The sequence below is a fragment of the Cupressus sempervirens genome, chromosome 3, assembly GCF_028749045.1.
Source record: "Cupressus sempervirens isolate cs-2001-9-10 chromosome 3, ASM2874904v1, whole genome shotgun sequence".
In the NCBI taxonomy this organism is placed as follows: domain Eukaryota; kingdom Viridiplantae; phylum Streptophyta; class Pinopsida; order Cupressales; family Cupressaceae; genus Cupressus; species Cupressus sempervirens.
In genome coordinates this window covers 804,040,249-804,112,337 of record NC_143120.1, presented here as the reverse complement: position 1 = coordinate 804,112,337, position 72,089 = coordinate 804,040,249, and the positions used below count along the sequence as shown (strand labels likewise).

The window sequence follows — 72,089 nt, the reverse complement described above, 5'->3', positions numbered from 1 at the left end:
AGAGATTTTTTTAAGGTGCTTATTACATCTTAGCACAAGAGAAAAATTAATCCAGCTACATACATATTCTATAATCCAAATAATAAAAGAATTATACTCACTTAACCCATGCTAAGTGACTTACCTCAAGATCCTGCACACAAAAAATGCAGACAAGGAAAATGGGCAAAGTTCAGAAGAAATTTTACAAAAACATATCATAACAGATATTTTTAGAAAGAAACAACCCCAAATCTGTTGAGAAAGAAGATTTTTGAAGTATACAAATGAAGGAGATTATTGAAACCTATCATGAGAACAATCATTATTTTGTCACTGATGTCAAACTTGCTACCTGTTGGAGAAAATTGCTAACACTTTGGTATGAGTGCTATCATTTTCATTTATTGATTGATGAAGAGGATTTGAAAAGAAAGGATAACAAGAGTACCTAGAGAAAGGTTGAGTTATATAGTGTATAAAAGGAGCACTAAGACCAATGATATAGTGTATTTTTTTATCTACTTAAGTCTACAAAGAAAGAATACTTAAGCAAAGACAAGAAGAAGACCAAGAAAAAATAATTTGTCTTCCAAGCTTGATCAAGTAAATAGTACAAGTCAAGCACTTAGTCCAAGCCGAGCAGAAAGATGGTTATGACTGAGCCAAGAAAAGTTTAATATGTATTGAGCATCAACAAGTTTATTTTGTACCCAACATTAGAAGATGGTAGTATTGGTCGAGAAAAGACTTAGTTCATGTCGAGCAACCTAGTGTTGACCAAACATCAGAAGTCAGTTGTTATCAAGTAAACAACATATTATTGTCGAGTGATAGTATACATAGTTTAACAAAAATTTGATGAATATGATCTGCCAAAGTTGATTTCTTGAATTATGTGAAGCATGTTGAAGATAAGCTTGATGATCTAGTGGCATAGGATTCAAGGTAAACTATTTGAAGAAAAAATTGAAGAGGATTGTAAGAGAAGTTTCTAGAGGGAACATAATGGAAAGAAGGGAGGATTTGATGAATCTAACCTAACGCTAAGATAGATGATTGTGATTAAGTGGAAAAACATCTAAATTATCTATATAAGGAGATACAAAGCCAAAATAAAGGTGTGAGTGAAAAAGAGGAGTCTAGAGGTGTTTCTTCATGTGGTGGTCAAAGGAATGAACCTACAGTTTGCATACTAAGAAAGAAGGCTTAAGGAGGTGAAGGCTTGAAGGGTGAACAAGCAATCAGAGATGAAGGGGAATGAATGCCAAGTAGAATGGAGAGCTGAATGAGAGATCTATAATTTGCAAGTGAGTTATTTTATTATCAGATCAAGTCCTACTATTACTTTCTAGCAATTGTATATGTCTCAACAAAAATCCTTTGTATTAAGGTTGACCTAACAATCATGAGTAAATCCTTTAACTGGGTGGAATTCTAATGAAATGTTCTAAAGGCCTATAACAAGGCTCACTTTTAGTACGGTTATTGAAATCCTTTAAGCAAGGTCATATTTAATAGTGTGCATTGTAATCTTTAACAAGGTTTGTTCCTCGCATGGCTCACTTCAAAAAAGTGAAAATTGGTAGCATGTTACTCTTGTTTTTCCCCAAATTGGCTTTCCACATTAAAGTCTTGTGTCAAATTGTGTGATTGAATTTGTGGTATTTCATGTTTACATTTCTACAAAGATCATTTGACCTAGGACATTAATATACTAAGGTTTGAGATATTGGATGATCTAATCAATGCATGCACATGCATTTGCTGAGTACTAAAAAGTTTTATCTATACATTTGGACCTTGGATAATTAATTTACCCTCCCTCTCAGTTATTCTAAATTATTCCAACAATTCATACTAGAGCATTTGGTTCTTGTGAGGAAATAGTTTGAAGGCACTTGAAGCTAAAGATAAGATGTACAAAAGGGAGGTGCCCAAGCTAAATAAGGAAACCTTTCCTACATGGAAAATTTTGATGAAGTTCCATCTAGGAGGACTTGGAGATTTTGCATAGTCAACTGTGATCATTGAATATGTTGAAGTTGTTGGAGCCCTTACTACACAACAACATAAAGAGAATAAATAACACAATCAGGTAATTTTGGAGATTGCATCTTCCCTAAGCTATTTAGAGTTTTCTGACATCAAAGAATGTGTTACTACTAAAGAAATGTGGGATGCCCTATAGAAAATCTATGGAGGAGACAAGAATGTGATGAGAGCCAAGGTTGAAAGTTTAAGAGGAAAATTTGATGATATGAAAATGGAAGAAGGAGAGACTACAGTTCAGTATTGTGGAAGAATCAAAGATGTTGTAAATGTAATCAAAGGATCTAATGGAAAAATTGAAGATGAAGTTGTGATCAAGAAAGTGTTAAGAACCATTTTTATTATCTATGTTAGTAGAGTCTCTACTATATACAAGAACTAAGGTGTACTCCTCGTAGTGATCTAACCCTTGAAGCACTGGTTGGTAGACTCACTACTTTTGAACTTTCAAATTTTAATAATTTCAAATATGAGAAAATTAACTCTACTTTCAAATCTAAACCAACACTCAAAGGACCCCAGAGAAAGAAAAAGGTCAAGCATGTTGCTAGTGATAGGGAAATAGATGATGAAGATCTAGAAAAACTAGAAGCACTGTTAGCTAGGAAATTTCACAGAGGCAAAGGAAAATACAAATGTAAGTTACCCATCATATGTTTTAATTGTAATGAAGTAGGTCATATTGCAGCAAGATGTCTGAAGAAGACAAAAAATAAAAATGAAGAAAAACCTAGAAGTAAAAAGATGAGAGTAATAAAGGCTATAAAGACAAGGGAAAGGAAGCTTGTTACATTGTTGAAGAAGAATCTAATGATGAATCAAATGATCATTATGATGAAGTTGTCTATGTTGCTATGAAATATAATTTAGATGAAGATGAGGCACCTACATTGGTATCTTATGTAACCAAAAGTGATAGATGGATCATTGATAGTGGATATTCTCATCACATGATTGGTGACAAAAGTAATTTCATTACTGTTGAGCATTATAATGGAAATAGTGTTAGATTTGGTAATGATGCGCCCTATCCAGTGAAAGGTAAAGGATCAATGAGATTGACAAACAAGATCATGTGTGACAATGCTTATTGTGTGGAAGGGCTTAACTATAATCTATTGAGTGTGTCACAATCGAACAGTTCAGGATGCAAAATTGAATTTGAACACAAGAAGGCTAAGATCTATGATGCTAATGGTGAACTCATTGGAAGTGTTGATTAGATAAGAGGTAATCTATTTTATCTTGAAATGACTAAAGAAACCTATCTTGTTGTACAATCTGATGATGTGTGGCCATGACATAAAAGATTATATCATGTAAATTTTGACAACTTGGTTAGTAATAGTACAATGAAAAGAGTCAGAGATTTTCCAAAAATGAAGAAACATGATAATTTAATTTACAAACAATGTCATTTAGGCAAGATGAAAAAGTCTATTTTTAAGAGTAAGACTCATATATCAAAAAAAAAATTGGAATTAGTTCATACTGATCTATGTGGACCAATTGATTTGCAAAGCTACAAAGGTAACAAGTATTTTAATCTATTTGTTGATGATTACTCTAGAATGCTGATAGTGATGTTTTTGAGTGAAAATTTTGATGCTTTCAAATGTTTAAGTGGTATCTGGAAAAAGTTGAAAAAGGAAATTGGTAAAAGCTTAAAATGTATGAGATCTGATAGATGTGGAGAGTTTACATCAAATGAATTCAAAACTTTTTACAATGATAGAGGAATCAAAAGACAAACTTTTGCACTGAGGACCCCTCCACAAAATGGGATAGCTAAAAGGAGAATAGATCTGTGATGGGTTGTGCTAGAACATTGATGATGGAGAAGAATGTTGCTTTGAAATACTCGAGAGCAGCTATCAGTATAGCTGTCTATACCTTGAACTAAGTATAAGTCAAGAAAGGTACAAATTTCACACCTTTTTAATTATGGTATGCATACTCACCCAATGTCAAATATTTTAAAGTATTTGGAAGAAAGTGTTATATTCTAAAGGATGACAAAAATGGTAAACTTGATGCAAAAAGTGAAGAAGGTAAATTCCTAGGATATTCCAGAAGAATTAAAGCTTATAAGTATTTAAATACTAACACTAAAAAAATTGTGGAAACTAAAAATGTAAAAATTGGTGAATATACAGAAATGCATGAAGATGAACAAAAGAAGGAACCTAAGAATTACAAAACCTTTATGTTCTACTATGAAAGTATGTCTACTAATCAACATGAATTAGTGATTTTTGAGTCACATACAATGGATGTTGAGTTGCATTCAGGAGCCAAGGTACATTCTGATGCTAAGATCAATTTACAAGAAAGGAATGTTGAGTTACTTGATAGAGAAGTACATAGTGAACTTGAGATTGAACTTCATGAATGACCTATTATTGAAGAAAGAAGAACAGAGCCAAGATTATCAAAATATGTCAAAAGGCATCATCTTTCTTAAAAAATCATTACAGAAAAAGAGGATGGACCAATGACAAGGAATAGATTGAGAAATCAAACATGTTTATCAAGCATACAATAACCTAAATCAAAGAAGGATGCACTAGAAAATGAAGATTGGATTCAAGCCATGAAAGAAGAAATTGATCATATTGAGAAGAATAAAACCTAGACACTATTACCAAGACTAGAGGAAAAGAATGTTATTGGAACAAAATGGGTGTATAGAAAAAAAATTATATGAGAATGGTGAAGTAATAGGAAATAAGACACGATTAGTCCACAACGGTTATGCACAAGAAGAGGGAATTGACTATGGAGAGACATTTTCCCCAGTTGCAAGATTAGGAGTAAGAACTTTGCTTGCTTATTCTGCTTATAAATTACTCAAATTTATCATATGGATGTTAAGTCAACAATTCTGAATGGTATACTAGAAGAGGAGGTTTACATTGAACAACCTAAAGGATTTTTTGATCCAAATTATAAAAACATGGTGTGTAGATTGTACAAAGTTTTATATGGTTTAAAGTAAGCTCCCAAAGCATGGTATCAAAGGTTGCATGATTATCTTGTGAAGATTGGTTTTGAGAATACTGATGACAACAACAACCTATACTTGAAGACAGAAGGAGGTAAACGAATTTTACTAGCTGAAATATTTGTTGATGATATCATATTTGGAGGACAAAATGCATTGTCAAAGACATTTGCAAAAGAAATGATGAAAGAATTTGAGATGTCTATGTTTGGAGAAATAAATTTCTTTGTTTAATTACAAGTTTTTCAAATGAAACATGGTATTCACACTACTCAATCCAAGTATGTAAAGCAAATCTGGAAGACTTTTTGTATGGAAGATTCAAAACTAGTTAGTACTCCCATGGTGACAGGACATAAACTATCTAAAATTGATGATTCTACTAAAGTAAATCAAACATTGTACAGGTTTATGATTGGAAAATTGCAATATGTAATTCATAGTGGACACGATATTGCACTAGCTATTGGGATTGTTGTAAGATTTTCTAAAAATCCTAAGGAGAATCACTTAACAGTTGTTAAAAGGATTATGAGATAGTTAAAAGGTATAGAAGACTATGGTCTATACTACAAGAAGAATGACAAGTTTGACTTGAGAGCCTGTACAAATGTTGATTGGGCTAGAAACATTGATGATAGGAAAATTAAAAGTGGTGGAGCATTTTTCTTAAGAAAAAGAACTATTTCCTAGACTAGCAAGAAACATAATTGTATTTCACAATCTACTGCTAAAGCTAAATAAGTGGTTGCTATAGTGAATTGTACAAATGTGGTATGGATCAAACAGTTACTCAAAGGAATGAAGGAAGAAATCACTAAACCTATGGTAATCTACTATGACAATACAAGTTCTATAAATATATCTAAAAATCCTATGATGCACACAAAGACAAAGCACATTGTAATCAAATATCATTATTTGTGATAATTGGTTCAACACGAATAAGTGAGAATGGAATATTTGAATACAAAGGAAAAGATAGTTGATATATTCACAAAGGCTTTACCTAAAGATGCACATAAATATCTTAGAGGTAAGCTAGGGGTGATACCCCTAACTTAAGCTACTTTAAAAAGTAATAGTAGTGCCCTACATCAATCGAGTTGAATGGCATACTTTACAACTTGATAAAATGGATCTTACTTTAGGAACTACCTAAAGTAGGGAAGCTGCTAAAACAAAAGATTTATAGTCACAAGAAAGGTTATAGAGGGAGAACCTTATCAAGGAAGCCTAAATTTTAGATATATACATGAATAGATGACAAGTCTTTGACATTGTTGTCAAAGAGGTAGAGTTTTATCATAAAAGAGGAAGAGTTTCCACTAAATAACTTGAAGAGAGATTTTATCTGAAGAAGAAGAAGAGAGATTACAAAGAAAATAGTAACCTATATAGAAGACAAACACATACTAATATAGGGAGAAATTTCAATAAAATGTATTAAGTTTCTTTTTTGTATTACTACTGAAACTGGTTTTCCATCAATGCCAAAGAGGGAGATTGTTGAGAAAGAAGATTGTTGTGTTGGAAATAAAAGAGTAAGTGAGAGGGGAGGAGTGAATTAGTTACCACAAAAATAAATCCCTGATCCCTTAGATGTCAGCATAGAACATAAATACTACAAAAAAAATTATTGTTGGGCAAACACATAGGCACTCAATTAATATTGATAATATGTTGTAACTCGGTAACCACTGACATAACAATTGTAACTCGATAAATTCTTAACATGTAATATTTAAGATATTATCTATGATTGTCATTAATTAAATTAGTTGCATATGCATGAAATAAATGAACATAAGTGACACAAAGATTTAACATGGAAACCCCAATTGGGAAAAATTGCCAATTGCAACTAGTTACTGATTTTCACTCTCCTTAAGTGAGCTTTGTTAGGATCCAACCCTATCAAAGGTTACCAAACACACTATTAGGCATGACCCTATTAGAGGATTTAATTACCTTATTAGGAGTGGCCTTGTTAGAGGTCTTTAGACACATCAATCTAGAAATACCACCATATTAGAGGATTTACAAATAGTTGCTAAGCTAACTCTATTAAGAAATTTAGATCACTGCTACATTGGTTAGAGAGTAACAATGAGATGACTTGATTTCTAATTCAATTGAATTGTTGATTACAGTCCTAATCAAATGTATCCTTGTAGCTCCTCAAGGATATTTTTTTTATCCTTATAATTCACTTCCTCTAAGCATCTTCTATTCATCCATACACTTGCACACAACTTGACCTAATACTTATACCTTATATATTATCAAGTTGGCTTGAATACATCTTCAAATATTTAATATTCATCTCCTTAGTTGGCCAAAACCAACAAAAAAATCCATTGAACTCAATATGCCAAAACAAGAAAATCCTTCATTAGTTGATCCTGCTCGGTAGACACTAACTCAAAATGATTTTCCTATGTCAACCAAGTGAACTCAGTTAAAATTACATCTTCACAAATTTCTTTTGGTAACTAAGTGAGCTCGGTTAACACTATTTCCATCCAACTTTCCTTTGTTAACCGAGTGAGCTTGGTTAACACTCATCTTCTATGAACTTCTCTTTGACCCCTAACTAAACTTGGTTGTCACTATCTTCTAAAATTGGAAAACACTAGAATGCTCCGCAGACACAAGAAGTTGTCTTCATCGCTCGAGTGATCTCAACATATAATGTCTAGTAAAGATATATCATTTTGTGTAACATCAAAGATAGTACACAATTAACTAATTTTTTTCCACAATCTCCATCTTTGGCATTGATGGAAACACAACATGTCATAATACAATAAAACTTTTAGAGAAAAATAATAGTAAGAAAAATATCCATAGTTTCATTTTGATTCTCATCCATGAGAACTCCCTCTATCAGTGTGAACTCCCTCTGCCTTTAGTTTCTTTGTCTATAAGCAAACTCTTCTATCTTCAAAATCTTCTTCTGAAAAAAAACACCCCCTCTTTGATATCATCTCTAAATATTTCACACAAACTTCTTCCTCTTTGACATCTTTGACTGATATATGACTAGACTCTTCACAAACTCTCCCTTATCATAGAACTCTCCCTCTTTATAAAATTTATTTGAATATGACAAAAAACTCTCCATCTTTGACACCTTATGCCAAAGATAATATTCAATTAATATCAATGTACCTCATGTACTGATTCATATGCAATCTATCCTTTCAATACTAGATCAACTTGACTGATCTCCAACATGCACTAGTTTATGCATCACTAAACTTTATTTAGTAAGATTTAGATAGGGGAATAACCCCTAACTTACCACTTAGATACAAAAATGCATCCTTAGTTAATGGCTTAGTGAATATACTTTCAAATTTTTTCTTTATTATTCACATATTCCAATCTTATCTCTTTATCTTGCACCAATTCTCTTAGAAAGTGATATTTTACTGCAATGTGCTTGATCTTGGTATGCATCACAGGATTATTTAATGTATTAATTTCACTAGTGTTATCATAGAAGATAACCACTGGATCCTTGATTTCTATCTTCATTCCTACCAATAGTTGCTTGAAACAAACAACATTGGAGCAATTATATGCTATTGTTACATACTCTTCTTCTGTTGTAGACTGAGAAATACAATTTTTCTTCTTACCTGTCCAAGACACTAATATTTTATCAAGAAAGAATGCTCCACCATTAGTGCTCTTCCTTTCATCAACACTTCTTGCCCAATCAACATCTGTAAAGGCTTTCAAATCTAAAGTGCCTCTTTCTTGTACCATAATCCATAATCTTCAGTACTCTTTAGATACCTTGTGATTCTCTTGATTGTGATCATATGATTTTCTTTAGGATTTTTTGAGATTATTGCCACCATACCAACTGCTAATGCAAAATCAGGCCTAGTATGCACTACATATTGCAATTTACTAATCATTGATCTGGATGTCATCTAATCTACTTCCTTGGAATCGTCATTCTTGGAAAGCTTATGTCCAGTAGACATAGGTGTTTCAACTGGTCTTGAATCTTCCATTCCAAATTTCTTTAGGATCTCATTGATGTATTTGGATTTAGTAATGTAGATAACATCTTTCTTCTATTGAATTTTCAATCCAACAAAGAATTTTATCTCTCCAAACATGGACATCTCAAATTCCTTACACATTTCCTCTAAAAAGGCATTGCACAAGTCATCATTTCCAATAAACAATGTATCATCCACAAAGATTTCTGCAAACACAATATCCTTGTCTCATCCTTCTTTGATATATAGGCTATTTTTATCATTTGTCCTTTGAAAACCAATCTTCATCAAATAGTTATGAAGTCTTTCATACCAATCTTTGGGAGCTTTCTTGAGACCATATAATGCCTTGTGTAGTTTACAAACCATATCCTTTTTGCTAGGATCTACAAAACCTTTAGGTTGTTCTATGTAAACTTCCTCTTCAATAATTCTATTCAAGAATGTAGATTGTTTTCCTTTAGACATTCTAACTTTCTTCTTGAGTGATAACTCGGCTTTAAATGTAGACTCAAGATTAGTAGAACTAGGAGTATAACTAGTATAGATATCTTAAATAAATCTATCAAAAAGAATGTCGACGGATATCTACTACAAAATGAGAAAAATTTAATTCTATTATAATTTTTAAAGAAATTGATGATTTTTAAATCTCCAAACCTTATAATTTTATCAAATATTTTATGTGGTGTTTATTAAATTATTTTTAAAAGTATATTATGTTTATAATTAAATTAAAAAAATTGACGTGTAGATGATTGTCAAATTTAACTTAAAAAGATAAAAGTTAATATTAACACACTCACACCATCCCACTCCATCCATTATGCCAATGTAGAATGGCTATCGACATTAATTATCATAGTTATCTAACTCAAATGTTGTCAATTTCCAACTAGAGGATCCAAATCTATCTTCTTATTTGGATCACATCTCATCTCTTGAATAGCAAACACTCTAATTGCATAGAAAGGAAGAAGGGTTATGAGTACCTTGCTTACCACTATCACATCTTCAATTGTCCCTCTAGAGGCTTTGATTGCACTAACACTAGCTTTGATTCTTTCAACCTCTCTTGCAATGTTTTCATCCTCTCTCATCTTCATCTGATCAAACTGACCTCTCAAGCTTTCTACTTTGGCTCTTTTAAGAGTATCATCACCTCCATAGATATCCTTAAGTTTGGTCCACATGTCATGAGCAGTAGCAGATCCTTTGACCTCATCAAATTCAACATAGTTAAGAGTTGATGCAATGTCAATCATCATAATGTTATAATTTTTCTTTTCAACAATCTCCTCCATAGTCAATGGTCCAGCAGGAGCCTTGTAAGAATTTTCCAAATATTCTAATCCTAAATCATTAATGGTTGGTAAGTGCAACTTCATTAGTTCCTACTGTGCCTCAAAGTTATCTTTGATCAGCTTGGAAATCTCTCTTCTGTAAGACATCCTTATCTTTAGCTTAGGTCCTTGAAACCTTTTATACAAGCACCAAAAGCTCTGATACCAATTGTTGGAAATATAAGCGGAGTAACTAAGAAGGGAGGGGTAAATTAGTTACCAAAAAAATATATCCTTGATCCCTTAGATGTCAGCATAGAACATAAATACAACAAAAAAACATTGTTGCTCGACAAACACACATGCACTTAGTTAATATTGATAATATGTTGTAACCTAGTAACCACTAAAATAACAACTGTAACTCGATAAATTCTTAAAATACAATCTTTAAGATATTATCTATGATTATCCTTAATTAACTTAGTTTCATACACATGGAAGAAATGAACACAAGTGACACCAAGATTTAACATGGAAATCCAATTTGGAAAAAACCACCAATTGTAACTAGTTATTGATTTTCACTCTTCTAAAGTGAGCCCTATTAGGAGCCAACCCTATTAAAGGTTACAAAACACAATTTTAGGGTTGAAACTATTAGAGGATTTAATCACCCTGTTAGGAGTGGCCTTGTTAGAGGTCTTTAGACAATTCAATCAAGAAATGCCACCTTGTTAGAGGATTTACAAATAGTTATCAAGCCAACTCTATTAAGAGATTTAGATCACTACTACAATCGTTAGAGAGTAACAATGAGATGACCTAATGTCTAATGCAATTGAATTATTGATTATAGATCTTAATTCTGGCTCGAATACTTGATCCTTATCAAATGTATCTATGCAACTCCTCAAGGATATTCTACTTATCCTTATAATTCACTTCCTCTAAGCATCTTCTATTCATCCATATACTTGCATACAACTTGACCTAATACTTATACATTATGAATTGTGAAGTCAACTTAAATACATTTTAGAATAATTAATATTCATCTCCTCAGTTGGCTAGAACCAAAAAACAAATCCATTGGACTCAATATGCCAAAACAAGAAAATCCTTTGTTAGCTGACCCTACTTGGTAGACAATAACTCAAAATAATTTTTCTGTGTTAACCATGTGAACTCAATTAACATTGCATCTTTACAATGTTCCTTTGGTAACCAAGTGAGTTTGGTTAACACTAGTTCCATCCAACTTTCCTTTCTTACCTGAGTGAGCTCGATTAACACTCATCTTCTGCGAACTTCTCTTTCATACCTGAGTGAACTCAACAGTCACTACCTCTAAACTTGGAAATCAGTAGAATGCTCATTAGACATAGAAAAATATCTTCATCACTTGAGTGAGCTCAAGATAGACTTTCTAGTAAGGATATGACATTTTGTGTAACATCAAAGGTAATACACAATTAACCAATTGTTTTCAACATGTTAAAGTATAGAATGAAGGATATTGTTAAAACCTATCATGGGAACAATCATTATTCTGTCACTAATGTCAAACCTGCTACCTACTAGTAAGACAACTAATAACACTTTGGTTTGAATGCTATCATTTGATTGATTGATGAAGAAGATTTGAAAAGAAAGGATAACAAGAGTACCTCGAGAAAGGTTGAGTTATATGGTGTATAAAGGGAGCACTAAGACCAAGTAAGACTTTGGTGATATAGTGTATTATTTATCTACTTAAGGCTACAAAGAAAGGATACTTAAGAAAAAACAAGAAGAAAGCCAAGAATAAAGAATATGTCCAAGTAGAAAGATGGTTATGACTGAGCCAAGAAAAGTTTAATATGTGCCAAGCACCAACAAGTTCAGTTTGTGTCGAGTATTACAAGATGACATTATTGACTGGGTGAAGACTTAGTTCATGCCAAGCAACCTAGTGTTGACTGAGCATCAAAAGTTAGTTATTGATGAATAAATAATATGCTATTGATAAGTGATAGTATAAAGATTTTGACAAAATAATTATGAATCTAAGCTAACAAAGTTGATTTTTTGAATTATGGGAAGTGTGTTGAAGATAAGATTGATGAGATGATGGCACATAATTCAAGATAAACTATTTGAAGATGAATTTGAAGAGGATATTAAGAGAAGTTTCTAGAGGGAACATAATGGAAAGAAGGGAGGATTCAATGAATCTAACCTAACCCTAAGATGGATGATTGTGATGAAGTGAAAAAAGATCTGAATTATCTATATAAGGAGATACAAGGATGGAAGAAAAGTGTGAGAAGAAAAGAGGAGAATAGAGGTGTTTCTTCATATGGTGGCCGATTAATGAACTTGTAGTTGACTTACTAAGGAAGAATACTTAAGGAGGTGAAGGCTTGAAGGGTGAACAAGAAATCAGAGATGAAGGGGAATGAATGCCAAGTAGTTTGGAGAGCTAAATGAGAATATTTAATCCACAAGTGAGTTATTTTATTATCAGATCAAGTCCTACTATTACTTTCTAGCAATTGTATCAGTTTGGATAAATCCTGTGGATTAAGGTTAACCTAACAGTCATGAGTAAATCCGTTAACCAGGAGACATTCTAATGGAATTTTTTTAAGTCCTCTAACAAGGCTCACTTTTAATAGGGTTATTGAAATCCTTTAATCAAGGTCACAATTAACAGTGTGCGTTGTAACCTTTGGCAAAGTTTTCTCCTCACAAGGCTTACTTCAAAAGAGTGAAAATTGGTAGCATGTTACTAGTGGTTTTTCCCAAATTGGGTTTTCACATCAAATTCTTGTGTCAAATTATGTGATTGAATTTGTAGTATTTCATGTTTACATTTATACAAAGTTCATTTTACCTAGGACAATAATATACTCAGGTTTGAGATATTGGATGATCTAATCAATGCATGCACATGTATTTGTTAAGTACTGGAAATTTTTATCTATACATTTGGACCTTGGATAACTAATTCACCCCCCTTTGAGTTATTCTAAATTATTCCAAGACAAATCATTCCTTCAATCTATAGATATTAAATGGCATTTTAGTGCTCTAAAATCCTATTAGATTGGAAGATCAAATCAAATCTGCAATATTAGAGCATTCAAAAAAATTATACATGAGTAGTTGCAAGTATGATGGTTATCAAACTTGATAGAAGGAATTGTTATTAGACTTGATGTAAGGAATGTTTGAGTTGCATCATAGTTTACCAAGCTTGTATTATGGACAATGGTTTTCGAGAATTTGTTTTAGAAGTGAGACAAGTTTAACCCCATGCAATATAACCTATCAGCTAACAAGGGTTCAAAGGCATGTCATTCTCAAGAAATGAAAAAAAAATATTAATTTTCTAATGTACCTACCAACAAGTCTTTTGAATTCATTTAGAATGCTTTTAAAATGATTTTCCATGTAACATAGAAAATAAATAAAGTGCAGATGAACAAAAATGGTCAATAATATACTATTTTGATTGGTGTTCAAATACATGTTTTTGGTAAAACTTTACATCATTTGGAAGAAGCTCTACAACATACCATTCCTATGATATCCATCTTAAGCTCCACAGAAATGTCGCATATAATATTTTTTGAGCTTCATTCAAATAATGTACATTTTCTCTTCATTATATGTTTAGTTTATCAATGATTTCCTCTAGTTGAATTACACCAATGATGCAATCACCCATCTATCTCTGGATTGTGAAAGCACTTGTTGTTTTATAGAATCTAGATAGGTACTGACAATTCCAAAGCCATAAACCTAAAGATCGTCATGTGTGCATCCCACTTTAGGGAAAATTTTGGATGTCATGTTCTTGTGCATATGTTTTGATAACTTCCTTCACACTCAACTAAGGTGCACCCATGGAATTATTCAAGTAAATCACACTACCCATGGAAGATGAGGCTTATTGTTGAGCATATGTTGTTGCTGCCCAAGTACCTCGAATCGACATTGCTCCATAACCCTAAGATATCTTACATTCTCTCTAGCCCTAGGTTGTTCCACAGTCATACTCTCTACACCTTGATTCATCATTTCAAGGGCTACATTTACCTAACTTCTTATCCTCTCATTAGCAAGAAGCTTGAGGGAAAATAGTCCTTTCCACCATAAAAACCATTGTGTTACTTCATTAAAATCAAGATTAAAACAAAGGTAATGATACAAAACCTATTGCCACTTTGGAAAACCATGCAATAAATGGGAATAGAAGATGCCCAAGCCATAACCTAATTAAATTGGTTTAGGTATCAACTAGTTGGGTTGATTAAAAATTCCTACCACAACACTTTCTTGAATTCTATCTAGTGCTCCCATAATATCCTCCATGTTGTCTAGCTATTGGTTCTATCATGTAGTCTCTTTCGGAAGCCACTCCTTTTGCTTCTGGTATATTGCCATAGAATCTCTCTCATGCCTTAAATTCTAATCAAACTTTTGAATATCTACTGATACCATATCTAAAATAAACTTCACATTGTATTGTAACTCTAGCAGAGGTGTTTGATCCTTGATAGCTTTCATTTCAGCATTCAAGTTTTCAAGATTGGTCAATACCCTCACTTACAGACCTCTCATGTCAAGCACTTTCTATATTGTTTCAATACCATGTTCTTGCTTCTAAGCTAATAGTTCTTTAGGTGCATGTTCTTGTAAAACATTAACTTTTTTGAACAATTGCAAACTCTTAGCAAGTGCATTGTTGTTTTCTATTCATGTTTATGAGCTTCCCTTGAACAAAATCAAAATGAAGAGGCATAAATGAAACATAAATTATAATGAAGAGGCATAAATGAAACACAAATTATGACATTTCCATCATTTCACCCATATCTTTTCTTTATGTCCCTAATCTAGACAATAATGTCTATTGGTTCTCATCAACAACTAAGATAATTAGTTCTCTGTCACTATCAAAACTTATCAATGGGAGAAAGATAGTCCAAATAAGTAATCAATATGAAATGGGAGTTGTGTTGATGTGTTAGATGGAGATATAAATGTAGCATATTTATAGGGGTGAGATGGGTCAATCATTGGGTGAGAAATGTTATGAATAGGGATGAAATGTAAAGATAAGATGTTGAAAAGGAATAATGGTGAATTAGAGTGAGGTGATGTGAAATGCATTTTCCCAAAATTATTTTGAGTTTTCCAACCACTTATGAGTTTAATCAAACACCATATTTAATTCTACCACTTATGAGTCTTGAGTAGGTTCTAAAAGATCAACTTGTTCAATAATTCTACCATCTTCAAAACCATATGTGCAGATATACATATTAAGTACGCCAAATGTTTTCTTTCAAAACCATATGTGTGGATATAAACATTAAGAACACCATGTCCAATTTTTTTGCAATTTTTTCTATCTAATGTCAATGTGTATGTTGAAATGGTTATCAATGATAGATTTAGCAAGTACAACCAACTCAAAAAGGGTATAAGAATAAATTATTCCTGTGAAGAAGGATCATGTCAGATAATACAAGGGAATTTGATCAAAGTAGTGAGACAATCACTAGATTGTTGTCTAGCTTTCAAAGAGAAGGAGATGACAAATGTTATTGTCCTTGCAAAAGTTGTAACAACTTAAAGACAAGAAGAATCAAAATTAAAACAACTAAGAGACATTTTAGGGACAATGATCACATTGAAGGGGAGTTTGATTATCATCTATTGGTAAGTTTTTTGTTATATTATTTTTACAATTAAAATACATATGAACCACAGAATGGGGGTTTGATTATCATCATTTTTATATAGGTCAATCTCCCTAGGGTAGCACATGATATGGACCACCACATCTTGGAGGAATGTGGAGGTTTAAATATGGAGGATGATGGAGGTGTGATTATTGAAGGAGAAGATCATGATCTCGTGGAATATGATAATCATGCTCTAGAAAACACATTTGAAGATGATGGTACAAATGCATTGATCCATGACACATTTGGTACTAGTATTGCTACTGATGATGTTGTTGATGATGATTATGATGAGGATGACATTGAGGTTGTCCATGATATACCTCTACTTGAGAAGGCAAACAACCTTTTATGAAAGATCCCAGTCAACTCTTCTCTATGTTGTATTGTGTTGGAATTACAATACGAAAGATAAACTTCTAGGGGGGGAGGGTGAATCAGTGCTTTACACTTTGACTCATAAATATTCACCACATATCCATCTCATACATTCAATAAGTAAACTAAAAAATTATGTAAAGCATATACATCTAAAGCATGTAAACAAGTAGGCATTCACACATATATGACACAATATATGATTACCTAGAAACCCTCCAATGAGAAGGTAAAATTAAAGTGGGGATGACACCCACAAATCTTCACTACTGTAGCAATAAAGTGTATCCAACAAAGGTTACAATGTTTGATTATGAATCATGGTCTACCCTGTGAAAGATCTACCTTGTTAAAGGCTTACAAAGATTGTTAGGTCTTAGTGTTTTAGAGGATTTCAACACCCTGTTAGAAGTGTGCCTGGTTAAAGGACTTCAACTCACAATTAAGTAAGAACCTTGTTAGAGGATTTCAATATAGCCTATTAGGACTACTATGTTAAGAGATTTAACTGATTCACCCATTAAAATGTCTCAAAAATGATCTTGTGATTAGTACTATTATGCTTGATGACAGATCACCTCTATCCTGCTATGTACTTGATCCTTCTTGATAAAATGACTCTTTGTTAAACATTGTTTCCTTCCTATGTTCTCCTTTAACTAATTCTGCAATGCAATTTAGATCATAATACCTTTGTTGCCATGAATGTCCTGGTTTGTGCATGTAAAACTCTCCTTAATCATTCATTCATTCCCTTTCATTCTCATATGAAGTTTAGGGTTTTTCCTCCTTAAGAAGACCTAGGTGACTTAGGGTTAGGTATGAATCAACAGCTATGATTCACCCATATTGCCACTTAAACCTTCCCTTTACCTAATTGGGTGCATGTAATACATAGGGATTCCAACTTAAGATTCTTCTTTATCACCAAAATGTCGTAATTCAATCTTTAAGTCAGCTTTAAAATGGTTTACACAAGACAAACAACTATGTCAAAACTATGTTACTCGGCATCTGAAGTCCTTAGTGCTCAGCATCAATTGACTTTAATACTATCACTTGACATCTAAATGACTTGGCATATATTGCTTGCTTGGAACTTGAATCACTACGCACATATTGTCTGCTTGGCACTTGAGTGACTTGGCATATGAGTGACTCAGCACTCACTATTTACTTGGTATGCTCTATCTTATACATTGTGCTCGACATATGTTACTTGTTCAGCATGAACTAAGTAAATGACTTAAGTGTATAGACACTCACTAGTCAAAACCATTCTGAGATCAACATATTTTTGTTGGTGAATTTGAAGGTTATGAATGGTTTATCCAATGTAACAATGTCACCTATGCTAAGGTTTTTTATATATGTCATTATAGTCTATAAAAGGTGAAACATGTACCATTAAGATTTTTTATACTAACAACTTATATATTTTTCTATAGATTGATAGGTGAATTTTTGTTACCACCATAAAATGTTCTCCCTCTCTCATATAGAGAATTATGTGCTGGTATGAAACATATTGTAATGAAGTATCAAGCAATAGATGCTTATCCTGAAGATCATGTTATTTATCACAAAGAACACAAAAATGCAATAGAATGCCACAAATGCCATATGAGAAAATATTGAAATGATCAAGTGACAAAAATGGTGTCTCACAAGGCTCTTCATTACATCCCCATTATTATATGTCCTAAACGATTATTTAGTGTTTTAGCTTGGCACAATTTATGGATTATCATGCAAGAAATATAAGTTGAGATGATATTATTCAAATGCCTATGGATGGTTCAACATTTATGGACATAGAGGAAAAGTAGCTACACTTTAAAGAAGAACCTCAAAATCTTAGGCTTTCTTTGCGAACTGATAGTGTCAATCCATTTGGAGAGATGATATCTATTTACTTGGTGTGGCCTATTTTTTTTTATCAAAAATAACCTTCCTCCATGGATGTCAATAAAGAGGGAGCACATTATGTTGGCAATGATTGTTTCAGATATTTTATTATTTTATTTTTATCTACTCATAATTATAAGTCTTGGAGTGAAATAACCACAATAATTATTAGATGTTTTTCATTCAATTAGGTAAGTACCAAGTGAAAGATATGAATGTATATATTGCACCTCTTATTGATGAGTTGCTAGTGTTATGGAATGGTTTTACTATCTATGATATCTCTAGATCAATTGGACAAAAACAATTTCATGTATATGCAATGCTTGTGTGGACAATTCATGATGCCCCATGGTTAACGCATCTCTATGGGATCTTATGCTGAAATCTAGTTGTATGTGATAATACTAATTCTAAATATTAACATATTTAATCCAATTGTATCATTATCTTGAAGGTCTTCAAACAAAGGAAAAAATTGCATGTCCAATGTGTGGTCCAAAAATGAAATCTCATCATTCCAAAAGTTTAACAAAGTTGGTGTTTGATGAGTATAGGTGCTTCTTCCATAGAAATCATAAATATTGAAGTGTCAAAACAAAATCTTTTCAAAGGGAAAGAAGAGACTACATCAAAGCCACAAGGAATAACACCTTACCTTTGGTAGTTAAAATATAATAGAATTCAAGGTAATATCGCTCCACTTAATGGTTTATGTTTGGAAATTATATATTTCGATTATGTTTTTTTGGCTAATTATGTAAGTGATGATCATGAAGGTCATCAAGGCATCACTAACCACCTTTCAAAGGGATTAAAATGTTATCCTAAAGAATTTTGTAGGCTTCCCTACTACAAGCAGCTACAAATTGTACATTTTTTTGATACTGTGCATATTGGAAAGAATGTAACAGAGACACTATGGAAAATATTGGATGGAAGGCGTGACAGAGAAAAACTTGCCAAATTTTGTAGTGACATTCATGATTCCAATCATGCAATGAAAAATATTATTGAATCAAATAGAAATGGAGACAAGATCAATGCAAGTGCCCTTCCTTGGTTATTAATGGACCAACAAATTAATGCCATAAAAGAATTCATACAAATAATTCAATTTCCTTCAAGATTTTTTGCAAATATAAGAAATATAATATCAAAGAAAAGTGAACTTGGGCTAGGGTTGAAAACACATGATTAACAAACCTTCATCAAGGTAAGTCAAGGTCTTTTGTATTTACAATATATTTGTGAAACTGCATTCAATTTTCATTTTATTACATTAGCAAAGAATGAAATGATTAGTTGAAAATTATTGCAGCATGTGCTACCCCTATCACTCTTAGACAACTTCGGTCCAATAATATCAAATAAGTGATATATGATCTTAGAAAATACATAAGGTAAGAAGTGATATTTTTTCAATATATCAACAAGTAATATATTGTAAAGTCTTCTATTTATATGTTTTTGTGTCTTCAATCCCTTGTAGGTGGTTGTCACCTAAAGAAATTCATATAGAAAATATAAAATATTGGAAGAAAATAATTCATCGACTAATGTGTGAAATGCAAAAGCATTACCTTCAATTTTTTCAATGCACAAGAACACTACCTCATACACCAAGTTGGGGAGATTGATTAATTTTGTGTACGTATACAACCTAGGTCAATGTGGATGGTTGAGAGACACTTGAAACTTTTGAAGGGTTTAGTTTGACAAAGACAATGTCCCGAGGGTTCTATGGTTGAGGGATATATGTTATACCAAATGATGGTGTGCATTTCTTAATATCTTCCTAATCTTGTAGCAAAGACCTATATAGATTGCATTTGGGATCTCAACTCCATTAAAAAAATTGAAGGGGAGTACTTTGTGGGGAACAATAGATTTAGGGAAGTGAAAGGTATTAAATTATGAGGTGTTATTATAGTTAATTAATTATTAATCATCAAAATAAATCTATTGTAATTCATCTATTTACTTTTGTAAAATTTCTAAAGAGTGGGATGCAATACATTTGTTTATTGCAAACAACCAAGATTGAATGATGGTATGGATTGAACAATGTCAACATTCTAGTCATAGATTGAAATGGGAATCTATGTCTTCATTAGTTATACAAGCTCATTTAATGAAGATCCCAATGTTAGACAAAAGGAAATATTTTTAGCATATGGTTTAAGAGATCTCTAGGTACTTATAAGTTTTTTAATCAACCGTATGTTTTTGAACTCATGATGTAATAATTTATACATGTTTGACATTATTGTAGGTGAAACACCAAAAGGCTATGTTATGAAATGGTTATAAATCTCACATCAAAATCTTTGATGACACGAAGAGAACTTGTGATTCTGGGATAAGTGTAGTCTTCTAGGTGACCAATATTTCATCTAGAAATGAGTTACATCCTTGAGAATCACAAAATTGATACTATGGCATTTTGGTTGATATACTTGACTATGACTTTAATTCCTTCAAATTAGTTCTCTTTGTCATCAAATGGTATAGACTACAACTCAATCAAAATGATCTTGGTAAAACTATTATTAAGCATGAGAATAGATTTCCAATGATTAATACAAGGTTGTTTGAGCCAGTTGGGAATGAGCCCTATGTTCTTCCAAACCAATGTGCACAGGTATTTTACTCAGAGGTTCTACATAAACTAGGTTGGTAATTTTTTGTTAGAAATGATCCAAGAGGAAGGCTGATAAATTATAATGTGATTAAAGAAGAAGATATCAAGGCAAAGGAAGAAGTGGATCACGATCGAGAGTCAGTTGATGATGCTCATGATGCAAATGATGCTACTACTGATCACAAGGATGATGCTTCTACTGATCATGATAATGATGATGAGGAAGAGGATGAGGATGATGATGATGATGATGATGATAATGAGAGGATTTATCACATAGAACCATCCTCATTACATGGTTTGGGCTTATTTTCCATGGATGACATAAAGGTCTCTTACAATAGGGTTGTTGAATTGATGGAGTATGTCGGACCTTACTATGATTATAGTAGTTGGATGCAGATTGTTAGATATAAAAAGTATGTGTAGGTATGCACTCATGAAAAATTGTATACAACCAAAAAGTTAGTGAAAAAAGTGAAACAGTAGCTATATAAATTGACAGAAGGCCAAAAGTATCAGGGAATATTGCCAGTTTTATAAATAGTACACGACTTGCATCAACTAAGAAGTGACCCAATTGCATATTTGAGGCATGTGAAGGAAATCACGTATTTGTATGTGTGATAAAATCAATACTTGGAGGCGTATAGATTCTTATTGATTACAATTTGAATTGCATAGATACAAGAAAAGTGACTATCATGGCTAAGGTGGTATGTACTATGCACATTTAAAATAAACTCCAATCAATGAATCCAACACACCATCAAAACAAAATTTCTACTAACTTAGAATAATAACACGTGTTTTAAGATGTCTCAATATTTTTTTTTTTAAATATAGGGCTATAATATGGATCAACAACCACATGATATGCACGGCGCTGATGGTTCTCATAGGACTTCTTCTTCTCGACAAGTAAAACTCATTTTTATTATACAAATTAGATACAATAAATATGTTAATGCATTTTTTATTTATGTTTTATTCTTCACTACTATTTTGGATTGATTTTAAATATAGCGCTTATAATATTGTTCTCACAAAGAAGTGTTGATTAGGAAAAGGGAAAGGAACAAGTAGTCCATGAGGACCCACATGGTGAGCAAGATCAATTCATTATTGATTTTGTGTCAGTTGTTGGTCCTATGGCTGCAGTGCAAAATGTGCTTTATGAACTATCAAGAGTGTTAATGCAATTTGCATCAATTCAACCTTAGACTCCTCAAATGCAATAGAGAGAGGATGAGTTGATGTACCTAGTTGAAACTTATATAGTAAGTATTAATTTAGTTTTTAATTATAAAAAAAGTTCAATATGGTTTTTATAGTATAATTTTTTATTTATGTCATTAAATAAAATGCAAATTAGTTATTTTTAAAGAGGATGTTGAATAGGTTAAAGGGTCATGTCCTAGATGATGATACTTCAAGTGGTTCAAGTACATCACATGTTCTATCCTACAATTGTATTTTGCTCAAACAATATTTTTTTTTAATAGCTCTAACAATCTTTTTTTTGTGCTCTAACAATCTTATTTTTCATCTCCTAGCATAGATCTTATGTTCACTACACCACCTACTATAAGGAATAGAAGCAAAGAGGTCATGTCAACTACAATGTCGAAAACATGTAGCATGGCCACAGATGTAATGGAAATGCCTATTGGTAAGTAGATTCCTCTTTTTCTTTCTCATTTTTCATGTGTTTATTTCACTTGAACTATTATTTCTTAGGGGGGATTGTGTAATATTGAACTCATTTTATGCAAGAGGCAATAAGGAACATTCCTTGATGTACCTGTGTTAGATGTACAGGAACACTAAACAATTGTGATCAATTGCTTGTGAGAAATGAAGATGGAATTCCCCTGAGAGTAGCCCAACTTCCAAGTATTTTAATGATTGATCCTTTCTTTTACTATAAAATATTATACTCATAATTAGATGCACTAACCTCCATAATAGTCCCTTACAATAACTACTAATCTCAATATTATTTTGCAAGGAATAATCTATATTATGAAAAACTTAATGATGAATGTTTGTGAATATCTGGGCCGACCATATGCACAGGGTATCATATTTTGATTTCATTGCTAGATCAGGTTTCCTTTGATCAATTTCTTCAAGTAAATGAAAAGGTAGCTTCAATTCATTTATTAATCTAATAGTTTTTTTATTTTCTTAAAAGGTGGAATTTACAAACTAAAGAGTTCAAGGGTAAACTTATTGATGCCATGAAAACACATTTTGGACCCAACCTCTTTCAAAGACTTAGGCCACTTGAGAACGTGGGCCAATATTTGAAGTATATTAGGTACAACTACAGGACCCAAATGTAAAAAAAAAAAAAGTCTTATTATGAGTGGCCTCCCTATAATCCTTTTATTGAGTGGGAGAATCTTAAAAAGGATGCCATTGAGAAAAGTGCAAGACATGGTGGAGAAATAGTATCACACGAGGAAAGAAGGTATGCCATATTGTTAAGAATAAAATTTTGTAATAATTAATCTTAATACTTATGTGATCTAACATATTTGAAACTTCACATAGGTTTCTTAACACATCAAAGGCAACCGAAGCAAGAAAATAGAAGCACAAGCAACACAAGCTCGACTTGGGTGGATATTCAAAACTTGTTGCATGAATTGTAAGTATAAGTAAACAAAACATTATATGCAAATATTTATAAATTGTAAACAATTTGGTCTTGATGAGAATGATTATAATAAAAAATTATGATACCAAGAAAAAATGTAGGCCTTGGATTTTTAAAAACAACTTCTAAAGAGGACAAAAAATTAGCCTACAGACAAGGCTATGCAGTCGTGGCTAAATGACTTCAAGCAATAAGTGTGCAAGGTTCTTCTATTGGATGTATCAATGAGATAAATAAGTCAATTGATTTTTATTTCAAATTGAATACTTTGACAATTATTGTATTTGATATTAAGTTCCAAAAATATAAGTTGTTCTATTTGTTTTAAGTAAGGAAACAATGAGTATATATATTTTTAAAAATTTAAAGTGATTATATTTATATGTATTAAAATGAATGATTAGTATTTCTCATCATTTATCTTGTATTTATATTTTATTTTTTGATAAATGCAACAATTGTTTACATTGGATTGCAGCCTATCAATCTTGATTTACCAGTCGAGCACCATGGAAGTATCAATTTGAATGTGCATTGTAGTACTGAAGGTATATATTTTCTATTCAATTTTTAATTTCTGAATTATTAATAGAAGTAAAAAATTTAAATTGAATTTGGTGTAGTAATAAAAATTTAACTATATGTATAGGGATTAAGAAAACATTTTGTATTGCAGTTTCAAGGGATGTAGAGGTTGTTCCTGATGAGTGTGTTGAGCTTCAAGCCATCGAGAAAGATGATGTGGTTAGACAAGGTAAAGAACTCTAAAATGTTCTTTAAAGTCTTTAAAGTCTCACATTTTTTAAATTTAACCCTTTTATTTATTATTGCATAGGACCTGCCTTTGCAAAGGACAATGAGATCACGTCTACGGGTGAGAAGAAATGTTGATGGCGGCATGCATATGCCTTCGTAACAATATAGGGAAGGACAAAAAAAGAAAAAGAAAAAAAAGAAATGATTCTCAATTATGTAACTTATTTGATAATGATTGATGTTTATGTCTATATGTTTTAATTATGTTCTATTGAATGTTCATGTGAATGTTCCATTGACACGTCCTAATTGACTGATTTTTTTTATAAACCTTTCCATTTTCTTCACAAAATGATGATAAACGATTATGTTGATTTAGCCATTGCAATTCATAATTCTTAAATTTCCACATCACTTGGTCATGAGGGTTATCAATTACCTCTGGTAAGAAGCATTCCCAAAGGTAAGGGGGAAAATAATAGTGGGTTAACATAATTTAAAATATTCTAAAATGCTAATAGCTTTATAGGTTAGCATTGAACTACATTAATAAATGCATGATTTGGCTTTACAGGACCATATAAGGGAATTTATGTGGTTGTAGACATTTGGATATCATTCATGACGGTTTGACTAAAAAATAAAGATAATTCAAAGACCCAACAACAAAGATTATGATTGACTGATAGGCTTGAATTTCTAGGTCACCCTCAAAGTCTCGAGTTTGATTTCCCCCTACAAATTCAAATGGTGAAAGTGGCTTGGGCCCAGCTATTCTTCACCCATGGGAAACTAGTATTTCCCTAAGCTCGTACCCACATCTATTATCTCATCCACCCTCATAGCTAATTGGTTCTTATGTATTCTTATAGGTGCAACAGTAGAAGGAGAGTCTGTAGGAGTATGTTATGGATGGTTGGGTGACAACTTACCATCTCCAAAGGAAGTGGTAGGAATGTATACCTTGAATAGAATTCAAAAAGTAAGAATATATGATGTTGATTAGAAGACTCTCAATAAATTCCAAAACAAAGGCATACAAGCAATAGTGGGAATCCCAAATTAGGAGCTCCCTAACATTGCATCAAGTCAAGCCACTGCAAGGAAATGGGTTGTAGACAACATTCAACCCCAAAACCCTCATAAAATTCATCTTAGTGGGGAATGAGATACCATCTGATACACCCTACACATCAAACCTCTTCCCTTTCATGAAAAACATCTACAATCTACTTCAAGCCATCAATTTACACAACCAAATCAAGGTCTCTACAACAATACCCATGTCTGCCCTTAACAATTCTTATCCTCCTTCTTTGGGAACCTTTAGCCCTAAAATAACCTCAATCGTGCACTCCATCTTGGACTTCCCTTTGTAGACACCTAAATCTAATTACATCACTATGTAATCTTATTTAGTCATCTTCTAGGACAATATTGATTAAATATTTTATATTTAATTAATTAATCATCATCCCCTAGTTAATTAATTATTTAATTAACTATAGTCCAATTGATATTTCAAATGATAAACCAAAATTAATTTGTCAATTAAATCCCCATTCCTCTATTAAATTAAATTGAATAAATCTATTTAATTCAAACCCACATCCCCCATTTATTAAACAAATCATCCGAAACCCCTAAACCATCCCTAAACCCTATCATTACCCATAATCTAACCCATCTAACCATACTAACCTCACTTAGCCAACTAACTAACCCATTCCATTAAAGTTAAGTCATTTACCTCCTAATCCCCTTTCTAAGCTAAGCCTAATCCCCCTCCTAATCATGTGCACAACTTTAAGCAAGGGTCAAGACTTCTTAACCCAAGCCAAAGTCAATAGTCTCTCCTATCCTCTTCCATTCCTATCCAAGAGTATTAATTTCTCCTTTAAATGCCTCTTACATCCCTCTTACACACTCCTCACCCCTTATAACTCCACCTTATCCCCTCAAATTCCCCAAAATGGTCACATTCCCTTAAAGTCTTCCATCTCCTCACAATCATCCTCCTTGTGACAAGTGTCACTTACTGATTGGCTCTAAATAAGCACAATCCATATGCTTCTCTTTTGGAGCATCCTAGCCCTTCCTCACCAATCCCTCATCCTCACATCTTGAGCCTCCATCTCACTACCCCTTGGACCATAAATAAAACCCTCTCCCCTCATAATTCATATCCCCTCTTAATGTAGACTTATAATGCCATATTGACCTCTACAACACAACCATTTTACACCCCTAACATGTTAAATTCCATCCACACACCCATTCCTAAATCCTTCATTCATCTCCATGCCTCATCACCTACTATTTGAAGCTTAAGTACACTCTGGAAACACATCCCCCATCATTGGACATATCAAAGTCATTGCAAGACACACTTGAGGAGCTTACCATTTTTGGTCTACCTTCCTCCATGGTGGTTTGCCCTTGTCTTATCATAAGTGTTGCTTCAATTTACTTTGTGAATGTTAAATTAACTCTTAATGTTCATAGCATACTAGGTTTTTAGCATTACATTTTGGCACAGCCCATGGGAGCTCGCATTCAATTTATTTTAATCAATTTGGCACTTACATTATCAACTAAATGAAATCAACATATTGTGCTTGTTTTGTATGTGTTAGGTTTTTTAACATTTTTTTTAGTTTCCAAAATCTCAAACTAGGAAGCGCACTCCTAGCCACCTAATCGATGGTAAACAACCTTCAAAAAATAGAATATTCATGAATCCATGGCTACAAATTTGTGAGGAAAAAATAGTGAGATTGTGAACCCACTTAGGTGAGAACATGTTCATCATGAACCCTCACTGCCACATGGCATCAAATACCCTCCCCAACATTCCTATAGACCAATCCTCCTATAGGAACTTGATTTTTTACTAGCAGGATCACTATAAAAACCTGCAAGAATGCTTGACCTAAACAACTGAGCCCATAAACCCAGTTTTATCTTTCATCCTCAAACCCATTTATACACCTATCAATGGGAGTGCCTTCCTAAAAAACTATAGGATCACGTTGTCATGAGATCACTCTGTAATTATTTTTCCCATGGCTCACTTTTCCTTTTTTTCACAGGTCTGTGCACCACAATCCTTGACTTGTTTGCTTCTTTTCCATGCTACGGGTTCACAGGTTGGCACTTGTGAGTTCACTAGTCTAACTAACTACCTCTATTTATTTTTATTTTTTTACAGTAGTATCTTGCACGAACCTTGTTGGAATCCTAGCAGTTTATTTTTTTTGTAGGGTTGATTAATATAATTGTTAAAACTCAATCTCGAATGCTTGAGGGTAAAACTTTCAATATTTCAATGGAATGAATGTTTGCATCTTTAAACACATTTTTCATTGGGATGATTTCTTAAATAATTACAAAACAAAATTTTGAATGTCAAACACTAAAAATGAACCAATGCGATAAACATTCAGTTTCTAGTGCAAATGAACATTATGTGTGAACACTTCAACTTTGGGCTTAAAATGAGTAAAAATCAATCTTGAAAGCACTAAGGCTAATCTATTCTTATTTCCATCTTTTTCAACACTTTAACTCACTCAATTTCCTTTTGTTGATGTGATTTATTATGTTGACATCGTTGTAAGTTGGAAATGAAGATTGTAAGTTGGAAATGAAGAATGTATATTAATCATGTTTGTTTTCAAAGTAGTTATTAGGATACACTAAGCTTCTAAATTAGAATGAATCAAGTGTCTTTTGTATCTTGAGATTGTGCATTTTAGTGCATCTTTGTCTTCTCTACTTTTGCAAATTAGGACCATTAAATACATGATGCATGTACTGAAGTTGTTAGCAAGATCATTCACAACAACTTAGGAGTGCTTCTAGAAAGTTCATCCACCTTTGGGAAGCACGTCCCCTTTGGTGAGAAGCTCAAACCAGTAAATAGTCTAGTTGGTATATAAATTAGGGGAGCGGTAAACCTTCTCACTCCATCAGGCAAGTTTAGGTGGTGTGTTTTTGGGGGTAGCTTGAGGTGGGAAAACTTTCCCACAATTTTAGCTTGTCCAAAAAAAATTCTTAAGTGGATCACATACGTAATGACCAAGTCACTAACTCTATAGACCTACTTAAGAACTAATTTAATAACCACCCTTTTATCCTTGGTATGTTATTTTTAGTGCAAGGGAAATGAAATCCCTCAAGATTACTCACCATCGTGCTCCCCTAGTAGAGGCATAAGGCTACTTGGGTTTCATCTCCAAGAGTTGTTGTCCCCGTAGAAGGGGGACTTCTATTTTCCATGCCTTCAAGCTTCTTTGATGTGTATCATTTTTCAATAAACTCTTATATCAACTCACCTCTTTGATTAGAGGGACACATTGCACTAGAATCAGGAGATATCGAATTGTGGGCCATTGAATAACATATTGAAGCCAAATTGACCCTAGGGATAAAAAGAATGTTTAAATTGTCTTGTTTGTGCAAATGACCCGTGAAAAAAATTTGTTGAACATACACATTCTTATGGTTACTATAAAATCCTTTTGCTAAAGAGATCATTTGTATGTATCTCTCAAAGTGGCTTTGTCCTTTGAGAGCCTGTTTGCTCACAATACGTCATATCCAAAAAAGTCTTATCCTTGTTTCAAAATAGTTGTTAGCAAGTCTATTCGCAACAACTGTAGGACACTCAATTTTTACTTAACCCTTTTAAACAAAATTTCATTGCATTGTCCTTTTTCTCAAAAATCCCTCTATTTCTCAAAAGGATTATTACCAAGTCTATTTGCAACAATCTTAGGCCTAGGTTCTCTCACTTTATTCCTTATAGCTAAACTCAAGCCACTTTGTCCTTTTAATAAAATATTGTTTCTTAGATCTATTTGTTACCCAAGAAAATCTATGTTGTCAAAAATAAAGTGAAAGGTATACTTAATGTAGTCACTACCTCATATGGTCACAATAAACCTAGTAGAGATATCTAATTTAAGATCCACCAAAGTCTAGGTTCAAAAAGGTTAAACTTCTACAAACAGTAGTTTAAAGAGAGATAGAGGAAGAATGAAAAAAGTATGCACCTAATCCAAGACTTACTAAATTATATCAAATTGAGAAAGAAGGTACTGAAGTTTCTCTACAAACTGAGTGGGGTCAAAAAATTAAGAACTTAACCCTGACACATGGAGTTAACACAAGCCTTATTGAGTACACAAGCTATACCCACTTTGATTAAGTTCTTCTTCAACACACACTTTGTACTTACCATCTCATAGAGTTAGGTCTTCATATAGCTTTTCCTCCTACCTTAAGCATCATGTAGATTCATCATCTTTTAGGTCATATACTTTAGATATCCAAATTCAATTAAACCAAATATAGATCAAAACATCATCAATCACCCCCATTCTACTTAAGCATTTGGTGTCACTTTGTTGAGAATTGTCTACCCTGCATCATACATCCATCACATTATCTCAATTATCCCTCACACTAAGCATTGTTTAGGGTAATTAGTCTTTGTCATTTGTGTCCCTCATCACCTTGAGAAAAAGGTTTGCCTCCACACTTGATCATCTTTTTCTTCCAAAAGGTCACAAGTTTACCTTAGGGTTAATATCACCACCATATCTCAAGCTTACACATAGGGAAAACATCATCTCTTTTACTTTGACACCACATCACTAAGATTTAGGATTCGTAGAGTTCATATCACTCAATCACTCCCACTCTCTTGTCATACATCTTTTTGTATCTTAGAACACCCTTCCATCATAGTCATTGTCCTTAAAAGCATTTTAGCAACACCATCCATAAACATATACTTGCACTCATTATCCAAAGCATCTTACATTTTGTCCTTAGGAACATCATTCTTTCATGCCACCTACCATGTGTCTCACTAAGAACCAAAGGAAGAAGAAAGACATGGATCCTAATCTTAGCAGTAGTTGAGCTAGTGCACAACCTTACCCTCTAGTCTCTATAGTCACACATGATCCACCACCACAAATTCTAGAAGAATCAAGCCCTTCATTGGATATAGATGCATCTATGAACCAACCAAGCATGCAACTATCGCTAACACCATCATAGACCAAAATAGAGAAACCATTATGGAAAATTTCCTAAGGGATAATGTCAGTGTTTTTGGTTTTGGGAGACTACCCTCTCTAGAGATATATGATCCCACTCACCCCTTATTTGGTAGATTTCCACCATGCATTGGTCCATCTGATCTATCTAATCCTTTTTTTCATCTCACAAGGAGGATATTAGGCAACACAACTAGAACCTATAGACCCTAATATCTCATCAACCCAACTTAGTACTCTTGTCCTACCAAACATTCAACCCACCATCACTCAATCATTAGTCCATACAACACCTCAACAACCTATTGTCACCAACACTATTTTTGAAACTACCTCACCATTTACATCCATCCCATTCAATATCACTAGATCTTCCACTCCCCAAAGTGTTTCTTCCACTTCAAACATACCCACCAGTAGCACATCTAGCAAATCTCTGTTAAACATCCAATCAACATTACAATCCATTATGAGAATGTCATCAACTAGACCTACCAATCTACCTTTCCTCTCTTCCAATCCATTTTTATCTATGCCAAATACCACCACTCCATTTCTACTTGGTCCTTGGGGTTTTGGACAAACACAAGGGATTACCACAAGCTTTCCATTTAGTACTCTTGTCATGCCAACTTTCAAAGCACATCAACCCATACCACCACCAATCAATCCATTACCACCCATCACTAACTACTTCTCTACGCCACCCTTAGGCAGTAGTCAAACAATCCCACAACAACAACTATGAGCAATAGCGATGATTCCCTCCACCAACTATTTGACAGCCATCAACACTTAGTTACCTTCCCAAGTAGGAGTGCAACTACCGTATGTTAGGCCAAATATACCATCTCAAAATATAGCCTCAATATTTCCACCATCACTTCTCTAGTAACAACTACCCCAAAAACCATATGTCCAAGCACCAACAAAAAATTACCTATTTGAACAACAATCCTATATCTACCCACCTCAGCAATAATCATTCCAGCAAATGCAATAATATGTCCAACCACTACCCAAGAAAACCATACATCTTGCTCAAAATACCATTCAATACACACTTAATCCAACACAATACCTCCAACAAAACCATTCTTTTTTACTTGCACAATCTAAGACATAACCTGCACTGGTGGCATCAGGACTAGGGACACCAATATCAACACTGATCGACTCTAAATGGGAAGAGATGAAAAATGCTCTCACGGCACTCAAAAATGGCATAGATTCTAAAACTTTCAAATTTAAAACAATTTGCCCATACCCATTTGACAAGAAATCACATTGACACCATTTCCAAAATATTTTGAGGTGAAAGGAGATCTAGTTATGGATGTCAAGGAATTTTATATGCATTTCTAAGAAGTGTCTTACAATAATTTTTTTTGCATGCATCTATTTCCTAAAATTTTAGGAGGGCCTTCTCTTGAGTGGTTCTATCAATCCCTCATGGCACCATCAAAACTTTTTCTGAACTATTAGACGCCTTTGTAGCCCAATATGCTCACTTAGTTGAAACTGAGTTATCCATAGTTGACTTAGTTCATGTCAAACAAAAGGGAGGAGAAATCCTTGCAAACCACTTGCAAAGGTGGCAAGCTCTCAGAACTCGGATTCTTGCACTATCTTTGAGTGTCACCTTGTTAAAATGTTCATCAACAATGCCCATCCTAGTCTTGCACATGACATGGCAATGAATTGTCTCCATATAAAGACATCAAGGAAAAGGGAATGTTCCTTGAACAAGGTATATTAAAGATGGTGGCATTAAGATCTACAAGAAAAACACCTAAGATTGAGGTCAATATGATGACAAACCATGGTACTATAACAAAAATAAAAGCATAGTTACCAATGGAGCCACAAACACTCAAAATGTTCATGTAGTTTGGATAGCATCTAACACATCTAGCACATTTTATCAACAACAATCTTATCAATAATAGTAACTAATTTATCAACAACTACCTATACAAAATAATCAGCATCCTTAAAATCAAACCAACATTATCACACTCTCAACTGGAAGTATACACTGTGTTGGGTGAACCCCTTGATTTTATTTTTGATAAATTGGCCAAGGATAACCTTCAGCACCCCTAGACACAACCATTAGAACACAATCAGTCTAGATCATTTGGTATAAAGAAAATGGGTTCTGCAAATTCTATCACATTAAGGGGCATACTACCCTAAAATGCATGCAACTCAAGGACTATGTCCAAGATCTTATCGACCAAAAGGAGATCATAGTGGGGGCCTACGCCTCACTAAATGTAGGATTATTAATATATCAAAATGCTTTTCCTCCACACAACATAGGTAAAGCCCCTACAAACAATTCAATCACCAACAAACCAAACAATGGTCAAAAAAAAAAAAGATGAGAATGGAGACAAGTCTCAAACCTATGTGTCAGCGTACTTGGACTATAGAAACCTAATTGGATACACATCACAAGTTGAACCTTCTATAAATTTTATAAATATCAAAGGCCTAGATGCCCAATGCATAGTCACCATTAGAAGAGCTTGACTCAACATAGCTGGACCATTTGTATCTAACCCATCAAGACCCCCTCCATTAGGACCACCCCCATTTGGACCACAATATAACATCTTGGAGCACCTTGGAAATATGATAGCTCAAATATCCATTTTAGATCTCTTACACACAAGCCCACTTTATCAAGAGATCCTCAATAGTGCCCTTCATGATTCATGCATCCGCACTGACATCAATGCCACCAAATTTCATAACCTCATAGGTCATCTATTTGCCTCCTATGCATTATCTTTCAAAACTTCAAATATCCTAGTTGTTGAACCTAATCATATACTTCCACTTTTCATAGTTTTCATGGATTCCAACTTTTCTATCAAAAGGTTCATGATGGATAATGGATCGGCCTTGAATCTATGTACTTTAAAATGCATCAAACAAGCAAGATACATCAAGGAAGGTATCCTAAATGAGGTAATCACTATCAAAGCATATGACAATCTGGAATGAACCATTGAAGGAACTATCCTGCTACCTATTAGAGTTGGCCCAACCACTCAAGAAAAAATTTGTCATGTAGTTGATCTTAACCTTCTATACAACATCATCCTCAATCGACCATGGATTCATGCCATGAAGGGCATTCCATCTACATATCATTAGTGCATCAAATTTTCACATAATGGCACTAAGAATCACCATTCATGCTAATCTTGAACCCTTTTCTTATTGCAATGCGGTGGAAGCTTCATATACCAACCATTATCCTAGAATCAAGATTGGCAACACCATGGCTAGCTCCTCTAACACATGCCACAATCTAGGCACCATTTTAACCTCCAATCTTTCTATAGTTAAGATCAACTACAACGGTTGTGGAGAATACATTCTTTCTGATGTTTTTTTTTCTAGTGCTTTATCGCTTGTTCCACATACTAGAGGGCACTTAATCTACCAGGAGCCAAAACTAGACATAGCCCCCCAGGTCGCAAAACTTGGGAACACCACATTTGTTTCTAACGAGATCCTTGATGGAAAGGAAAAAACTCCTGATATTAACACATGCTTGTATAAGGATCCACCATCCAAAAGTGAAGAACTCGTTGACTATTTCAAAAGGAAATATCCACAATCACATTGCCCTACTACTAAGTAATGGGATTATCAAGGAGGTGGTCTAGGTCATGAAGAGTTAGGCATTCGACAACCTATACAAGCCTACAAAGAATAAAAAAAGAAAGGACTAGGTTATAGACTCCTTACAATTGGAGGCACCACAAAGGACAATTTTATTGAGGTTGAAGACGTTCCCGATGAAATCAAAAAGAAATCCTATGATGATATTGTCCTTGACAAACTTATCTTAGGAACCTCTATTCTCTATGGACTTTCCATTAACCTCATAGGCTTACCACTCACGCATCCTAAACTCATTGATTGGGACCAACCAAGTGTTATTTATGTGAGAAATTCTCCACGAAGCATGCACTCCTTAGATTCATGGGAGCTAAAACACCATGCAAGAAATAAACTCCATAGTCAACTTGTGTCTAAAAGTTGGATCCAAAGGGTTACTTTGGGGAGGAGGAAATCTCCAGTTGCAAAAATGAACAAAGAAAAGAAAAGAAAAAGGGAAAAAGCAAAGCAAAACTATTCCTGGTGAAAACTCTTCTAAAGCACCATCAAATCACTCAAAAAATGAAAGGAAAATAAAGGACGTGTCCAATGGTGAAAACCTTTCTGAGACACCTAAGGATGGAGATTTCATCCTTCCCTCACAAGATCATAGGCCTATAATATCATCAGTCCTAATAGAGGAAACCACACCGGTCAATATCAACTTAACATATATACCAAAAATCACATACATTATTTGTCTCTTCCACCTGAACAAGCATAACTCCTCATCAAGTCCTTCATGAAAATATTGGTCACTTTTCATGGTCCTACAAAGACATTTTGGGTTTGGACCCCAAGTTAGTGGTACACCACTTGGCCATAGATCCAAAGGCTAAGTCGGTCAAGCAAAAAATTCATAAGATGCATCCCAAATTTACTTTAATGGTTAAAGTGGAGTTAGACAAACTACTAGATGCAAAGATCTTTCACCTGATTGACTACTTAGATTGGATCTCCAACATGGTACCTATCACAAAGCCTTCTAGTGATAGAAGGATTTGCATAGATTTTAGGGATCTTAAGAAAGCTTGTCCAAAGAATGATTTCTCATTGCCAAATATATATATGATTGTTGATCTCACCATAGGCCATGCACTCTTATCCATCATGGATGGTTTATCTAGGTATAATCAAATTTAGATAGCCAAAGCATATCAACATAAGACAACATTTACCACCCCTTTGGGGACCTTCTGTTATAACATGATTCCATTCAGGTTGAAAAATGTTGGGGCAACCTATTACCGAGAAATGCTAATCATCTTCCATGATCTTATCCACAAAACTCTTGAAGGTTATGTGGACGATATTCTAGTCAAGTCTCTTAATGACCTTGATCACTTGTCTCATCTCAAGGAAGTGTTTGACCGGCTAGCTAAGTACCATCTCATGCTCAACCCCAAGAAATGTGTCTTTAGTGTCACATATGGAAAACTCCTAGGATCCATTATATAATGGCGCAGTATTGAGATCGACCCTAAAAAGGTCAAGGCTATCATGGACATGGATCCTCCTAAGACACTCAAACAACTTTTCTCTCTTATAATCAGTCAAAAGATTCATCTCCTAGCTAGCTAATAAGTGTCAACCATTTGCACACTTTATCGAAAAAGATCAAAATTTTAGGTGGGATCCTATTTGCCAATGTAACTTTGAATTGATCAAACAATACTTGGCTAATCCACCTATCTTGGTTTCACTAGTTGTAGGAAGACCACTCATACTATACATCACAACTACCCCAACAATACTAGGTGATCTTCTCACACAACTTGATGATGAAGGAATAGAGAGAGCTATTTACTACATTAGTCACACTCGAGTCAAGTATGAGTGCAATTATACACCCATTGGAAAAGCTTGCTTGGTTGTGGTCTTCGCCCCTCAGAAGCTTCATCATTATATGTTGAGTTACATTGTGCAACTAATATCAAAGATTGATCCATTGAAATATATTTATCACATACAGTACTTACAATGTGCCTTGCCAAATGGGTCATTCTTCACAGTGAATTCAACATCCAATATGTTGACACAAAAGCCATCAAAGGTCAAGCTATAGTATATCACTTGGTTGATGTACCCTTAGTTGTTGACCACCCTTGCATTATGTATTTCCCAAATGAACATCTCTGCCTGATAGAAGAAAAACCATCTTGGAGGTTATACTTTGATGGATCATACACATACAATGGTTTTGGGGTCGACATACTATTGGTCACTCTGTAAAGTGACTACATTCCTAAGTCTTTTAAACTTTAGTTCCAATGCACCAACAAAATCTCAGAATATGAAGCTCTTATTGTAGGGCCCAAAATAGCAGTTGAATGGAACATCATAGAGCTACAGGTCTTCAAAGATTTACAACTTATTAACAAGCAAGTCCTTGATGAATATCAAACCAAGGATGATAATCTTCAGCCTTACAAAGAATTGGTAGACCAATTGAAGCAACGCTTTACTCATATCCAATTCACACAAGTTCCTAGATTACAAAACAAGGTTGCAAATACAATGGCTACTATTGGTTCACTTTTTGGAGATTCCTCAGGAGGGTACACAAAATAAATTCTTAGTCGAGCAGCTACACAAGCCCGCATGCAAGAATGATGAATCAACATGGGTATGAGTCTTGGTTGGTCCCTAATCTCCATGGTACCATGAAATTTGCACTTACCTACTAAATGGTATCATATCTCCCCATCTCACAAGAACCCAATGCCAGAACCTTATTCACAAAGCATTATGCTACACTATCATAGCTAACACCTTATATCATCATGGTTATCATGAAACTCTCTCTTGTTGTTTAGACCAAACAAGGATGCAATGACTCTTAAAGAGGTACACACAAGACTTTGTGGTGCTCACGTGAGTGGTATAGTCCTAGATAAGAAAATAATTAGGTTTGGATATTATTGGCCTACTCTAGAGCATGATGCTTGCAATTTTGTCAAAAGATGTCTACCCTATTAGCAACATGCAAATTTGATCCAAGCCCCATCTTAAAATCTTCAACCTATTATACTATCATGGTCATCTACATGTTGGGGGTTTTACCTTGTGTGTGTTATAGCATCCCTCTTTTTGGAAGGACACAAGTGGATAATCATTGTAACTGATTATTTCACTGAGTAGAAGAAGTCCCACTTATCACCACTATGGGAGTTCAAGTTTCCAAATTTATCCTCTATCATATCATATGTCAATTTAGCATCCCAGCTACCATTTCACTGACTATGAAGGTAACTTTGAAAACCTCAATATGGAAGAGTTTTGTACCTCCCTTCACATCCATCACCATTTTTCTAGCCCCTACTTCCCACAAGGTAATGGTCAGGCTGAGGAAACTAACAAAACATTACTCAAAATTCTAAAGAAAGTTGTCAATGATTCCAGCTACAATTGGCATTTTCAAATCAACCCTACCTTGTGGTTCTATCACACTTCATTCTATACATCCACAGAAGCAATACTACCCATTAAGGTTCAACTCCCATCCTTGCACATTTCTTTGCAAGGGCAAATATCATATCAAGATTACAGAGTAGCTAAACTTACCCATCTTGATCTACTTGATGAAAAAAGGCAACAAGCCTATCACCATCTCATGGTCTACAAAAATTTCCTAATGCACAACTTCAATAGAAAGGTTCAATTGCACCAATTTCAAGTAGGTGACATGGTCCTCAAAGAAAACATGAAAGTCCAAGAAGATCGAGAAAAGAAGGGTAAGTTTGAGCCCACATGGCTTGGTCTATATGTTGTTACAACATCTTTTGGCTTAGGGGTGTATTAGCTATCAACACTTGATGGAGAAACACTAAATGATCCCACCAACATCATTTAGCTCAAGAAATTCTATGCCTAGAAAGCTCCTTAGTGTATCCTGCTAATCCTATGGAAATCAACACTTGAGGGAGAAACACTAAATGATCCCACCAACATCATTCAGCTCAAGAAATTCTATGCCTAGAAAGCTCCTTAGTGTATCATGCTAATCCTATGGAAAAATCAAAAAAAATCAAAAAAGGGTCAAAAAGGCCAAAAAAGAGCAAGTAATAAAGGAATGTAATCATCCAATGGTGAAAACTTGGCAATTCAAGCACCTTGGATAGGTACCTTGGTAAAAACCTAGCAAATAGGTGCCATGTGTACTTGGTATGTTCATTATCTATCACCGCTCTACACCTCCCACACCATCCTCCACATCTCATCACCCATTTTCCCATTTCCCAATTGTGTTCCAAGGATTCCATCACCACACTATCATAAATCATGACATACTATCCTTATTCATTAGCTTGGAAAACCTGTCAAAACAGTGTATTCTACCATGGTTCACACATCTAACTTACCCCTGTACCTTACCACATGTATCATATCAGTTATATTTTATCTCCTATACAATATCCATGTATCATACCCTTGTAAAAATAATGTGCTATATGTGTCATTCTACCTCCTCATCCTAAGCTTTTCCAATCATATAAAAACCCACTGACACATTTTACTAAAGTACCCAAAATGTCAGAAAGTGTGTATAGTAATACTTGTACATTCTTAGTGTTCCCCTTTTTAGGTCGTAAGTCATGGTTCTCCTCAAAACATGTCACTTTTTTGAACCCTATAGAGAAATCTCAGGTCATCAAAAGAGTTATCTTCAGAAAGTTCTAGTTTCCACCTTTGTCATAGTCCCAAAATACTACTAATAGGTTCTTGTAGGATGCAGTCATCCTCATGTCTACAGCTTGGCCTGTCAATATCTAGTACTATTGATCTCTTTGGAAAAAGGTTACTTTTTCATGGATTTATTCTTATTCTTATTGGATTTCACCTTTTAGTCCTTAAAAATGAATCTTTTCCAAGAAATTTCGTTGTTCCCTCCTCAAGGTTGCCACGATCTTTTATATCATGGTGTGCTACAAATGGGGCATTCGGAAAGCAAGGTTTTGATCAAGTCTTTTAAAGCTTTTTCCAAACATGTGTTCTTTTGTGATCACATAATGCAATTGGTAAATAGTTTTTTCGTGTGGATCGCCATGCATCATTTGCACTCTAATTCCTCTAAGATTCATGTGTGATACTAGGGAAATCCTTCCATGCTTGTTCAAGTCAGTCTTGTGTAATCTTGGGGTAAATGCCTTGATTGTTCTTAGTAACCTTGGCATATACCTAATATTCCTATATCATATTAAGTGCTCAAAATAAATGGTGGTACTTCTTTACGAAGTACCCCACCTTCAAACTTCAAGCATCATTCCAACATCCCATTACCTTGTTCCATAAACAAAAAAGAAAGCTCTCATTCATCTCCATTCTACCGTATTTGTATTATCCCATCCCACCTATTCTTACCATAAAAATCTATGCTACCCACCTCCACAACTTCCTTTCCTAAAAAAAACCTCCCTACATCTTCTATCCTACCACCCATCACAGATTTAATCTCACTACCAATCCCCCTTTTTGGTTCTCTTTTGATTCCCTAATGCCCTCACCCCTCCCTAAAAAATCTCCTGACCTGCAAGCATTATGCTAAAAAGTTGTGCATGTTGTTCCCCCCTCCTAATCAAAGACTATGGTTGATCAATGATATGTTGCAGATCCTATCCCCATGTACGTCTCCCTATCATTCTACTTGCATTTTATATCATGTCCACTCATTGCTTACCACATTACCATGATCCTTTCTTTTCATTACTAGTCGTCATTTGCATCATCATACCCCTTTAAAGTTTCATGCTACTTCTCATTTTTATCATAATTTTTGTGGCTCCTTTTTACTCATCAATATCATAGTTTTAAATCCACTTTCATTATCATAGTTTTAGATCCATTTTTTATTATCATATTTTTAAATCCATTTTTTATCATAGTTTTAAATCCATTTTTCATTATCATAGTGTTAGATTTATTTTTCATTATTATAGTTTTAAATCCACTTTCATTATCATAGTCTTAGATCCATTCTCCACTATCATAGTCTTAAATCCACTTTCAATATCATAATTTTAGGCCAATTTTTTATTATCGTAGTTTTAAATCCACTTACATTATTGTAAACTTTTAGTTGTCCATTTTTTATTATCATAATTTTAAATCCACTTCCATTATCATAATTTTAAGTTGAAGTTTCATTATCATAGTTTTAAATCCACCTTCATTATCATAATTTTAGGTCCAAGTTTCATTATCATAGTTATAAATCCATTTACATTATCATAAAATTTAGTTGTCCACTTTTCATTATCATAAAGCTTTTAGCTATCTATTTATTGTCATCATGATTTTTTCATCTCATTTTAGAGTTGTCCATTTACATCATTCTAAAATTTTTAGTTCTCATCTTTACATCATACAATCAAAAACATCATATCCTACATCATAGAGCATTACTATCATAGTCCATAAGCACATCACATCCTACATCACAATACATCAGTAGCATCATGCATCTCATCATAAACACATCACCTCCTACATCACAAAGCGTTAGTAACATCATGCATTTCATAAACATCACATCCTACATAAAATATGTTAGTATATGTCCTACATCTATCCACATGTATCTCATAAAACACCCACATTAAAACATCCCATGACACAGTACTCAGTAAATCCATATCCCACCCCAAAGAAAGCTCATATCTATACATCACACCTGCAAAAGAATAAATAATACATCTCCCAACCCTAAAAAAATATTGAAGTCCATCGTAGTCCAAAATCTAGTATCCATATAGCACAAATACTCATACAAATACATCATTTCTATGTCCATAAAAATACATCCAAAGATACTGTATGAAATGCAGCATATCATTGCTCCTCATCCTTGTCCATAGCATCCTTGCCATGAGACTCATAAGGGTCCCTCTCTGCATCTAGCACTACTACTAGAGGTGGTGGAAATCTCATCTACACTCCTCCCATACTTGAGCTCCCTACCTCATCCCTCCTCCCACCTCCCCTTGTCTCACCTTTGGATCTGCCTTGTCCTTTGGCTTTGCCCTATGTACTGAGACCCACTAGTCCTCTAAGATCCCCTAGTGCTCCATCCACTCTCTTCCCCTCCTTGCATGCATGTATGTGTACTAGTTGTACTCAACTATGTTGGTCATCTATAATGCTCTATCTAATCTGTTGGCACCACTACAGGATATCTCCCACAGTAAAATCTTGCTCTCTCCCGAAGATCCTCCACCTCCCAAATCAGATCTCTCAACTCCTCCAAACCAGCCCCCACCACCAACTATGCTCTCAAGGTTTCCACCTCCACCCTCAGTTGTCCTTACTCCTCCACCCCTCCCCCCACCACCATCTGCACCCGCACATTCACCACCTCCACCACCAATCAATCTCTCTCCTCCTAGACTGTGTCTAGTCTAGCTTGTAGCCTCTCCCTCTCCCCTTCCATCACATCCAATCTCCCCTGTAACTACCCAAACTCCATACACAATGTCCCTAGCTCTACCTTCACTCTATTCGCTTGGCCTTATGCCACATCACACTCATGTGAAAACTGGTCCTGCTCTATTCTGATTTGATCTCATGTCCTTTCTATAGGATGCATACCTATCGGCCAATCCATCATCCCCTCCCCCTAAGGATAATCATCCTCCACCCACTTACCCCTATGGCCTTTCCTTTGGATGTGGCCTCTCCTCCTCCTTCCTACCCTCTCCTCTATCCGGTTGTGGCCTAGCCTCCTCTTATCTCACCTCTGCCGCAACCCTTCATCTTTGCCTCAATGGTGCCTCCTCTTGTACCACAGTCTCTGCTCATTGTTGTACCCCCTAGCCACATATCTCCCATGCCTTACTACTCAGGTGATCTCTCTTGCCACTAATGATGCTTTGGTCAAGTGGGCATGCCCTACTAGCGTAGGATGCTCAAACCAATCCATGTACTCCTATGTCAAGCCTGCATCGATCACCCCACCAAACCAATCCCAGTCCTACGGTACTAAATCTTGCCACACTTGCAACAACCCATCCCTCTATAATGTTGTCCCAAAAATGGTCACTGACTCTCACATCATGCATTGATACCAGTCTAGCTCCCCTGGGGTAACCTATGGCCATCCAAATTGTCATAGGGCCCTATCTAGCTGATATTTCTCTGCAATATACTCCCATGGCCCAAAAATGAAACATGGAGAAATCATATAAGGGAGATGTTGCCTCTCTTCTGCCTACAGCCCAAGACCCATAAACACCCTCCATATGACAACCTGAATCTCATCTAACTGGACTCACCAGTAATCAACCTCCTTTGTGTGGTGATAGGTGTGAGGATCACCCCAACTATATAGGACCAACTCCTTTGCATGCTTATATCTTTGACCAATCGTCCTAAACATCATAATATGCTCCCAGGCCCACACTTGTAGTAATGTAGGGAAACCCACACTCCTCCCCTATTTCCCTACACTCTAGTATATAATATGATGCAGATTGCGATATAGCTCAGTTAACATCACTAAGCCCCATGCAGTAGGGACTTCATCATCCACAATCTGAATGATCATCAGTATCAATGCTAGCATCACTCCTATACCCCTAGTATTTGGGGAAATGTACCTTGAGACCATCCCTCACACATAAAAGATCCTCCTATCCACTGCCACCCAATCCAAATGCTCACTAGTGGAAACTGGCCCCTTCAAATACGAAATTGGACTCTAGGCCCCACCAGTTGCTACACCACCACCTCTCCTAAAACCTCCCCACTAGCCATCAGTATCATACCCCATATAGGTAGCCAAAAAATCTTATACACATCCTCTAGGGTAAGTGTCATCTCCCCTATCAACAGATGGAATGTGTCAATCTCACTGTGTTAGTGCTCACATAGTATTGTCACCATCATCATGTATGTCTGTGTATGCGGTAACCTAGCTAGGTACCCAAGTTTGATGTCATCAATCCTCACCCAATCCACTAGTGTAAACCACTTCCTAGCATACAACATAGCAACACATTACTCTCACAACACCAAAGCATCCAGTGACCATTGCATTCAAGCCAAAAAAAAATTACATCATTTTTCTTCTCCTCTTCCCAAAACAATCTACCCATGTTTTTTCACCCTCTTCTTTCCCACCCAAATAGGCCTTCACACTTTCCCAACATGCTTGCAATAGTATTCCCACAAATGATCCTCTCCCATGTTCCTACACTTGCATTTCACATTGGGATCGCTCCTTAACCATTTTCTAAATCCTAAAAATCCTAAGTAGCATTCCTGCTACCCTAGCTATGTACCCTCGCATTCTTGCAACAGCAGAGCACTACGAGACCACGCCCTATCCTTTACCCCTCTTGGTCAACTTTTCCTCATTCTCATGTTGTCCTACTCCTAAAACTACCCTTCCTTGCGAGACCGCATTCCAGCTAAAAGGAATGTGCTCCCACTTGCGAGATCACTAACCCACATAAAATTACAAGAGAATTCACATTCTCATGATAACTGCTTGTCAAATTTGCATTCTCACAAAAATGGCTTCCAACCTCTACTTTTACCCTTGTCCCCTAGATAATTTTGTAGGATTTTTGTCCCGTCAGTCCCTAGTGCAATCCCGAAAGACCCGTGCTTGTAGAAATGCTTTTTCTAAATTGTGAAAATGCTATAAAATAAACTACATAAATCACAAATCAAAGTTTTTTGACCCTACTGCTTCGTCTAGTGTCTACTACACGCATACTTATTGTACCATGTCTACCTGATGCTCTAGTCATCCCTGCATAGCCATCGAGTCATCTAAATCAAAGCTCCAAACAATAATATCCCACTGTCAATATAAGAGGAAATAACCCTTTTTACCCCTCCTAGCCCCCCTTATAGGCCCCTTGTGGTGCCATATTTTCCTCTATGACCCCTCCAGCAACCATTGTTTCCTCCCACCTTGTTATTTTTTCACTTTAATTGTCATTTAACACTCATTTAGGCCTTCTACGTCCTCTTGCTTATATTGGTTTGTTATAACTTTTCAATAAGTTGTTGAGCTTCATTTTCTCTCCCTGACACCTTCTTGAGGGAGCATCACATAGTCCATTCTCTCCTCTTCTACTCAAGATTAGTGATTTTTTTAGTGGTGAATCTTCACCAATTGGCTACTCCATCTCTTTAGGAAATTGTAATTTGGCTGATAAAACCTACATATGGGGTCAACCATGTCACCGAGATATTAAATAATTTGGGTCAAAATCCAAGGCTCATCACTCATTAGTTTACACATAATTGGTCCAAATCCTAGTCCAAACGCCAATGTAATCTACAGTTATAACACAATTATTTTAAAAAATTTGCTAGCGTTTCCCTAATGTTTTCTTATTGGACAATGTTATTTCATCCTAAAAATAAAATAATATTTTCCCTCGGCTTGAGCATCACTTACTATTTTACTGACATGGGTCTCCAACTATCCCCATTTAATGAACTACTTTATGTTTTGGTCTTTGGGACACATTTCCTAATTCCATGAAGATTTAGACTCTATGGTATGTTTTTTAAAATTAAACACAAAATAGAGTTGAAGTGATTGATCTATATTACATCAACAGTCCAAATTAATTCTTTTCGCCATAAAAATGACAACATTAAATGTGATGACAACCAAGTTGGCAATAAAAAGGGCACATTTTTAATTGAATCTTAATGGATTGGCATACTACAAGTACATCGTACAGTGTACACTGGCATGTGGGCCATGGACCACTTGCAACTCTATAAATTGACTAAAAAATTAAATAATATCTCTTGGAAAATGACATATTATCCAACTATATTAAGATTTTGTGTTATATGAAATAATTAATTCGCCTCTTACATTATGAAAATGTTTATGAACGACAAAATAAATTGCCTACATTTATTTGCGTACCAAAAAAAAGAAATTTAATCCGCCACAGTTATTATTAAATTTTGATACGAAAAGGAAAATTTCACCAATAGAAAATAATTTTCTCCCTTGTCTCAAATGAAAAAATCGCCCTCAATTAGAAATTTTTCCTACATATTTAATGTTGAATTTGCCAACATTTTACATATTTTTCTTGGAAGGGGTTTCTTAAAGTTATCACTGCTCGAGACTAGGGCAATCATGTTGCTTTAAAAATCCTCTTCACATCATTTATACTCGAACTTCTTTGAAATAGCATTGTCCCAACACTATGTCAAAGAGGGGCAAAATGTAGACACCTAAATCTGATTACATCATTACATAATCTTATTTAGTCATCTTCTGGGACATTATTGATTAATTATTTTATATTTAATTCATTAATCATTGTCCCCTAGTTAATTAAGTCATTTAATTCACTATAGTCCAATTGATAAAATCAAATGATAACCCAAAATCAATTTATCAATTAAATTTCCATTCATCTATTAAATTAAATTGAATAAATCTATTTAATTTAATCCCACATCCCCCATTTATTAAAAAAATCATTTAATAAATCATCCTAAACCCATTAACCATCCCTAAACCCTATCATTACCCCTAATGCAACTCATCCACCCATACTAACCTCACTTAGCCAACTAACTAACCCATCCCATCAAAGCTAAATCACTTACCTCCTAGCCCCCTTTCTAAGCTAATCCTAATCCCCCTCCTAATCATGTGCACAACTTTAAGCAAGGGTTAAGACTTCTTAACCCAAGCCAAAGTCAACAGTCTCCACTATCCTCTTACATTCCTATCCAAGAGCATTAATGGCTCTTACATGTCATAAATGCCCTTAAATGCCTCTTACATACCTCTTAAACACTCCTCACCCCTCATAACTCCACCCTATCCCCTCACATTCCCCAAAATGGTCACATTCTCTTAAAGTCGTCCATCTCCTTACATTCATCCTCCTTGTGACAAGTGTCACTTACTAAAAACAAGCACAATCCATGTGCTTCCCTTTTAGAGCATCCTAGCCCTTCCTCACCAATCCCTCATCCTCACATCCTAACCCTCCATCTTGCTATCCTTTAGCCTACAAATAAAACCCTCTCCCTTCACAATTCATATCATCTCTTAATGCAAACTTATAATGCCATATTGATGTCTACAACACAACCATTTTACACCCATACCATGTTAAATTCCATCCACACACCCATCACTAAATCCTTCATCCATCTCCACACTTGGCCACCTACTATTTGAAGCTTGAGTACACCATAAGCAGGCATCCCTCATCATTGGACATATCAAATTCATCACAAGGCACACTTGAGGAGCTTACCATTTTTGGTCTACCTTCCTCCATGGTGTTTTGCCCTCGTCTTATCATAAGTGTTGCTTCAATTTAGTTTCTAAATGTTAAATTAAATCTTAATGTTCATAGCATACTAAGTTTTTAGCATTATACCTTTGACAAAAAAATTCCTTCATTATGGAAGATGTTTACCCCTATTTTTCCTATGCCTCTGATCCCAAAAAAATTCCTCTCCCTTATGCCCTCTTCCATGAGGAGAACCCCAATGAAGTTGATTACAAGAATTTTTTTGATGCAAGTGTAGATGCTCCCATTTATTCTATGGAAGCCTTGGCTCACTTAAACATTCCTACTTTTTTTTACCTAAAGTGGTTGGCCTTCTGATGGGAATGATAATGGTGGTGCAAATGTAGCCAATGCAAAGATTTACAACAACAAATATATCAAGCAATATTTATTTTTTAATATTCGACCAGTCATCACAATTGTGATGGTCTGTTCCAATAGTTAATTGTCCCTTGCATAGCACATATATCGCAACAATGTTGTAACTACTATGGAAAGATGTGATGGATAACTGTCACTTGTATAACGTCGTTGTAGCCTACACATCACAATTGTGATGATTGACTAAAATTTTAAATCATTGTACTTATGATGGCATATTGTCATAATTATGATTTCATGAACATCAACTCTTGTCCCTCCCTTCTTCCAAGTTATGACAATGTCATCCATCACCATTACGATGAATACCCTCATCATCACAATTTACAACAACAAAAGTCTGATGATAATTTGACGGGAGCCAATTCGTGGTTCTATTGTTAGGGTGATAGGTAGATGTCATAATTGCGATAGCCTACCATTGCAAAATGGTTCCAAATGTAGTATTTTTCTACTACATCTTTCATAAGAGTTCTAACCATTTGACAAAAGAGGGGAGAAAATCGCAAGCTCTCTAGCATCACGCTAAATAACTTTCATTATATTTTGTCATAAGCTTTCTCATATTCTAGTAGGAACATATGGACTTGTTGACAAGAGTCCTTAGCCCAATCTAGAGCTTCCTAGTATGTAATTAGATTTTCCAAGATATATCTTCCTTCCATATATCATGTTTGTGTAGTGTTGCTTACATGGGGAAAGATCTTCTCCACTTTAATAGAAAGTAGTTTTATAAGAAGCTTGTATGAGACATTTATTAATGTGATGGGACTCCTATTTTTCAATAAGGTTTTGTCCCCATCATTAGGAATGATTTTAATCATCCCTGAATTGATATACATCCCTAGGAATTCTTGATCAATAGCTTTACTATAGGCTTTATATATAGCTCCCTATATATCCAATGCATGTTGTTTTTGTATAAATCTATGAGTATACCATCTACCCAAGGACCTTGTCATTATTCATGTTAAGTGTGACATTTTTAGTTTATGTAACTGATCATATGAGACTGTTTAGGAGAATTTTATCATCTTTAATGACTTTCTTAGGGATGAACCTTTTAATATTGTTTCTAGTAGCCTATATCACATGTCCCACATCTTCAGTAGAGAATAACTTGGAATAATATTATGTAAATGTCTACAAAAACTCTTCTTATGTGTTGATGGTAGCACCATTTTCACATACGAAATTAATTCTCTTTCTATTTTCTTTAAAATAATAATTTAAAAAAATTATTTGGATCTTCCATCCCCATGAGAGAGCCAGTTATTTACAGCTTGGATTTTAGCACCTTGGATTTTGAAGTTTTGGAGTCTCTAGAGAGAATCTCTAGATTGGGCCATGGATTCCATAGCCTCTTAGTTAGAGAATTGAGATTGAATTTTGTCTTCTTCCAACTAAAGATTATCATGTAGTTCTACCTCTTATCTCCTCCTACCCCTAGCTATCTTCCTACACATAATCTGGAATAAGGATTTCCATTTATTTATGTTATGTGACCATTTTCCAATAGCACTTCTATGCCTAAAAATGCAATCATTATACCATCCAATGATCTTGATGGAAAATTTCACTCCTTCATCTTTGAATAGGTGTGTGTTGAGAGAAAAACCATTTTTTCTCTCAAGGTTTGAATTTAAATTGTTAAGATAGAAAATAGATCCCACAATGAGGTGATGATTAAAGAGAGTGTATAGAATAATATAAACCCCTAACCCATTAGTGTCTTTCTTAAAACTAAACATGTCTTTCTAATCACATAATCTATCCAATCTTAAATACATCATTTTGTCCCCTTGTTCAAGATTTCACCAAATATGCCAGATAACTCTAAAGGCAAGTGTGTTTCCTGCTAGGAGGTCTAGTAGCCTAAGTGTATTGGTCATTTTATACCAATAGAACTTTTCATTACCGTTCAATTCAAATTTAAATCCCCTAATTTTTCTTGGGATCCTTCCATCATGTTAAAATATCCTACTATAATTTAATATATCTTTTTGAAGGTACACATTTACTTCCAAAGGTCTATCCTATCTTTGTTTATATTAAGGGCATAAACATTTATCATTCCTATTTTAAATTCATTATGTTGGAGAGTGATCCATACCATTCTATTTCATGTGGAGCAACCCCAATTTGTAATTAATTTACTCTATTTTGGGCCTACCAAAATGGCATCACTACCTTTGCCTTTTTGAAGAATATTATGATATGATTTAGCATCTTTCCATATGCATTTAAGATTTATGTCCAAGGTGAAGCCAATTTCCTTAACTTCTTTAGTAATAGAATGTCAACGTAAGTTTGCATCCTAATAAATATTTTGGTAAAGTTATTTATGTTTGAGGATTTCATTCCCCTAATGTTCCATGAGGAGATGTTGATATTCATGAATAACCTTAAGTATCAATATCCATGGGATCCCTAAAGCTCTAAAAATAGTTGGGAAGTTGACTCTTCTAATGCTTAGCTAGGTTTCTATTAGAGACCAAACTAGGAGGTTTTCCTATTTTCCTATTAGTGTCTTTCTCAATAGCTTCCTCTCCTTTCATGATTTTAGATCTCCTATTGTATTTTTGTGCCTTTCAAAAAGGACTAAGGTCCTCTTCTATAGTTTGGGTAGGAACTAAATCCAACTTAACCATCTTCAGTTAGAATGTTTTCTCTCATATAACCCCCACAAGGGAAGCAATCCTTTGCATTCCTTAGCTTAGAGACCCTGTCAATAGCTTCCTCTCCTTTATTGACATTACGTCTCATCTTGTGTTTTTGTGCCTATAATACAAAAGGACTGGGATCCTCTTCCATAGCTTGGGTATGAACTAAATTAAACGTATTTCTATCTATAATTATATTGATTTCCCTCACATAAACCTCACAAGGGAAACCATTCTCTACATTCCTTATCTCAGAGAAAATGAAAAGAGGAACAAAAAAACCTCTTTTGAAAAGAGGTCAATGAACTCTAGGGGGGAGGCTAAGGGTTGGGGATAAGAATTATAGTTAATGTATATTTTCCTAATCTATCCTCCTTCCCATAGCCTCTTTCAAGAAATTGAGTCCATCCATCAATGCAGAAGGATTAATATCCTTGATATTTTAATCAAACATATCAATAGCCTTGTCAATCACCTCTTTATATGGATCATCCAACTTCCTAGGGATGCCTTTGATCTTCCAAATAGAGGGGTTCCTACAACTCTTGGCCTCTCGTTCAAGTAGAAGAAGAGAGAGAATGAAATTGGTCTTCTAAGACTTCAAGGGAAGGGAAGTTTTTTATTAACAAGCCTCGACTTGATTTGAAGATCCATTGGTTTAATTCACCGCTCTCCTTATAATCTTCTTAAGAGCCAATTTTTGAGAACTTTGGGTTGTATACCTCAGCTTAGCACCAGTATCCTCTAATCCAACATCAAGAGTAGAGGCCTGGGGGAATTTGTGAAGGTTATCAAGGGATTCCACTGGCAAGAAATTCATTTTCTCATAACTATGGTTTAATGCATAATTGAGCTAATATAGGGTATAAATGACCTCATTAGAGGTCTTAGGGGTGATAACTTTAAGGGGAGATCCTCCCTTGGAATGGGGTGCCAAAAGATCAAATTGGGGCTTAGGATTTGAAACTAGAATCTATAGTCTAGTGCTAAGAGTGGATCATCTTCTTTGTCAATATGAGACAAGCTTGCCTCAAATGGCCCTACCTCCTCCAAAAAAAATGTGCATTTATGGTGGATAGGAAAGTGATAGGTAAAGAAAAACCATGGTTATTGAGATCAAAGTATAGTTTGTCTTGCACATCATATTCTAGATCAATGCTAATTAACAATTTCACGTCAGTGTGGGGTAAAAGATTATTAGTTTTATATATCCTAATAATTTTTTCATTTTTTTTCCAAACCTTGAGGTAGTAGGTTCCAAATAAATGGTAGGAATTCTCAAATAGTAAGCGAACAAGGTGCAAGAGGGCAAGTATTTCTTCGTGATTGGCTTCAAAAGACCAAAGAATGGCTATGAAGTTACAATATTCAATTATCTAGAATTGACATTTAATAGTTTCATTTTGAGAAGTAGGGTTGCCAAAAATATCAAGAATAAGCTCATTTATTCCATACTTCATGAAGCTAGACATTTAAAAATACTCTAGATGGTAATTTTATTTGTTCTTAAGCAACAAGGAAGATAGTTGTATCTTTGAGTCTATTTCTTAATACTTTTGTTGTAAACATTTCAAGAATAGGTTTAATGATAATTATAGTAGAAGAGAGGATATTACCTCCATTTTTGCATTGGTGGGTTGTGCTGTCATTATCAGGTTACAAAAGAAGTTTGTCTCCCTCTAACAACAGTTGGAAATCCTCTACTGCTTCCTTGAAGGTCTGTACCCTCAATTTTTCTGGGTCTACTAAAATGGTTACATTCAAACTAAGTCAGAAATGACTAAGTCTTCTTGAACCCTTGTTGTATCATTTCTTTGTGTTGTGTGAATTCTTTTTCCCTTTGCTAGGAAAACTTGAGCCCGTATGTTGAATTAACTTGTCTATAATACATGAGTATAATCAAGAACATAGAGGATGGTCTTCCATCCATGTGGAAGGCCTTCTCAAGAGAGTAAGGTAGTAGGCATAGAGCATTGTAGAGTGTTCTGATGGCATCTATTTTCACCTTTCTTTAAAAAATTGAAAATTATTGTGAAAATCAGGTGAATGTATGCAATTAAGGTTTTCATGTTTTCCATTGCAAAGGTTTTAGCAAAAAAACCCTAAATTGGTTAACTCATGCCCTAGGTTGGGTTAATATTTTAAGTTGTCCTATATGACTTAGGGCTATGATTAAAAATAATTAATCCATATCATACACCTAGCCAAAAATCTACCCTATGGTTTATATTCTAATTTTCCTAAGTCTTATTTCTAAGCAAGAAGGCATAAGTCATAATAGGAATATTCCATATTCTTTGTGGATTTCACAACTAAGTGTGAGCGTACAGTCGTAAAGGATAGTGCTTAAGTGTTCCGACTTTATGCCTAAGATTGGAATGTATTATTGTAAGTTGTTCTTGTAAAAGTGAAAGTATGTTTTGATCTTATGCTTAGGGTTTTGAACATAAGGTCATATGTGTATTTGGTAAAGATAAAAGTTTCTCCTAAACATACATTTTAAGAGTTGAGAGTAATATCATAAGCCAAAGTCCTTAAATCTAACAATGAGTCATGATGATATGCTCCAAAGGAAAACATAAGTGCGTAAGTCATGTTACAAAGGTCATCCAAAGATATGCTTAGGTATTGAACATAAGTGCAAAAAAGGTATTTCTATTAAGGTATGAAGTATCTCAATCTTACATTCCAAATGAAAGCATAAGGTCATAAGTGTATTTTAAAGTTGTTCGATGCTAGACTAAAGGCTAAACATGAGATCGTAAGGTTCATTGTGATGCTTTTTGAAGTTATGACTAGAGTTGGATGTAAGACTAGAGGTCTATTCTTAGACAATTGTGATGCTACAATGAAATCATGCTAACAATTAGCATAATTTCGTGGCTTATAAAGATTTTAAAAATTAAGGTTTTTGAAGTTACAATAAACTATTGAACGTAGCATTAGAGGTCTATGGCATTAAGGTTCATAGGGTTACAAAGAAAGGAAAGAATGAGTGGAGCATAAAATTGGAAGAACTAATAAGACAAAGATACACAAAATAATTTCACAAAATATCAAAAAGACAAGGGTTTCAACCAATTAGAATTTTTGGCATAAAATAAGAATGCTCAGTTGGTTGTTAATGTCACCAAAATTATGAAGCAGCACCCCTACTACAAATTTTGAATCGTCTTACATGCAAAAATTTAATGAAGTTGATGAAAGTGCACTCTTACATAAAAATATTCTCTGCGATCAAGAAAAGTACTAGTTGCCAAGAAGAATTACTAAGTTCTAGAATGCTTGAGTTTTCAAGTTGCTAAATTATTTCTTGAGAATTTCATAATGTACGGTCTATTTGTAGAGAGAAAATGTCTGAAGTTGGAGGTGATGAGGGACAATCCAAGGACATAGAGATTGTTCAAGCATCGGCATCAAAAATAAGAAAAACTAGGTGGAGGAAGCCAAAAAAAATACAGATGAATGGTCTTAGCTCCTACTAGGATCATCGAATGCAATTTTAGAAAATGATCATAGTTTTAGTGATCCATATATGTATTGCAAAGATGTCATATGCCTAGACACAAATGGGTATGAATTGTTCATGTTTTTCTATAGTAATAGATTTAAGAAGCCACCAGCCTCGAACCCGTGGTGGAGAAATTTTGTGAAGCTCATCTTCCCTAAAGTATATGTCGATGTGGACTTACTAAAAGCCCTCATAGCATCATATAAACCTACAAAAAAATCCTTCAACAAGTAGGATAAGAGTGTAATATTTACATTGGACCATCCTTCTTTCGTTGAAGCTATTGGGCTTGAAGGTAAAATGAGCATAGAGGCAATTATCCAGGACTTTCAAGAGATGTTTGAAAATAATATCAAGTTCTATACTAGCAAGGTGATGATCCACCACATTCCCTATAAGCTCAAATCAGTAGGAGACTTCCTAAAGAAAGTTGATAAGATGCTCCTTGTGAACAAGTTTAGAAACTATATGCAGGATACAATTTATGGCTTGCACAAGGTATTTGGGAGTGATGGTTTTGATATTATTCATGGAGGACCCTACCTCATATCCTGAACATTCAAGATCCTTTCACAAACATTGAATATGATTGTGTGAAGTGCATTATTGAGAAAATGCAAGAATAGATTGTTTCTTCCCAGAGGGGAGAATTTGGAAACTTCAAATTTCATCACTATTCAATGTTGATGCATTTGATTTCATACAAGAATATTGGCTACTCTAGAAAAAAAAAATATTAATCAAACCTCAGATCTTTGAAGTATTTTTCTTTCATGAATGAGGCTAAGGTAGGACATATTAAAGACCAGCTCGTCCAAACCTTTAGAGAATACATTAACACTAGGAAATTGTATGAGGAGGAGCTCAAGAAGAGCTATGTGTTTGAACAGAGGGTGAAAGAGCTAGAACAAAAGATAAAAGGATTAGAAAATGAAGTTTTTGCTTTGAAAGAACAACTCAAGGAAATGGAAGAAATTAAAAGTGATATGAGGATTGATGAAGCAGAAGGATCCATTCAACAGGTTGCTCTGATGACAAAAGACAAAGTGGTTGGAACTGACCAAGTAGTTGTTATGGTGGAGATTGAAGCTCCAAGTTAGAGTGATCAGCTAAAAGTAGATGCTCTAAAAGGAATGATGACAAGGGATAAAGGTATTGAAAAGAGTATCCCATTACATCCATGGTATTTTTATCTCTTTGTAAAGTGTAGAGTATGTGTGCAAAGAAGCTCTGATATGGCTCTTCCCTATCTTTAATCAATGGGGCCCATATATTCCTTTCTTTGATAAATTAATTATTTTGATGGCTAAGAAGTCATAATTTCCTGACAAAATCTTCACAGTAAAAGAAGCCTTAGAAATGGTGAAGGAATTGATTAGTTTCTATTGTCCATTTTTTCCCCCATTCATCCCATCACTTATATCTAATCTGAGAGATCTTCAATGCATTGGGTTCTTTGTTTTTGGTTAGCCCACTAAGGTTCGCAGATAACATTTAATGTTAGCTCGGCCCCTTCATTAACTAAGTTGACTCAATTTTTTCTCTAATTGAGCTATAGTTTCTTCTTTTGTTGAGTTAGCTTGGTTTGTTCTTGGTCGAGTTGACTTTGGTTTACAGATTTGACAACTCTCATGTTTTTGTATACTATCTCAACATCCTCCTAAAAACACAAGATGCTTCCATGTGTCACCATTCTCGTGTTTCTTCATACTACAAAGTCTCTACAAGGATTTTAAGTCCATAATTGTGCCACGTGGTGGAGGGTCCCACTTCCCACGTTATCTTTGTCATGTCTATGTTTTTTGTGCAGACGGTTGGCTTGGCACATCATCCAATGTCATGCTTCCACATGTCCCCTTTCTAACATTTCTTCATATGCCAGTGTCTCTGTGAGACTCGAAAGCTAGAATAGCACAAGATGTTGCCATGCATCACCATTTTGATGCTTCTTCATTTTGTGATGCTTTCTCAAGGCTTCAAAACCCAAAACTACACCACTTGGCAGAGGTCCCCACCTTTCTCGTTATTTGTTTCCTTCATTGTGGGGATTCTTATTGCATCTAGGCCACTCATCTCGTGGGATTTCATAGAAATAGCTACTATTCCCTCTCCCATATCATGAAAATTTTATTCCTCAACCCTCATATTGCCAATTTCAATCTTAGCATCAAGTTGGTTATAGCCAATCTGTACATAATTATTACTACCCTCCCACCCCAACTCCATTAGATCCAACACCTCTAAATTATGAAATCAAGACCATTGAAGCTATGATAGCTAAGATGGGTGAGGAATTTTTGGGCCTCCAAATGAAAATAATTGAAAGAATTAGGAGAATGGACTCATGGTTTCACAAGAAAAATAAGAAATTGTTGATATGTGATAAGCAGCTTGATGAGATTGCAAGGCAGCAATAGATAGAGAGACAGCATCAAGAGATGGCATACTAGACCTATCTCTAGCAATGAGAGGAAGAGAGGGAGAAACATAGACATTTTGAGGAGAATCTTGCAAGACAAGTTGTTATAGAAAAAGAGGAGGAAATGAGGCTACAATTAGCTCATTTTCATACCAAGGAAGTAGAGGCAGCCCCTTCTCCAAAAAAATTCATTCCTAGCTTTACGAAGCCCCCTCCATCACAAGAGCCTGTTGTTGTAACTTCTCCACTTCCCGTGCAAAAAATATGGCCTCATGAGCCTTCCATACCTATTACCATTTCACTCTTTGAGGGTGGACCATTTGTATGGACTCCTTATGGTCCAACAATGGAATTTTGAGAGAGTGTATGAGAGCCCACAAATCTACCATTGGAGGAGTTGCAGCCTGCCGAGCACAAGGAGGTTGAGATGGAACAAGAGGAAGAGGGTACAATCCTCTTATTTGAAGAGCTTCCCTCCTTTATTGAGGAAGAAGAAGAAGATAACAAGGTTGTTCCCTCTCTTGAGGAGCAGATCATGGCTTTTGATCCTTTACCAAAGAATCAGGATTTGTTGCAAGTTGAATAAGGAGAAAATCAATTGTTGCAACAGACAATCCTCCATGATATAAAGGATGGAAAAGAGAGCCTCAATGATAGTTCTATCCTTAAGGAATAACATTATGATATGCATGAGGTTGCCTCTCAACCTATGAATTTTACTACAACGGGGCAAGAGGATTCTAATGAGGAGAACTTTTGGGATTAGCTAGAGATGTTTTTCTCATCCATGGACATCAAGAAACTTGCCCTTTCATTAGATGATCATGAGTTGTAGCAGAAACAAGTAGAGAGCCACACCATACTAGTAGATCCCAAGGAAGTGGTTCATGAGAAGGATGAAGATGTGGAGATTATTTCTTCACAAGAAGAGATTGAGCCTTCCAATTCAGCAGAATACTACCATTGCAAAGAACATCAACATGGTAAAGGGTAATTTCTTAGACCAAGTGCCATTAAGAGGATGCCTCATAAGGCATCTATCTTTGCAACAATGTATGTTTCCCTTAGTCATGCTCATTCGATAGCATGAGGAAGATTATCACAAGGAAGAGAAAGCATGTATTTATTAACAAGACAATGCCCTAGTGCTAGAAAGCTTCATTGTTTTTAGCATTGGGAAGGAGATATTGCATGCAACGGTATGCTTATCATACTTGTTGATCCATTCAGTTGCCCATGTGCATGGGAGAAGAAACCAACTTGTAAGGAAGAGGAACTAATTCAACAAGCCAGTCAATGGCTTTGTTTGATTTTTAGTTTCATAAATTCCTATACATAGTAGATTAGGTGTTTTCTTCTTTCCAAGAAGTGCATGAGCATAGCTATTTCTTTGTAGATATAGAAATTTTTGTAATTTTGCTAGTTGCAGAGGTAGATTTTTTATGAAGTTATAGGTGGAATGACATGTTATTATCTTTGGTGACTCTATGCCCAATGGATTGCTTAAGCCCACTAATTTATGCTTAGCAAGAAAGAATCCCCTCTAAGTTGCCAAAAATGTTGGCCATTTTTTCCCCCATTTAGTCCATCACTGATATCCGATCTGAGAGTTCTTTAATGGGCTGAGTTCTTTGTTTTCGATTAACCTACAAAGGTTGGTGGCTAAAATTTTATGTTAGCTTGGCCCCTTCATTGACTGAGTTGACTTAGTTTGTTCTCTAACCAAGCTGTAGTTTCTTCTTTTACTGAGTTAGCTCAATTTGTTCTTGGTCGGGTTGATTCTAGCTTGCAAATATGATGGCTCCTATTTTTTCGCATACTATCTCAACATCCTCCTAAAAACATAAGATGTTTCCATCTGTCACCATTCTAGTGTTTCTTCATATTGTGGAGTCTCCACGAGGCTTTGAAGTCCAAAATTATGCCACGCGATAGAGGGTCCCACTTCCTATGGTATCTTTGTCATGTCTATGTTTTTTGCATGGGCAGTTGGTCTAGTGCGTCATCTGACATCATGCTGTTATGCATCCCCTTTCAAGTGTTTCTTCATATGCTAGTGTCTCTGCAAGACTCCAAAGCCTAGAATAGCACAAGATGTTGCCACGCATTACCATTCTGATGCTTCCTCATACTACGATGCTTTCTCAAGGCTCCAAAACCCAGAACTACACCACGTGGTGGGGGTCCCCACCTTTTGTGCTATCTACTTCCCTCATTGGGGAGATTCTTGCTACATCTAGGTTGCACATCTCATGGGGAGGATCTACATCGACAACTGCATCTTAATCTATCATTGGGGAGATTTCCTATTGCATCTGGATCATGTGTTTCAAAGAGAAGATATTCATCGACGACCATCAATCATTTTCATGGAAACCAGATTCCCCCCAGTAGTCAACTTTGCATGTTGTGGGTGGATAACACATCATGATATCCTTCCTCGTAGTCTTTTTTTTCCATGGCATGCCATCAAGGCCAGTTCTTCAATACTAAGTGACTTTTTGGGCCTTGTTTGCATGACGTCAATGGCTTAAATGCTTCTTTAATGCATATAATGATCATATTTTTGGTGATTTGATCTCCTCTGGCTAGATGTGTCATTCTTGGCTATTCATGTCACTTCCATGGATAGTTGCACTCCATGATCACATTTCTTTCTAATTCTCAGTTATTGCTCTCCTCTACAACTCAACTCCACGTGGTTGGGGTTTGAACTCAATGTAAACATTAGACTTATGCCTAAAATCTATAAAGGCAAGTTGTAAATATTTCCTAAGGGTTCTTCTTTGTCATATTTTTGCAGTGGCCTTATCCTCTACAACTGTATTCCTTTTGCCTTCCATTAATGAAATTCCTGCTTTTACTTCTTTTTTTCATTCATGATTTGTGCATATATCTTACCTTGTTTTGAATGTTTCTTTCCTACTACTTAGAGTTATATGTTGTATTTAATCTATTGACAATTGTTGTATTGTGAAAATATCCTTCCCAATCAATCAACTCCAAACCTACATGTGAGTTCTTAGGAAATAGACTAGAGTTGAGATCTATGTATTTTGGGTTTTCATTGATGATCTATGCAGTTGTAGAAAGAGTTGTAAATGTAGTTCTATCTTGGTCCATCACCCCCCTTTCCCTTTCTACATATTTAGTTCTAGTTCACCTTCTCCCTTTTCCTCTCAAGCTATAGTTTAGGTGTACCTTGATAGTGAGGAAGTAAACCTTCTCTAGAGATTGAACCTTAGAGAGAAATTCTCACATTTGGAGGTTGTTTCCATCTTACAAAAAAATTCTTGATGATCATACCTCAAGAAAGGTTGCAGACTTTGTGTCAACGGTTTCTTTACAACCAAGTCACAAGTAATCCAAGGTAAGGCAAAGGTAATGATGTTGGATACAATTGATTAAATGTGTGTTGTCTTTGATGTTACACAAATTTCATATCATTATCAATCAGTATATGTTGAGCTCACTCGGGCAATGAAGATAGTTTTGTGTGTCTACCAAGAATTCCTATGATTGCCTAGTTTAGAAGGTAGTGTCTACCGAGTTCACTCAAGCGTCAAAGGAAAGTATGCAAAAAGTGAGTGTTAACCAAGCTCACTCAATTAATGAAGGAAAGTTGGATGAAACCAGTGCTAATCGACCTCACTCAGTTGCCAAAGGAGTTTTGTGAAGTTTGCAGTGTTAACTGAGCTTCACTGGTTAACAAAGGAAATCATTTCTAAGTTGGTTTCTACCGAGCTAGGTCAGCTAACGAAGGATTTTCTTATTTTTGCATATTAAGCTTAGTTGATTTATTTGTTGATTCTAACCAATTGAGGTGATGAATATTATTATTCTAAGTTGTATTCGAGTCGATTTGATAAAGTGGGAGATATAAGTATAAGATCAAGTTTGTGATCTCAATGAACAAGGTGGATGTAAGCATGAAGATTTTATTGAAGATCTAATGATGAGAAGAGGAAGTGAATTTGAAGGATAAGTTGAATATCCTTGTGAAGCAAAAAAGCTATATTTGATCAGAAAGGATCAAGTACAAGCAAGAACAAAGATCTATAATTAGTAATTTAGTTGCATTCAAATTAGGTCATCTCATTGTTACTCTCTAACCATTGTAGCAGTGATCTAAATCTCCTAGCAGAGGTGGCTTAACATTTATTTACAAATCCTCTAACAAGGTGGCAGTTCTATTGAATTGTCTAAAGACCTCTAACAAGGCCACTCCTAATAGGGTGATTAAATCCTTTAATAGGGTCACACCTAACAATGTGTTTTGTAACCTTTAACAAGGTTGACTCCTAACAGGGCTCACTTCAGAAGAGTGAAAACAGTAACTAGTTGCAATTGGTGGTTTCTCCCAAATTGGGTTTCCATGTTAAATCTTGGTGTCAAATGTGTTCAAGTTATTTTCTTTTATGTTTTTGCAACTAATTTAGAGTAATGGCATTCACAGATAACATCTAAAGTTTATATGTCAAGCATTTACCAAGTTACAGCATTCTGTATCTGTTTATCGAGCCTCGGTAATATTCAGTTTTTAGTTTTCATTTTGTACTGACATCTAAGGGATCTGGGATTTATTTTAGTAGTAATTGATTCGCTCCCCCCCTCTCAGTTACTCCTCTTATATTTCCAACAAATGAATGATATATTTTTATTCCCCCTATTGTTGATAATGAAAATAAGTTGAAGGATTGGCTAGAGTGGTCAAGATCATTCAACCATATCATGAAATTGGTAAAGGTTGCAACTATTTTTTATGGGGTTGTTGATGATAAATTGTTCTATGATTTGATTGATTCTTTGATCAAAATTTAAGTGGATATGAACAAATTTGTAATAGAATCAAATGTTATCACAAATGCCAAACGGGATAAAAAATTTAATGATTTTTAAACTATTAGAGGAACTGACTAGGCAACAAAGAGAGAGATTTATGTGTGGGAGATAGTCAATGAGATCAAGGCTTTCCCCACAAGAATTAGTTAGAGGATGGTTGATGAGGAAAGATGAATACAAAATAGAGGAAGGACATGAATTATACCAGGGTAACTTATCTTTGCATGTACTTGTGGATACGCCTGCATTACAAACAAAGATGGCACCTGAACATGAAGATGACAACTATCAAATTTTGAGCTACTTCCCACTTTTTTCTAGTTACAGAGAAATTTTGTAATAGTTTTTGTTCTCTCTATAACTTGATTTTGAGTCATGTAATGACATGTGTCTTCCCAATCTGAAGCTTGTTGCAATCCTTTCCAAGATTGGGAAGAATGGTCTAAATTCTTACTTTTTTGATGAAAGATATCATTTGAGTTGATCCAAGTATTTTATGTTAAGCATTTGATGTATTTTGCTTGTTTTTCTATAGAAGTTTGGAGTTAATGGAAGTCTGGTTTTAGTCTCATATCTTTTTCATAAATCTCATAGCAGAACTATATATCATTCTCAAAGAGATTAATACAAGAAGTGTTGCAGGATATCTATGTCTCAAATTTCTATCTCCATTTTCATGCTTTTATGATTTTGAGAATGAATGAACAAGTTCCATTTTATTCAAATGCAATTTAATGAGTTGTATGTCATTTCAGCATTGCTTTTAGTTCAAAGAATTAAGTAAGTGCTTCTGTGGAATGATAGGATCATTTAGGTTATGAAAGGGATATGATAAGTATAGGACTTGGAGGTCAACAGTTCATACATTTAATTGCAAGTCAATTAAATAGATCTATTAATATTAGTTCTAATATGACTCTATTTTGGACAATGGATTAAGGCACTAGTCTTTTAGTTGAAGAATCAAGCAAATCAATCTTATCTTAGCATGAACTAAATTTTTAAAATAAAAAATCATTAAGAATTGTTGTCAAAATGGAATACAAAATTGGTCTTCACTTGTTGCAATAATTTGTCATGCTCATTACTAGCTATTAGTGACTTGTCATTTATTTTGTAATTTCAAGAAGTTTTAAGACCAAAATCTACTGTAAGGGGTTTGTGAAAGAAAGCATTATCTAAGAAGTGTTAAATCCTTAGGTTGACGCACCTTGGTTTAGTTGAGCCTAAAGAGTAGAAAGCATAAGTGCTTTGTTAAGTTGGTCCAGGCCCAAATAGAATATACCAAGCATGGGAAGTAGTTAAACCCTAGCCATTATGGTAGTTGTTGTTTCCCTAGTATTAATTTTAAATTTGTTAAATCAAAAACCAACATGTTATTCTCCAAATTTTATTCAATCTAAAAACCCAAAAAATCATATATAAAGTTATTTAAATGTAATGAACATGTTATATTAGTTTGCATTATCCTTGCTATGTTTGAAGCATGGGTTATATTTGTGAAACTAACCACCTATTTGCTAGAATGGACTATAAAAACTACAATCCACTTGATTCAGAACAATAATACAAATGCCCTTGAGTTAACTTACAAAACCAAATCCTAATTATTTAGACATTTGGGGTTATTGAACTATCTTCAATGAAAATTTACCTTATAGGATATAATGAATGTGCACCCATCATTTTTTCTAAGTTGTTAAGTGTGTCAAAATACCTATTGATATTAATGTTCAACTATGGTCGTATATTTGGGTAGGATAGAAAATATTAGAATATAGGGTTAACATAGTGATTTATCTAGATAATTTATAATATTGAAATACATATCTATTTGAAAATTGTGAAGTGTCTAATCATGATCTACTTACAAATGTGCAACATTTGAACATTTCAAGCATGTCTAGAAGTATTAAGCTATTTAATCATTGTTTTCTTTTCAATTACACATGTATTTGTCTTGTACTTCACTAATTTATGTTACTCTGGGATGTAATTTAGTTTATCTTATTTATGTTCGTCTAACATACAAATTGATTAATTTATATTAATTTAACAAGCCTTAAATTTCTCATATCTTCGTCTTTAGTTTTTATGTAAGTGTTCGATAGACTATGGATGACAAATTTAGGTGTAGACTAAGGTAATGTGTAGTTGACTTAAATGAATGAATGAATGAGAAAAAGACACTTAAATTTTGTAAAATCGAATGATTAAAATTATTTACTATGAGTCGTTGGACATAAGTTACATGGTTGAGTCAATTAGAGACCTATTAATTGAAGTTATGAAACTTTGCTAACAATATGTGCAACGACATGTGACATCTTTATGGACTACCTAAAATCATAATAGGTAGACAACTATAGACACAAACAATAGTTGTAATTATGATTCACCTAACAAGATGTGCAAAGGCATAAGACATTTTTACAAATGACTCAATTTATCATAATAGCTTGTCCACCCTACTTTCACGTACTTCCTTAATCATTTCAAAAATTATAAATGAGATTACATTCATCTATTTCATTTAAAATATAAGAAAAGAGACAAGTATTCTCAAAACATTCATAGTTATATTATTTTTCCAAAATTTCAAATTAATATTTCTTCCTAATAAAAAGAGTGAATACATTAACTAAAGTCAAATTTATATTAAGAAAATTATTCTAAAATATATTTTTAAAGAATTAATATAATTACTATTATTTTAATTTATATGTTAATTGTTATTTTGAACTTAGGGAAAAGATCCAATTTGTGTCATAGATACCTCCCAATTACTATTAGAGTCCAAAAAATGAAAACACATGTACTAATAGTCGATCACACATGTACTAATAGTCAATCATTTTAAAACTTCTTTTGTTGGTGATTCCCATTTGTGCACTACTATTAAAGGCATTTTATGAAGACTATTGGGACATTTAGCCACAAGTACTCACAATTTTAAGCGAGAACATAGAAGTATTGAAATGACACTTTTACAACACTGAAAACCAAAACCTTAGCTGAAGGCACTTCAATCAATAGAAATACATGGGAGCATTACAATTTAAGAATTCTAAGTAATTGATAATTTTAACTTATTCGTCGGTCACAAATAGACCACATAGGAAAGTAACTAAAGACAAAGGAATGTCCCTATTTCAAGGAGGCTTATCGTTTCTACCATTTTTGCACTACTCCGAAAACTTCAAATAATTATTATTTTCAAAATAGCGTATATACTAGCAACAATGTACAACATGTGAATTTGTATATACGCTCCCCAAATAATAAATATTCACCGCCACATTAATTAAATATTTTACAATAAGGAACTCCAGAAACTGACGGAAACAAACGCTTATTGACTACGACAAAAACATTTATTTTCTATTCAAGTTTCCAATAAATCTTCACCGTAATAAAAGGTTTGGGCGCTTCAGAAAAGTATCTGTTACGGTACAGTGAAGATCGACATTCCTCATTATGAATTCTGACACTTAACAGAAGAAATATTTAGAAATATTTCCTTCTGAAATATTGTACGGCAGGGAACATGCATTCCGATTTCTATGCAACGAACTACGACGTTTCATATTGAATTTATAAATGAAGTTGATATTTATACTTTTACTTACACCAGTCGGTCAAGGTTTTAAATTTTGTGATCTTTTCTATATTGGAGACCTTATGTTAGTATATAATTGTTATCTTTCACCATGCAAACTGTTGGGAAGATCAATTATAAAGGGATATTTATTGTATATATGTATATTTAAATTAGAGTCAAATTCTATAGTTACATTTATTCAATATTAATTGTTGAATAGTAATATGTTATCTTTTTTTCTTGTATTTCTATGTATTGAACATTATCTTATAGGAAAGATATATGATGCTAACTTATCTAATAATTACCATCTATAAGATAGTTTTCACTACAAGTTAATTTATTCCAATATTTCATCTTATGAACAACACCTACATAGCTCTCTCTCTCTCTCTCTCTCTCTCTCTCTCTCTCACACACACACACACACACACACACACACAAAATTTTAAATATGCTCTCTCTAATAATTTAAAATGTGTACATGAAAGATCAATTGAAAAAAGTGTTTAAAACAATTAATTTAGGTCGTCTTGATTACAATTGTATTAAAGTTTTAAAACCCTTCGCATATCTTCATAACTCAATAAAAGTATAGTGAAAAACTTTCCAATAATTTTGGTATGGCTAACTTCAAACAACTCATAACTCTTAAGAAATAGGTTTTTTAATCAATTTGCAAAATTGGTAAATGCAATTATCTATTTGAAACTTGTTGGCAATTCAATATGCAACAACTAACACCCAAATATATTGCTTTTGAGGTTCTCTCTAGATTCCTATAGTAAACCTAGAGATCATTGTTGCTTAATAGTGAGTGAGTTCTTGGTCATTCAAAATTATGGATCCAAAACACTTATCTTTTTATGCTTGGTGTATCCCATTCAATTGATTAATCATACACTCAATTTATCTTTAAGATATTGTTTTCGTTTAGTAGTTTAAATATTTTCTCTCATCTTTACATTTGGTTTTGCATTTCATTTTTGTTCATTCTTTGGATTAGTATGTATGCAGATGGTGAAGAATATATGTTGTTGTGTTGTCCCTTGCAAGTGTCTTAATCGATGTCCACCACAAAACTCGTCAATGATAGAATTGTCAACAACTTTTCCAATAGGGAAATTCTCGATATGGACAATTTCCAACCATGACATGACAGTTTCCCGACAGAGATCTTCCCAAGTAACAACCTAACGACTAAATTAATTATTAGTCCATGCCTTATATAAGGCAGGGAACTAATGTTTTTGTTTTACCCCCCTCTCTATTTGTTTTTTTTTTTTCCAAGAATCATATCCTAAAGTTATCCTAAAGTTTTAGTCTGTATATTTTAAAAATCATTTACACTGATCTAATTTCTTAATTGTCATTGGCCTGTGGCCATTTTCCTGGGGAAATAATAGTATTTTATGGAATGAAAAAAGGGTTGAAAAAGAAGCAATAAGGATGAAATAAATGTTTATGTATTGCTTATGACATAGCATCTTTTCAGCTTTGTACGAGCACCTATCATCCACAATTTTTAGCCGCTCCCCAGTTGGCTGCCAAGTCAAAAAATGTGTGTAACAAAATAAACCATGCCAGACCGAAAAAATGACCATTTCCAGAACAATCCTAGTTATCTGTCAGTTGCCTTCACTGCCTAATCCCTGCCCGGCTGTAATATTTCTGAACGCCAATGCATATTTATTGACAGCTTCTCATTTTAACGTCATTCAATACCCTTTCTTCACCTCATCTAGGAATTGAAGATCGCAGTAATTGAGAAGCGGCGCACATCTGGCATTTAATGCTAAATTCGATGTAGAAAATTCTTCGTGTGTTGTAATAATAATGTTTTTCGCTTGCAAAGTGTTTTCGTAAACATATCCCCTCAAGTTGCAAAATATCTGCTTCTAAATCCTTTGCTTTTTCGCTTTCCATGGCTAAATATTATCCCGATTTTTCAGAGTTAATCTGGATTTTTCTCCCCGTTAGTGCAGAGCTTACACTAAGGTTATGATTAGCAGCAATTAGAAATTAGTTTTTTAAGAAACATAGAAGGAAATTTAAAATTTAAAATTGCTTTAAAGATAGTTAGTGCTCAAATTATTAAATGAAGTCCATCTTGAAAATGCATTTAGAAATTACTCTCGCTTCCAACATCATAAACAAGTTGACCTAATTTGTAATATATAATTTTTTGAAAATAAATAAAAGTATATATATATATATATATATATATATATATATATATATATATGAAGAAAACCTATACAATATTGTAGAATAAAATTTTAAAATAAATTTTATTCATTACCACTTTTTTAATCAAATTTTCTATATAAGAAATTTATTTGCATAATATTATAATTGGATATTTTAAGTTAATTAATTCAATTTATTCAAAAAGTTCTCATCTCCATGTAATGATTGAATATTAGGAATTTTAAACTAACTAATTTAGCTTGTCCAAAAAGCAAAAAAATAATTTTCCAAACAATTTCTATATCCACAACCCCATTATGACCCCAAAAGGAAGGGACTCCAGCTCGCAAAGAGCTCTTGTTTAAAAAAGCATTAGTTTGATGAAAATAAAGTTGTTTAAAAAAGAATTACAAAAAAATCCTATTTAGAGATATTTGTCTATGGTATTTAATAATTACAAGATATGGATTATCTTTAGCATAGTAAGAAAATAAAAATAAAAATGTACAATTTAAAGAGAACATGGTGAATGGGTGAAGTGGCCCAATTTGTATAAATTGTAAAGAGTTGAAGAAGTTGATGTTCATTTAGAAAATTAAGATCTTATTGATTGATAGACAATAAAGATGGGCTTCTAAACATATATAGGAAATAAACTTAAAGCTCTAGACCTTATGCTTCATAAACCATTTGTTTATAGGTAAAAGGTCATGAGGACCAAGATTGTGTTTAGATTTTAAAAACCATCTCAATTGGACACCAAAGATCAAAGATAGATAGGCAACCTTGGTGTAGCCCTTATATAAATATCTTGAAATAATTTCACCAATTTTACGCCAATTTTTTATTTTCAAATTTATAACTTTGCTCTTGATACTTTCTTTTGAATATGATCGGAAAATTAAACTTGGCTACGATCAAGTTGTTAGAACGAAAATAAGTATGCTTCATAATCAAAATGAAACTTATCTCCTATTAACTTTAATTTTAAAATCAAATAGTATATAAGGGAAAATTTTGAATAACCAAAAATATGTCACTTATTAACATTAAACTTCCATGTGATATCAGCTAAATTTAACATGTTTATTTTGATAGTAAAAGTTTTAAACCAATTTATCTTCAAGAACAAGTGCCTAACTTATGCTTATCATATTAGCTTGTCTTAGTAGAATATGTTCTCCATCTACTCCTTTGTTAGCAAGATTATATGTTTCTCTATTACATTCCCTATAAATATGTTTTATGATTGTTTCTTTGAATTGATCAACAATAGCTAGAGCATATTTAAGTTTAGAATTAAGGATCCAATTTGGGGTCTCTCTTTTTCTTATCACATTTAGGATAATTTGTGAGTCTCCTTTGATAATTAGTTTTTTAATACTTATCTCTCTACTTAGAGTTAAGCCTTTTATCGAGGCCTCTAATTCAACTAAGTTATTAGACATTACTCCTAAATGTTTGATGTGTTTAGTTAGGCATGAACCATTATTTGAAAAAATAATACATCACACACTTGCTAGTCTTGGATTACCTCTAGAGGCCCCATCAAAATTTAACTTTGACCGTCATATAGGAGGAGGTTCCCATTTACATTCTTTCCTAGTGATCTTGTCAAATTTTGTGTGTATCATTAATAGATCTATTAGTTTAAACCATTTTTTAGTCATATATGCATCCCAGACTGAAAAGGAACCTTCCTCCTTATATGAGTTTTTGAGATTATTGTTAGCTACCTCAATAATAAAAGCCTCCAATTTATTAAAAAAGGATGTTAGATCCATCTTTTCATTACAGAAAATTCTTTTATTTCTTTCTTTCCATAATTCCCATAGGAGTATGGAAGGGGATAATTTCCATAAATTACTATAAATATTATAAAAACCATGTTTTGGCCAACTTTTTTTAAAAAATTAATAGATTATCAGGGAATGCAGTTTGCTAACTTAATTTCTTACATAACCAATACTTGTAATTTTTAGCAAATAGACAATTATAAAGAAAGTGTTCAGATGTTTCATATTCTTTTACACAAAGTGGGCTTCTTGGTGGTCCTTCAAAATTCATCTTGGTAAACTTATATGTTGTTATAATTCTCTTTTGAAGAGAAGCCCAAAGGAAGATGTCTTCTTTCAGAACACATGTCGAATCCCAACAAAGATTCAAAGGGATATCAATTGTATCCCATTGTTGAGAATTTATTATCGTTTCATACTTTAATTTGACTTTATAATTTCCATCTTTCGAGACTCCCCAAAATAATTTGTCTTCCCTATCTTTATGATTTGACTGCCTACTTTTTTTAAAATTGATTAAAAATTTACCTTTCCTGCAATGAAAGTGAAGTTTCATCTAGGGTTTTCTATTACCATTCTCCATAGTGCTTATCGTTAATTTTAATTTTTTAATCACTAATATTCTTACTCTAGAATTCCCCTCCGAGTACCAGCACTAGAACTAGAATGCACACACTACACCCTTCCCCTAGTAGGGACAATAAGAAAAAGAAAAACCTAGACCTAGTAGTTGAACAGAAGGGTAGTAAAAAAATTAGAATTAAAAAGCCAGTGGAGGTGGACATTGGGGATTCAGAGGAGGAGGGAGGAAATGGTAGGAGAAGGTCGGGAAGGTTAGCCAAAACACAAGCAAGATATAAACAAAAGGCAAATAGATTTAGGGTCGAGGAGGGGGAAAAGGAGAATTTTGAGAGCAATGAAAGAGAGCTGGAGGAGGAGAAACATTCTAATTTCAAGAGAGAAAGGGGGAATGAGGAGAAAGAAAAAAGTGAAAACTTTGTTGATAACACCTGGGTGGTTGCTAGTATTGTCAATACCACTGAGACAACTCATTTGTTGGCTAGTTTTACCATGGCGCCTATCACCTTTTGTGAGGATAGTAATAAAGTGGATACCTCCCCTATCACCATCTCCTCTCTAGAAAAGGAAAAAACCAATGTTTTTACTAACCCCCAAGTTTTGCAGGATGAGAACCAGCCATTGACAAAGATTAAGGAGGTGCCTAAGAATGTAGGAAAAGGAAACAAGGAGAAAGAGGAGGAACAGAACGATAAGAATGCACAGATAGAGAAAAGGATCAAATCTTTAGAGGATGAGTTTTACTCCTCTAAGATTTCCTTGAAGGTTACCCATGTTGTTGCTACTACCCTCCAATTATTGGCATAGGAGAAGGACGAGGCAGGGTTGGACATGGAGGACAAAAACTCCTATATAAGTTTCTTGCTAAGGATTAGGCTAGGGTGCTTCTGCCTGGGAAAGGAAAAGATAAGGATAAGAATTAATGCGGTAATCTCTAGGGGTTTAAGCCCTAGTTTTTTATTTGATTTTACAATTACCTTGTTTGCTAGTTTACAGCTTATTCTCAGACTTGGGTTGCCTTGTTTATGCCAACAATTTTATGTTCTAAACTTTCATAGTATGTTTAGTACTGTGGTCTTTAGAATTAATATAGATGATACTCTAGTAGTTGTAAAGGATTGTGTTGCTTTTGGGCTGGGTTGGTTTGTTGTTGCCAACAATTTTTGTTTTGAACAATCATAGTATGTTTAGTACTATAGTTTTAGAATTAGTATAGATGATACTTTATTAGTTATGGTTATCGTGTGGTGTTTTTTTGTTACTAGTTATTATTTTTTGTAGCAATGGTTGCCCTCTGCTTGTTTCTGCGAGTAGTGTGCTAGTTGTCAGCTTTTTGGTTGTAAGGGTCGACCCCCTTGTTTTGGTCACTTTTTATTTCAAAAACATTCTTACTCCAAAAATTTGAATGAGTATTTTTTATGTTTATAGGTAGATTTACACTATATGAAGCAAGGAGTCCATCCCATGAATCTTCCCAAAATAAAGCATCCTTCCCTAAACTGATATCCCAAGTTAAGTCATTAATTATTAATGGGCGGAAATTCAGCATAAAGTTCCAAATTGTTGAAACTTTTGGAGGATTTATGTTCTAAACAAAGGCAGAGGATTATTTTTGTTTAAATATTTATGATATAAAAATTTGGCTCATTTACTATTATGCTCTTTAAACATTCTCCAAATAAGTTTTGCCCCTAGCACTTCATTTTCTTAACTCAATTTTTTTATGCATATGCCTCCAAAATCTTTTGGTCTACATATTTTTTCTCATTTTATCAAAGCTTGTTTTTCCTTATCTTCAGTACCTTGCCAAAAGAAATTTTTAAGTTTAGAGTCTAATTTCCTTTTTACACATTTGGGTAAGGGAAGACATGACATATGATATGTGGGGATGACCGAAAGTACTACTTTGATCATAGTCATTATACTAGCTTTAGTTGACCATTTCCCTTTCCAACTTCTCAATTTTTTATCCAATTCTTCTAAAATTGTATCCCAACCTTTGCCTTCTTTGATGAATTTTTCAAGTTGAATACCAAGGTATTTGCATGGAAAGGTTCCTTTTCTGAATTCCAATATGCTACAAATTTCTCTCTCCATTTCCTCTTTGGTATTAATAAAGAAAACCTCTTATTTGTCAACATTTACATTTTGGCTTGATGCTTCCATATAATTATTTATTATTTGATTAAAATTTTGAGCTTCTTCCAAAGTGCTTTCTCCTACTAGAATTGTATCATCTACAAATCGTTGATGTGTTATTTTAGGGACCTCCTTAGTTACTATGATTCATTTAATTTTCCTATCAATTTGAGCCTTTATTATAGCTCTTCCAAAATCTTTTGCCATATTAATGAAGAGAAAAGGTGATATAGGATCCCCTTGTTTTATTCTTCTAGATATACTAAAAAAACCTAGAGGATTGCCATTTATGAGAAGGGAGATTTTTGGTGTTGAAATACAGCTATATATTAAGTTAATCCATTGATGAGAGAATCCAAAAGCTTTGAGTGTTTTACATAAGAATATCCAATCCACTTTATCTTAGGCTTTTTGGATATCTAACTTCATTAACATAAAAGATTCCTTACTAATTTGTACATAATGAATTAATTCTTGGATTATGATAATACCATCAAGAATTAACCTATTAGGGAAAAAACGTGTTTTTTCTTCTGAAATGAGCTTTGGTAGTACTTTTTTTAAGTATGTTGGATAGTACTTTTAAGAGTATTTTGTAGATTGTATTTCATAAGGTTATGGGCCTAAAATCTTCTAGATCCATATGTACAATTTTCTTTGAAATTAAAGCTAGGAATGTATTGTTAATTTTAGTAAGAAGGGATCTAGAATTCCTAATTGCCTCAATAGCCTCCCAAAGGTTGGCTCCTAGAATATCTCAACATTCTTGAAAGAAAAAAGCTTGAAAGTAATCAAAGCCCAGAGATTTATCAAGTTTAATTTGAAAGAGGGCATATTTAATTTCGTCTTTGGTAAATTTGTTATTTAAGTTTATATTATCTTCTACAATTGTTATTTTAGAAATAGATGCTAACTATTGATTGATGGAGGAATAAACTGGATAAACTAGATACTGAGAGTTGGGGTGAAACAGAATCTGGAACACTTTTTACTTTTCTCAGATTCATCCACATCTATCAATAACTTGTGCATGTAAGACTAGTAATGTAAATCTGTTGTTATATATAAGCCAGTTCAATCACATTCATTAAAGTAAAATACATTACACAGTATTTGTTACCCAAAAACCCTCCAAGGTGAAGGTAAAACTAGGGTGAGCATGACACCCACAAATCTTCACTACTGCAGTAATAGAGTTAACCAATTAAGGTTACAATGTTTGACCATAAAATATGATCTACCTTGTAAGGGGTTTTCCTTGTTAAAGGCTTAAGACACTGCTAGGTATCACCTTGTTAGAGGATTTAACACTTACAAAAAAGTAAAGACTCTATTAGGAGATTTAGAAAGATTTGTTAAGACCACTTTGTTAAGAGATTTACCTTGATTCAAGTCTATTAAAATTGATTTAGTCCCTGACTCTCAATTTTCTCTGTAAATTGATTTCGAGTCTTCTCCTTGCTAACTGATCCTCTCCTCTAAACTGATATG

At 34.1% G+C, this 72,089-nt stretch overlaps 1 pseudogene; it reads left to right on the top strand.

Annotated features, from left to right (window-relative positions):
- Positions 1–21,866: 21,866 nt before the first annotated feature.
- Positions 21,867–63,943, top strand: LOC149569241 (glucan endo-1,3-beta-glucosidase-like; annotated as a pseudogene).
- The last annotated feature ends 8,146 nt before the right edge of the window (positions 63,944–72,089 follow it).